At 40.4% G+C, this 72,089-nt stretch overlaps 1 protein-coding gene across 2 annotated transcripts; it reads right to left on the bottom strand.

Annotated features, from left to right (window-relative positions):
- Positions 1 to 29,164: 29,164 nt before the first annotated feature.
- Positions 29,165 to 57,167, bottom strand: CSF1 (colony stimulating factor 1). Of its 2 annotated transcripts, none has more exons than XM_089681198.1 (9): positions 56,800 to 57,167; positions 52,957 to 53,067; positions 50,840 to 50,902; positions 49,699 to 49,863; positions 44,875 to 45,046; positions 42,908 to 44,130; positions 35,709 to 35,761; positions 35,540 to 35,591; positions 29,165 to 34,015 (listed from the first exon to the last, which is right to left on the bottom strand). In XM_089681198.1, the coding sequence occupies exons 1-8, from the start codon at positions 56,941 to 56,943 to the stop codon at positions 35,570 to 35,572; spliced, it is 1,953 nt and encodes a 650-aa protein (XP_089537324.1). In that variant the 5' UTR covers positions 56,944 to 57,167; the 3' UTR covers positions 29,165 to 34,015; positions 35,540 to 35,569. The 2 variants fall into 2 exon arrangements, with proteins under 2 accessions (XP_089537324.1, XP_089537325.1); XM_089681199.1 differs by having other exon boundaries at positions 42,908 to 43,017; positions 56,800 to 57,165.
- Positions 57,168 to 72,089: the final 14,922 nt, after the last annotated feature.

The raw sequence follows: 72,089 nt of genomic DNA, 5'->3' as shown, positions 1-72,089 counted from the left end.
CTAAGGCCTCACAAAGCCTAGAGCTGACTCTGGTCATTGGATCGGTGTCATAGCATGTTTAAACTTAAAGCATTCCAGCAGATCAAATGTGATTGTTTGTTATAGGCTAAACTTAAATCTTGTATTAATAATTCTAGAGGGACCCACTGGTATGTGTATTGCTACCCCACAAGGAGCTGCTGGATATATTGGGTCCCTTCTGCCCTGCACTTGTGATGACCTGCCTTTACTTGGACCAGAGAACACAGACGCAACTAAAACATGGCTTTAATAACCAGAGTAAAGCCCTTTAAGAAAATGGGTTTGTAGACAAATGCTTCTATGGCAATACAGTCTCAGTATCACAGCATTACAGCACAAGGTATCACTGATCATTCCCCACAGCCACCTGGAAAGAGATTGGTGCAAAAACATGCAGTAGGCTGGAGAGAGCAACACAAGCATATAATGGAAAACACAGGACAGTAGCAAAAATGACTTTGGCAATAACAGTACAAGTCACCTAACCAATGGCCAGTGGGACAAATGTACAGAGTCTGCCAGCAATGGGGCCCTTGCGTTCCAGTGCTCAACTGGATAAACAAGATGGCGGCCAGAGGCCACTTACCAATAATGACTCCAGCTCTTGTCCAAAGCAGTCTATTGGTGGCTGCTAAAAGTGTGCTCCCTCTTGAGTCACCTGTCTACAGCTGTAACAAGAGGTAGTAGTTGAAACACACTTTGTTCTGGATAAATGGAAGACTGAAACACTGGATACAACTGAAACACTCTGGAACTAGAGGGTAGGTGACCGGGAGGGAGCCTATGTGTCAAAAGCAATTTGATGGTGGCTATGGGGGATGAGCTTCAATGGGACAAAACCAATGGTACCTTAATTGTAGGGTTATGCTATAGGCCCACTAACCTTAAAGTGGAAGTAAAGGCAAAACCTAACTAACTCTAAGCTTACCATCAGCCACTTTCTAAGCCTAATCTATCTAGCCCTGTAAAGGAAAAAATTGCTATACGTACCTGTTCTGCAATCGCTCTGGTCTGGTCTCCAGCAGCACCCTCTGTTTGCTGGAGACAGGGAAATGTCTGGGAAGTGATGTCACCCACAGGGTTACTATGGGACGTCCCAAAAATGTTTTCAAATATTTTATAAATAAGAAGGCTAGGTCAGAACATAATGGCCACATAATAGTACCAGGGGAAGTTGGTCACAGGTGACAGGGAGAAGGCAACTGTATTAAATACATTGTTCTCCTCAGTTTATATGAATGAAAAGGAGGGGTATAACTACATCATCAAGGTAGACAATTGGGTTGAATGTGGATTACAGAAACCAGTGTTCAAAAAAGACTAGAGAAACTTAATGTAAATAAATCACCAGGACCAGGGCTAATTTTTTCCATTAGCCAATCAAAATCCTCCTGGATAGCTGGTAGGGGTGTGTTCTGCCCCTTGCCTGTACTGACAGGCAATCACACTGACTGGCAATCAGTGCTCAGTCCTTCCTCTTTGCCCCTGCAGCTGCCATTCAAGCAGGGAAGAAAGACATTTTTAAAAATCATGTAGTAATTATAGTAGTATGTCATTGCTGCTGGACTAGACTTAAAGAGCACAAGCCAGCACAACACTTTTCTGAAACTAGTATTCCGTACAATAAACTTGCACAAAGGGGCCTATTTATAAAGCAATTAATCTGACATTCACCAAATATTCACTACAGGTGAACTGTTACATATGTTTGCCATATTGCAAGAAAAATCTATTAGGGCTAGTTCACACCACAAAAATGCACTCCGGATGCATTCTGAATACATTTTTTGCTTACAGTTCACACCACACTCTGTTCCGGTGAAGTTTTGATGCAGTTTGCTATGTTCCAGTACAGTTCTGGGCAGAAAAAATGCAGCATGTTCTACATTTTTTACTGCACTAGAAAATGACTGGAACTGACTACACTGGTGTGAACTAGGGCCATTGGAATACATGGAAAACATTGCATGCATTTTTGATGCAGAAAAAAAACGCACTGGACTGCATCTAATGTCAACTAGCCCTTAGGGCCAGTTCACTCTGCATGTATTTCAGTGTGCTTCTTTTCTGCATCCAAAATGCACAGAAAGTAGGTTATATGATTGTCAATGTCATAGTTTACATTTCTTGCAGTTCCAGTGCAATCCGGTTGCAGAAAAAAATGTAGAACAGGCTGCATTTTTCTTGTACAGAACTGTACTGGAACATGGTAAAACACATCAAATGCCTTGGAACGCACCAAAACACACCAAAAACGCATGTCCCTATCTAAATTGAAGAAAAAGAGAGGGGAAAATATGAAACGGAAAGCATAAAAAAAGCACCATGTCAAAAATGCACTGGAGTGCGCCAAAAGCACATCAAAAATGTATCTGGAACACATCTGGACTGTGTTTCTATGGTGTGAACTGGCCCTTAGGGTATTTTTAAAAACAAATTTCCAAATCAAGGCCCCAAACATTTACCAAACTGTTAAAAATTATTGTTGAGTATACTGGTGCTTGCCAAAACATAAAAATTCAGACTGGCCACCAAGGTTTTGACTACCCCAGGACTTAAAGGAACTAACCTTTTCACTGCACTGGCACCGACATTAAGGGTTACAGCAAAGGAGAACTGGCCATACAATAGTCGAAAAATCGTTCAAAGGCGCTTTAGAAAACAAACACACATTCATGAGTGCAAACTATATTACCATAATGTAATTAAAGGTTTTAGATCAATAAATTGTTTATGGACATAAATTAATCATTTTGTGTGTTTTTTGCATTAAACAAGGAAGTGACAAAATTTATTTGACCTTTCCACCTGGACTCCTGTGTGTTCTGTATACACCCAGAGGAACAATGTGTGTTCGTCACAATGAACCTTGTGCATGGTGAGCATCTCTCCTGCATCTCCCTAGCATCACCTACATCAGCACCACCTTCAGTATGGATGTGGATGAGAGGACCATTACCAAAGCAATGCTTGGAGTGATGACTACAGTATACAGCAAGAGCCAGTATCTACAGCGCCTGTACCCTCTTTATACAGCGAAGGAAATAAGTATTTTATCCCCTGCTAATTTTGAATGTTTGCCCACTCACAAAGAAATGATCAGTCTAAAAATCGAATGGTAGGTGTATTGTAACACTGTAGAAAATATGGGATTGTGACAAGAGCAACACCACCCAGAAAAAAGTGGTTACTTAAAGATCCACGCAGAGTATTATAGATTCAGTAGTTGCAAAAAATACTTTATTTGATCACATAGAGCACGGTGAACATATCAGACAAATAAAATCATTTAAAAGCACTTGGCGTCCTCATTTCTGGGTGATTTTTGGCACATAGGGAACCATGTAAGGCAATGGGGTTTTTTCTAGCTATATGATCCTAGATTTCCATATGATTCAATCTTGTATTCAGATTAGCCATACATTCTTCAGACGTATTCTTGGTATATACCAGGATATGTAGAGTAACTTCCTAGAAATGGAAACTAGAACACAAAGATATAGTAATGAAAAAGTTAAATTTCACATAAATCGCACCAAAGCTGCCCCATGCTATAATGAACTAATAGTTCCATTACCTTCTCAATAGCTAGGCTGTCATACCAACATGATGAATGTAGAGACTTCCTGGGTAACCACCCCAAGTGAAACAAAGTCCACAGTAACAGGTGATTCTAGAGATATATATAAAAATATAGATCATAAATATCAAGCAGAATCCCTGAATAATAAAAGACAAAATAAAGGTATATATTACCATCAATGAAGATCAAGAGGACTTCACGTCGACTTGAAATAAGATCAGGTCCTTTCTGCTTAGCAATAGTAAATATATGAGTGGGAAGCCAGGTAGTCTCAATATATAGATTCCAAAAAAGAATATTATATATATAGCAGGCAATATATACCTGAGTCTATATACCCAATGAAGGGTTTCCAAAAATTGCTCAAACTGAGAGAGTAAAGCGGTTCCTTAAGGATATGACTACATCACAGCGTTCAGCACATGTGTGACATAGAGTAAATATATTCCTCTAAAGAGGATTTCCCAAAAATTCCCTGAAAAACAGGGGTACTAGGCACATATAGCATTCAATATAAACTCCATATAGGCTCTATAAATCTAAACAGCTGCTAGCCGCTAACTGAGCCAAATAAGCAAAGATAACTTGCCACCGGTGGAAGTATGCTCTTATTAGGATTGCCATGTGCGGACTGCTGGAATAGTAGCCTTATGGTAGTCTTTTCAAAGCCTCGTGCCTTCCTAGCATGAAGCTGGAGCAATGCCGCTCCTTCCCTCCTCGTGGGCACCGCACCCTATGAAGACGCCGAGCATAGTGACGTCATTAGTTGACGCGTTTCTTCCGCCAATCACCGCGGACTTCGTCAGAACTGGGAGGGGACTTCATTTCCATTGCCTTATATAGTACACTAATTACATACAGAGAAGTCTCTATGTCGCCCTCTTGTGTTGAAAAGATATCACTACATTAAAAAATCCAAAGTGAGTTTAAAAGAACATATATTGACTGCTGACATTACAGAGGAAGGCCTTATTTGGATAGAAAAAACATCTTTAGAAAGAAGGAGGAAAGGACCAAATTATTACAATTCTGATGACAATATGGGCAATACGGGGACCAACAAATCCTAATAAGAAATTCATATTTTAATAATATTTATATCATACCAAGAATACAAATTGAGGCAAATTAGAACATCAAATTGAATTCTCTATTTAGTCCCACCAGGACTATCATACCGAGAGTATATTTTACCAAAGGGAAACATAGTTCCCATGGTTCAGAAATATCAATGTAAATGTTATAGCAAAAGAAAAAGATTTCAAAAAATCTTAGTTCAAAAAAACTTTAAAATTAAGTTCTGTGTTTAATCCATCGGGGACAAGAGCAGTCAATATATGTTCTTTTAAACTCACTTTGGATTTTTTAAAGTAGTGATATCTTTGATGGGGACATCAAAACTAAGTTTAAATTACATAAGAAACTAACTACTAAATATCTGAATAGAAAGTGGGATATTACATCCCTGGAATCCTATATAGAAAGAGGGATTGTCCCTAGGGGATTAAGGGAGAGAGTAATTCCAGCAGAACATCTTCACACTTCTAGATTCCTGGAAAGTTGGAAAGAAGTCTGCATAAAGCATGGTATTGAGATCATGCGATTAATTGTGGAAGAGGAGAGGGTCCAACTAAATGAACTCTAAAGAAATTGAAGAAAGTGCTAAATCCCTTGATCCCCTAAAGGATAATCCCGAATTCGAGAAATACAATGATCTCCTTAGAAAAGAGATGGAAAAAATACAAAAAATCTGACATTTACTAAACAACAAAAATTCAGAAGAGATTTAGAGGACTGGGAGAAAGGAGAAATATTTGATCTATCTAATAATAGAGGAAGGATTCATTCTAAGCGTAGGAGATATTTCTCTAGGAATAATAGACAATACTCGTCAATGAGTGAGGATGATGATGAAATTAACAAGAGATCTGTTAGTTTTTTTAGAGGAAAACGGCAGGGGAGAATCAGGGTATATTAAAACAGACAAACAAGCAAATAAATGGGACAAAGGAAGAAAGAAGTGTCATAGCTGCCCTAAAGCCGCTCAACCAAAATCGGACCAGAAGCCACAAGAGATAATAAAAAACCCCGAGGAGGGAAATAAGGACTTGAAGGTAATTAACTTATCTAAGTTCGTGTTAAAAGAGAGATGTTATGATTTACTACGAAAAGGCCTGACCTTTTCTCCTACGGATAAAATGGACCTCTTTGAGGTCTATAAAGATTTAAATCTATTTTTGAGAAAGATCTTATTAAAAATCCCGTATCTGCCTAGAGATGAACAGAATCCCTACGGCCTAGACTCAGAAAGGGAACAGCAGGCACTTAATGACCTCCTAAGTCTGCTAGAAGAGGCCCTTATTGTGTGTGAAACCGGGGGAAAATGTGTTTTGAATAAGTGGAAAAGACATACTAGATTAAAAACTCCATCTAGAAGAATGCCGAATATTAGGGAAAATAAATGGCTCAGTACCTTTTTAGATCTGGTACATGAGGACCTGAGCAAAATTAACTGGACAATGAGGAACCCCGATAAACTCACTAAAGGTGAAAGAAGAGCACTTAGGGAGCTCAAAAACGCTAAAAATATTGTGATTAAAAAGAGTGATAAAGGGGTAAATGTAGTACTATTAGAAAGTGATGAATATGAGAAGGAGGTATTGAGACAGTTGAGGAATTCCAACATATACTGTAAACTTGACACAAATCCCTTCCCGAAATTGGTTGCGGCTTTGAACAAAAAAGTGGAATGGGCGCGGGAGGCAAACCTCCTAACCAAACAGGAAGGCGATATGTTGACAGTAGATGTTTATAATATTCCCACGTTCTATGTAATTCCAAAAATACATAAAAACCCCATCCAACCACCAGGACGCCCGATAGTATCTGCAATAAAAGGCCCGTTGGAACTAGTCGGTAGGTTTGTTGATGACCTTATTAAGGACTTGGTCCTTGAACTTAGATCTTATGTAAGGGACACTGGAGATGTACTGCAAAAAATTGTAAACTTTAAGGTACCAGAGGGGGCACTTTTGGTTGGCATAGATGTGGAATCACTATATACTTCTATTCCACATATCTGGGGTTTGAGAGCAGTGGCTTTCTTCCTGGATAATATACTTTCCTGAAATGGAAGCTCAGAATGAATTTATTCTGGACCTCCTGGAATTTATGCTGACCCATAACTGCTTCCAATTCCTTGATTCCTTTTATCAGCAAATATGTGGTACCTCCATGGGAGCACCCTGGGCCCCGGCCTTTGCATGCTTGCATTTAGGCCTATGGGAAGAAGAGTTGGTATATCCATCTATTCCCTTTAAGCAACATGTGGTGAAATGGCTGAGGTACATTGATGACGTCCTGATGGTGTGGGATGGTGGTATGGACCAGTTGGAAAATTTCATGGGATCCCTAAATGAGAACGATAGAAATATCAGACTAACTTATATAGTAGATAGAGAGGTAATATCATTTCTGGATCTATCAATCTCAATATATGGAAATAGACTGGTCACTAAAACTTTTAGAAAGGAAACAGCGGCTAACACACTTCTGCATGCCAGTAGCTATCATCCAAGGAGTCTAAACAGGGCATACCTATTGGTCAGTTTCAGAGAATAAAAAAGGAACTGTACAGAGGAAGCACAATATAGAAATGAATCCATTCAGCTTTATAAGAGATTTAGGGAAAGGGGGTACTCCCATAGGACCTTAAGAAGAGCTAAACGAAGAGCCTCGGGTAGAACAAGAGAGGAATTAATAAACAAACCAAAATCAAAACTAGAGGGGGACCCCTTGAACCAACCTGTAAGATTCATAACTAAATTTGGACAACAATGGAGGGAAGTTAGGAAGACCCTGGACTCACATTGGCATTTACTGACACAAAATCCACAGATAGCAAGAATTGTAGGGGAGAGCCCTCAAATGGTAGCAAAAAGAGCTCAGAATCTAAATGACATACTAGTATAGTCAGAATTTCAGAGGACTGCTCAAACAAACTGGTTAACTAGGAAGACACACATGAGAGGTACGTTTCCATGTGGCCACTGTCAAATCTGCCCATATGTGCATAAGACTAATCAATTTTCTAATAAGGATGACTCTCGGGTATTTCAGATACGTAGCTTCATTAATTGCTCTAGCAATAGAGTAATATACAGTTGCAAGAAAAAGTATGTGAACCCCTTGGGATTACGTGGAGTTTTGCATGAATTGGGCATAAAATGTGCTCTGAACGTCATCTAAGTCACAACAATAGAAGAACACAGTCTGCTGAACATAATACTACACAAACATTAGATGTTGCCATGGTTTAATTGCACATAACATGTAAACATTCACAGTGCAGGGAGGAAAAAGTATGTGAGGCCCTAGCTTAATGACTTCTCCCAGAGCTAATTGGAGCCAGGAGTGAGCCAACCTTGACTCCAATCAGTGTGATGATATTGGATGTGTTGCTGACAGCTGTCCTGCCCTTAAAAAACACACCTGTTTTGGGTTTACTGGTTTCAAGAAGCACTGTCTGATGTGAACCATGCCTCGCAGAAAAGAGCTCTCAGAAGACCTACGATCAAGAATTGTTGACTTGCATGGAGTTGGAAAGGGTTACAAAAGTATCTCCAAAAGCCTTGATGTTCATGTGTCCATGGTAAGACAGACTGTCTACAAATGGAGAAAGTTTAGCACTGTTGCTACTCTCCCTAGGCGTGGTTGTCCTGTAAAAATGACTGCAAGAGCACAGCGCAGAATGCTGCAAGAGGTAAAGAAGAATCCCAGAGTGTCAGCTAAAGACCTACAGAAATCTCTGGCACATGCTAACATTTTTGTTGACACATCTACAATAAGGAAAACATTAAACAAGAATGGAGTACATGGGAGGACACCATGGAGGAAGCCATTGCTGTCCAAAAAGAATATTGCAGCACATTTGAAGTTTGCAAAAGAGCACCTGGATGTTCCACAGCACTACTGGCAAAATATACTGTGGACAGATGAAACCAAGATTGAGTTGTTTGGGAAGAACACACAACACTATGTGTGGAGAAAAAAAGGCACAGCACACCAACATCAAAACCTCATCCCCACTGTAAAACATGGCGGAGGGAGCATCATGGTTTGGGGCTGCTTTGCTGCCTCAGGGCCTGGACGGATTGTTGTCATTGATGGGAAAATGAATTCCAGAGTTTATCAAGACATTTTGCAGGAAAACGTACGACCATCTGTCCACCAACTGAAGCTCCGCAGAGGATGGGTGATGCAACAGGACAATGACCCAAAGCATACAAGTCATTCAACAAAACAATGGCTGCAACAGCACAGAATACGCCTCCTGGAGTGTCCCAGTCAGAGTCCTGACCTCAACCCGATTGAAATGCTGTGGCATGACCTTAAGAGAACGATTCACACCAGACATCCCAAGAATATTGCTACACTGAAACAGTTTTGTGAAGAGGAGTGGTCCAAAATGACTCCAGATCGTTGTGCAGGTCTGATCTGCAACTACAGGAAACGTTTGGTTGAGGTTATTGCTGCCAAAGGAGGGTCAACCAGTTATTAAGTCCAAAGGTTCACATACTTTTTCCTCCCTGCACTGTGAATGTTTACATGTTATGTGCAATTAACCATGGCAACATCTAATGTTTGTGTAGTATTATGTTCAGCAGACTGTGTTCTTCTATTGTTGTGACTTAGATGACGTTCAGAGCACATTTTATGCCCAATTCATGCAAAACTCCACGTAATCCCAAGGGGTTCACATACTTTTTCTTGCAACTGTACATGATAGAATGTCCATGTAAGAAGATATATATATAGGAAAAACTAAAAGGACCCTCAGAACTAGGATTGGTGAACATCTGAGAGATATTAGAAATGAAAACAGAAATGGAGTCAAGGGGGAGAAAGAAAATCCCCTGGCACAACATTTTAAAGAAGTACATGGGGGAAGGACAGATGGTTTAAAAGTTAAAGGAATTTTTCTACTGAATATTTCAGCTAGACGGGGTGATTTTGACAAAGTCCTACTTCAAAAAGAGAAATTCTGGATTTATACCCTTGGTGCACTTGTTCCCGATGGATTAAACACAGAACTCAATTTTAAAGTTTTTTTGAACTAAGATTTTTTGAAATCTTTTTCTTTTGCTATAACATTTACATTGATATTTCTGAACCATGGGAACTATGTTTCCCTTTGGTAAAATATACTCTCGGTATGATAGTCCTGGTGGGACTAAATAGAGAATTCAATTTGATGTTCTAATTTGCCTCAATTTGTATTCTTGGTATGATATAAATATTATTAAAATATGAATTTCTTATTAGGATTTGTTGGTCCCCGTATTGCCCATATTGTCATCAGAATTGTAATAATTTGGTCCTTTCCTCCTTCTTTCTAAAGATGTTTTTTCTATCCAAATAAGGCCTTCCTCTGTAATGTCAGCAGTCAATATATGTTCTTTTAAACTCACTTTGGATTTTTTAATGTAGTGATATCTTTTCAACACAAGAGGGCGACATAGAGACTTCTCTGTATGTAATTAGTGTACTATATAAGGCAATGGAAATGAAGTCCCCTCCCAGTTCTGACGAAGTCCGCGGTGATTGGCGGACGAAACGCGTCAACGTAATGACGTCACTACGCTCGGCGTCTTCATAGGGTGCGGTGCCCACGAGGAGGGAAGGAGCGGCATTGCTCCAGCTTCATGCTAGGAAGGCACGAGGCTTTGAAAAGACTACCATAAGGCTACTATTCCAGCAGTCCGCACATGGCAATCCTAATAAGAGCATACTTCCACCGGTGGCAAGTTATCTTTGCTTATTTGGCTCAGTTAGCGGCTAGCAGCTGTTTAGATTTATAGAGCCTATATGGAGTTTATATTGAATGCTATATGTGCCTAGTACCCCTGTTTTTCAGGGAATTTTTGGGAAATCCTCTTTAGAGGAATATATTTACTCTATGTCACACATGTGCTGAACGCTGTGATGTAGTCAAATCCTTAGGGAACCGCTTTACTCTCTCAGTTTGAGCAATTTTTGGAAACCCTTCATTGGGTATATAGACTCAGGTATATATTGCCTGCTATATATATAATATTCTTTTTTGGAATCTATATATTGAGACTACCTGGCTTCCCACTCATATATTCACTATTGCTAAGCAGAAAGGACCTGATCTTATTTCAAGTCGACGTGAAGTCCTCTTGATCTTCATTGATGGTAATATATACCTTTATTTTGTCTTTTATTATTCAGGGATTCTGCTTGATATTTATGATCTATATTTTTATATATATCTCTAGAATCACCTGTTACTGTGGACTTTGTTTCACTTGGGATGGTTACCCAGGAAGTCTCTACATTCATCATGTTGGTATGACAGCCTAGCCATTGAGAAGGTAATGGGACTATTAGTTCATTATAGCATGGGGCAGCTTTGGTGCGATTTATGTGAAATTTAACTTTTTCATTACTATATCTTTGTGTTCTAGTTTCCATTTCTAGGAAGTTACTCTACATATCCTGGTATATACCAAGAATACGTCTGAAGAATGTATGGCTAATCTGAATACAAGATTGAATCATATGGAAATCTAGGATCATATAGCTAGAAAAAACCCCATTGCCTTACATGGTTCCCTATGTGCCAAAAATCACCCAGAAATGAGGACGCCAAGTGCTTTTAAATGATTTTATTTGTCTGATATGTTCACCGTGCTTCTGTTTAACCTCCCTATGATCTATGTGATCAAATAAAGAACTTTTTGTAACTACTGAATCTATATTACTCCGCGTGGATCTTTAAGTAACCACTTTTTTTCTGGGTGGTGTTGCTCTTGTTGCTCTATTATGCATTCCCGGTTTATAAATCCACACTTTTATGATAAGTGAGTCGGAGATAGTTTAGGACACAAATTATCTGTGTTATTACAGGTGGCTTCTCTTTCCTATTTTCTTGATATGTATTGTAACACTGAGAGACATAATAGCAACAAAAAATTCTATCTGCAGCAAGGCATTGGGTAAATACTGATGCCAACTTTGGGGTAAGAAGCTCCAAATGAGTTTTGTAGCATTCTACAACCATCAGGTCCGGGTGCCTTCCCAAAACAGAAGGACTAAATTACCATTTGAACTTCATCCACATAAATTAGCCTCACTAAGCTACAGTAGATCTCTCCTCATCTGAAAGCAAGCTAATGGCAACTGTGTCCAACAGGGAGGTCATACTAGATTTTTCAAAACCCGGAGACAGAGGAGAGGTATAAAGCTTATCATATTACATTTTAAACTCTTCAAGCATGGCATCTGGAGATGTAACCACACTGCCATTGTGAGCTCTAATCTCAGGAATCAGAGTAATAGGCAACTCATGTTGTGACAACAGAGCTAAAAGTCTGCAATTCTGTCACCGTGCTCAAAAAATGTTTGCTTGCGGATATATAATTCCAGTCTGGTGACCTTGGCTAAGTGCAGATGAAGCTCCCTCTTTGTAAATTCAAAATCAAAGTTTTCAGCACCAGGGACATAATTATAACAGGTAGTCTGGTTCTCCACCTTACCCTGGAGGGTTCATACAGTGGAGGCCTGATCCCTTTTTAATGCAGTAATAGAGGAGATGTACTGGCCCTTCGAAAAAGCGTTGAAAGCATCCCATTCGATGTCAGGAGAGGGAGACCCTGCATTAAGATCCCAGTAGTCTTTAAGAATAGAGGGGTTGCATCCGAGATCTCAGGGTGAGAGATCCAGCTAGCTCCCAAACAAGATAAGAGTCATATGTACTGTATAATGATCCTGTTTGGTCTGGATAATATAAGAGATCCATATAGCGTAATTCCATTTTATTGTAAAAAATGTAATTAGAACAATTGCACTCACATGTACATAGAAAAAACATGAATCCCGGACCAGAAGTCATGCATCGGCATGTGTTTTACCAGCTGAAAATGACGTCACCAGCAGCTGTCACCTTGTTTTTTCCATGTACATGTGAGTGCAATTGTTTTAATTCAATCTGTTTGCAATAGACGGAATTACACTATATGGATCTCCTATATTATCTCTTATATACATACATTATGAGATAAATCAACATCGGCATGGTATACTGTTGTGGAAAATAGAACACAGCTACCAAGGAGGACTACAAGCTCCAGACCAAACAGGATCATTATACAGCGCATATGACTCTTATTTTAATCTAAGAGTCCATATTTTCTGGTGAGTGAGTGAGTGGGAGCACTGGAGGGGAGCACCATATCTGCATCATAATTAAAGGAATAGCACTTGACACTTTTTTTTTAATATTTTCACTTTCTTATCTTTGATGTTCTTAATGTTATTTATTGATCTTCACTGTTCACATTTTCATTGCACAGACTAAGCAGCGCCTAAATTAGTATATGCAATTTAAAGGTATAACATCCTATTAGAGCTGCAGGTGGTCATATATCAGTAGAGTAGTTTATTCACACACATTTGGTTCTAAGCACGGGTGCATAAAATTGTCACAGGGGGCTCTGTGGGCCTGCTCAACTACGAAGGTTGGTGGGAGATCCTTCAGATCCAGTAATTGCACCAAAAAGGTGTTGGCAAACTCTGCTAGCCTAGGCTCCTCCATGCCCTGCAGTAGGCCCAAGATCAGCAAGTTGATGTGGCGGAGGCAATTTTCAGTATCCATTGTCTTCTCGTTGAGTGCTCTCATCTGCAGCTGCATAGCATGGAGGTCTCCACGTCCTCTGCCTCTGTCAAGCGGGAGCAAAATTTATCAAGATCATGTCGGATCAAGCCGATGTCCATGGCCAAGAAATCTATTTTAGCAGTGAACGCCTCCTTACAGGTGGTAATGGACACCAGGATTTCTACACACGACATGGCTGCAGGCCTCATGTTCAAGATGGCTCTGGAGGAAGAGCAGTGGGGAAAACTTGCCTGAGTTCTGGTGGCGTGCGACTTTCCCAAATACATGGAGGCTGCTTGGGATAATCGTTTTTGCTGTGGGAGACCCAGTGTACAACTTGGAGTAGCAAGAGCCCGGAGAATGTGCCCAAAGGACAAGGTAGGATCAAAGCAGGGTGGAAGCTCAAGTGTCCTGCATCTGGATTTGTTCACATCTCGGCCACGTCCCCCACCCAAAACTATTAATACTCTAGAACTATTGTACTGGTCTGCTCACCTCCATGGATTGGTCAATTTAATCATTCGTGACAACGCTCTGTATGCTGAGTCCGCATTTACCGTTGTGCTCTCTGGGACTTTACAAGCTCTGCCCCTCTTCTTCATCTGGCACCATCTTTATCAGCAGAATGATGGCTGAAGTGAAGGAGCATGCCATTGCAGAGCTAAAAAGCCAGCTCAGGGAGAAACACAAAGCGACACCTATATCACTGGATGAGATGAAAATCATGGTGAAGATTCTTGAGAAAAACAATTATGAAGGATGGTTCTGCAACTACCCCAGGCTTAATACAAGAAAAGACACCATCATGGAGAAGGTTGTCCATGTGCTTGCCAGGAAGTATGGTGTGGAGTGACCAAAATACCAGCTGCACTGGTCTGACCTGCATAAGGAGTAAGAACAGTTGCAGAAAATACACAAAATTATCAAAAAAGGTATTTTATTTTCAGTTATGCCATTTCTGCTTTCTCTCAGCTATGCAATCCATCTCTTTTTCTATGCACTCTTTGTGGTTCCTCTATGCTGTCTTCATCTATGCCATGCATGCTACTGTGATTACAATGTTATGTGCAATATTACAGTATGTAATGCTCATAATGTAGTACAGCAGAAATGAGGTTTTTTATGCAAACTTGCATTTGTTCTACACTTTTAAAAGGGTACAGTGTTCATGACTCTACCCTTTTTGTGTGCTTTAACTTTTTCGTGCTATTGCTTCATGATTTTTTTTTTTGTACACAGAAAGGCACAAGAAAGCACACTCTGACACCACAACTGTGACAACAGAAAAGGATGTCGTTCTGGTTGATAAGACTGCTCTAGCTACTGCTAAAGGTCCTGATGATGTTAAACCCTGCCAAAGTACATCAGATGTTGAAGCAGATCAGCCACAACATTCCCCTAAGAACATCACAAGCAGCACAGGTAATCCACTACATATACACTTTAACATAAACTATATTTATACTACATTTGCCTGATTTATTGTATTTTTCAGCAAGTCATCTGTCTGAGGAACCGATTAAATTCCCTGAGTAGCTGATCTTTTGAAGTGCTCTTCCGAGTTACAGAAATGCAAAGATAACTTGACCTCTGTACAAAGAATTTTTATGGATGTAGTTGACATGTTATGTAAAATTTAACAGGTGTCATAGTTACATTGTTACATACAGTATCTCCCCTCACATTTTTGTAAATATTTGATTCTATCTTTTTATGTGACAACACTAAAGAAATGAGACTTTGCTACAATGTAAAGTAGTGAGTGTACAGCTTGTATAACAGTGTAAATTTGCTGTCCCCTCAAAATAACTCAACACACAGCCATTAATATCCAAACCGCTGGCAACAAATGTGAATACACCCCTAATTGAAAATGTCTAAATTGGGCCTAATTAGCCTTTTTCCCTCCCTGGTGTCATGTGACTCATTAGTGTTACAATGTCTCAGGTGTGTTAAATTTGGTTTTATCGCTCTCATGCTCTCATACTGGTCACTGGAAATTCAACAAAGAACTCTCTAAGGATCTGAAAAAAAGAACTGTTGGTGTACATAATGTGAGGGGTGTACTCACTTCTGTGAGATACTCTAGTTAGTCTGGCTGAAAAAAGACAAAAGTCCATCCAGTTCAACCATTAAAAAAAGTTATAATCCTGTACCCACAGTTGATACAGAGGAAGGCAAAAAAACCCAGCAAAGCACAATCCAATTTGCTCCTGCAGGGAAAAAAAATCCTTCCTGATCCCCAAGAGGCAATTGCATATTCTCTGGATCAACTTTACCTATAAATGTTAGTATCCAGTTATATTCTGTGTATCTAAGAAATAATCCAGGCCCTTTTTTTAAAGCAATCCACTGAGCTGGCCATTTTCACAGCTCTTACTGTGAAGAAACCTTTCCACATTTGTAGATTAAATCTCTTTTCCTCCAGACGTATAGAGTGCCCCCTTGTCCTCTGTGATGACCTCAGGGTGAATAGCTCTACACCGAGTTCACTATATGAAGCACTGATGTATATATACAGTGGGGATCGAAAGTTTGGGCACCCCATCTAAAAATTTGTATTAATGTGCATAAAGAAGCCAAGGAAAGATGGAAAAATCTCCAAAAGGCATCAAATTACAGATTAGACATTCTTATAATATGTCAACAAAAGTTAGATTTTATTTCCATCATTTACACTTTCAAAATAACAGAAAACAAAAAAATGGCGTCTGCAAAAGTTTGGGCACCCTGCAGAGTTAATATCTTGTACTGCCCCCTTTGGCAAGTATCACAGCTTGTAAACGCTTTTTGTAGCCAGCTAAGAGTCTTTCACTTCTTGTTTGAGGTATCTTTGCCCATTACAAAAGTCTTCCAGTTCTTTGAGATTTCTGCGCTGTCTGTCACGCACTGCTCTTTTAAGGTCTATCCATAGATTTTCAATTATGTTGAGGTCAGGAGATTGTGAAGGCCATGGCAAAACCTTCAGTTTACGCCTCTTGATGTAATCCCCCGTGGATTTCGAGGTGTGTTTAGGATCATTATCCATTTGTAGAAGCCATCCTCTCTTTAACTTCAGCTTTTTCACAGATGGCATCAAGTTACCATCCAAAATTTGCTGAAATTTTATTGAATCCATTTTTCCTTCTACTCGTGAGATGTTCCCTGTGCCACTGGCTGTAACACAACCCCAAAGCATGATTGATCCAACCCCATGCTTAACAGTTGGACAGAGGTTCTTTTCATTAAATTCTGTGCCCCTTCTTCTCCAAACGTACCTTTGCTCATTCTGGCCAAAAAGTTCAATTTTAACCTCATCGGTCCACAGAACTTGTTTCCAAAATGCATCAGGCTTGTCTATATGTTCATTTGCAAAGCTCAAACGATGATTTTTGTGGTGAGGACGTAGAAGAGGTTTTCTTCTGATGACTCTTCCATGAAGACAATATTTGTACAAGTATCTCTTTATAGTGGAATAGTGTACCACAACTCCAGTGTCTGCCAGATCTTTCTGGAGGGATCGTGCAGTCAAACGTGGGTTTTGAATTGTTTTTCTCACAATCCTGCAAGCTGTTCTGTCTGATATTTTTCTTGGTCTTCCAGATCTTGCTTTAACTTCCACTGTTCCTGATGACTGCCATTTCTTAATTACATTCCGAACAGAGGATATTGACATCTGAAAATGCTTTGCTATCTTCTTATAGCCTTCTCCAGCTTTGTGAGCGTCAACTATTTTCAGTTTCAGTTTTCTAGACAACTGCTTAGAAGAACCCATGGTGCTGATTGTTGGGGCAAGGTCAGATGAGTCTGGGCATTTAAAACCTTTGAGATTGACATAACCTGGTCTTCCCAGACGATGATTGAGAACAATCCATGACACTGGCACGTCTCAGCTTGGCAAAGGGGGCAGTGCATGCTATAAATTCTGCAGGGTGCCCAAACTTTTGCAGACGCCATTTTTTTGTTTTCTGTTATTTTGAAAGTGTAAATGATGGAAAGAAAATCTAACTTTTGTTGACATATTATAAGAATGTCTAATCTGTAATTTGATGCCTTTTGGAGATTTTTCCATCTTTCCTTGGCTTCTTTATGCACATTAATACAAATTTTTAGCTGGGGTGCCCAAACTTTCGATCCCCACTGTACATGTTGATCATATCCCCCCTTAATTGCCTCTTCTCAAGAGAGAATAAATTCAGTTCCTCCAATCTTTCCTCATAGCTGATGCCTCTTATCAGTTTGGTTGCCCTTCTCTGTACTTTCTCCAGTTCCCCAATGTTCTTTTTGTGAATTGGTGCCCAAAACTGAACTGCATATTCCAGATGAGGTTTTACTAATGATTTGTACAGGGGTAGTATGATATCTCTCTCTCTGGAGTCTATACCTCTTTTAATACAAGAGAGGATTTTGCTCGCTTTAGAAACCACAGCTTGGCATTGCATGCCATTATTAAGCTTGTGATGTACCAGAACCTCCAGATCCTTCTCCACCATTGATTCCCCCAGTTCTACTCCCCTAGTATGTATGATGCATGCATATTCTTAGCCCCCAAGTGCATAACCTTACATTTATCAACATTAAACCTCATTTGCCACATAGTTGCTTATTACTTAGGCACTTATTTTCAATTTGTGGGTTTTTTTTTTTTTCAGTTCATGTGCTCATTGTTTAAAACTATTTTTATCTAAACTTTTGATGACATGTACTTTATTGTGGAAAGAATATGTTATACATATATGCAAGGTGGGTGCTTCATGTACACTTATGCTGCAGGCCTGCCTAGAATAAACTTGGTTTGAGCATAGACATATTTAAAGTTTGGGCAGCCAGTCAACCTCTACTACAGTTTTGTGCAGGCACAGCAAGTCACATATGCATGTACACATATGGTGCTAGTCTTTTCCTGCACCCAAATATTCCATATGTGGACATGCATTCATTGCACTATAGTAGGACAATAGTGATATACCCATCCTGAAAAAGCTAATAAAGATAAAAACAGACAAAAGTGCAATAATAAAACATTATTGCAAAATATTTTTTGTATAAAAATTTAAGAAATAGTTTTTAAGAAACTGTCATCACAAACTTTAAATACCATCTCAACCCAGGTTTATTCTGTAGGCCAACATCTCAAGACTATTAAAAATGTTTGCCAAAAAAAAACAAACAAAAGTTTGTAAAAACATGAGAGCTAATAAAATCAGTGTTGGATGGAAGTAGAATGCTTTGGAAACTGTGACAATAATGCTTTGCATTTTTTTGGAAGATTTAAAAAAGAAACTTTGCAAATTATGCACAAAGAAGTTTGTAAAACTATTTCTTAAGTTTTTATACAAAAATATTTAGTAATAATGTTTTATTGCACTTTTGTCTGTTTTTATCTTTAATAGCTTTTTCAGGATGGGTATATCACTCTTGTCAATGTTGCTGTTTACATGTTTTGTGGTGTGTATTATTGCCTTCTGACATGACTGTTCGTTGACATACATATTTATGTACCTTCTTTCCACATATGTGCAGTAGCAACCATTCATTTTTTTAACAGATGCTGAACACATTAACCTTTCAACTTATCCATTCAGCAAAGGTTTTCTAAACTTTTTCTTAAATTTTTTGGCTCAAAAATGTAACAACCGATTACTGATTTGTGTCCATTAAAAGGCTGAAAAATAAACAAACTGTCCAAATGACAGATTTAGCGCAGGTGTCTCCAAACTATGGCCCTCCAGGTTTTGAGGAACTGCAAGTATAACTAGGTATCCTCGTTTAACATGTATAACATCTGTTTAAAGTGCCAAGTGCATGTATATTTTCTGTGCAGAAAAAAAAGAATGCATCATAAAGTGCATTTATTATATAAAAAAAAAGTGTACATATAACATACACATATCCTAAAATGCCAGGTGCTTTGGATATGATTTGCATATATTTTAGTTGACTAGTATTTATATTGATTTGTCACTTTATGGCAGTGTTTAATAGCTTTTTCAGGATGGGTATATCAGTCTTGTCAATGTTGCTGTTTACATGTTTTGTGGTGTGTATTATTGCCTTCTGACATGACTGTTCGTTGACATACATATTTATGTACCTTCTTTCCATGTACCTAGTATTTATATTGATTTGTCACTTTATGGCAGTGTTTCTCAACTCCAGTCCTCATGGACCCCCAACAGGTCATGTTTTCAGGATTTCCATTATTTTGCACAGGTGATTTGATCAGTTTCACTGCCTTAGTAATTACCACAGCTGTTTCATCTGAGGGAAATCCTGAAAACATGACCTGTTGGGGGTCCATGAGGACTGGAGTTGAAAAACACTGCTTTATGGGTACGTTCTATATACAGTTGCAAGAAAAAGTACTTGTATGCTTTGAGTCATTGTCCTGTTGCATCATCCATCCTCTGCGGAGCTTCAGTTGGCGGACAGATGGTCATACGTTTTCCTGCAAAATGTCTTGATAAACTCTGGAATTCATTTTCCCATCAATGACAACAATCCGTCCAGGCCCTGAGGCAGCAAAGCATCCCCAAACCATGATGCTCCCTCCGCCATGTTTTACGGTGGGGATGAGGTTTTGATGTTGGTGTGCTGTGCCTTTTTTTCTCCACACATAGTGTTGTGTGTTCTTCCCAAACAACTCAATCTCGGTTTCATCTGTCCACAGTATATTTTGCCAGTAGTGCTGTGGAACATCCAGGTGCTCTTTTGCAAACTTCAAACGTGCTGCAATATTCTTTTTGGACAGCAATGGCTTCCTCCGTGGTGTCCTCCCATGTACTCCATTCTTGTTTAATGTTTTCCTTATTGTAGATGTGTCAACAAAAATGTTAGCATGTGCCAGAGATTTCTGTAGGTCTTTAGCTGACACTCTGGGATTCTTCTTCACCTCATGCAGCATTCTGCGCTGTGCTCTTGCAGTCATTTTTACAGGACGACCACGCCTAGGGAGAGTAGCAACAGTGCTAAACTTTCTCCATTTGTAGACAGTCTGTCTTACCGTGGACACATGAACATCAAGGCTTTTGGAGATACTTTTGTAACCCTTTCCAGCTTCATGCAAGTCAACAATTCTTGATCGTAGGTCTTCGTAGAGCTCTTTTCTGTGAGGCATGGTTCACATCAGACAGTGCTTCTTGAAACCAGTAAACCCAAAACAGGTGTGTGTTTTTTAAGGGCAGGACAGCTGTCAGCAACACATCCAATATCATCACACTGATTGGAGTCAAGGTTGGCTCACTCCTGGCTCCAATTAGCTCTGGGAGAAGTCATTAAGCTAGGGCCTCACATACTTTTTCCTCCCTGCACTGTGAATGTTTACATGTTATGCGCAATTAAACCATGGCAACATCTAATGTTTGTGTAGTATTATGTTCAGCAGACTGTGTTCTTCTATTGCTGTGACTTAGATGACGTTCAGAGCACATTTTATGCCCAATTCATGCAAAACTCCACGTAATCCCAAGGGGTTCACATACTTTTTCTTGCAACTGTATAAGTGAATTATATACACACATGCACTTTATATTTGTTTGCACACACAGAAAATGCAAACGCACCTGGCATTTTAGTATACGTATTTATAATATGGCATGTTGACAAGAGTAGGTGACCCCTCATTGCAAAGAAGACTTGTTTCTGGACTTAATATTAGCATCTGACACCAGCCACTGTTTATACAGAGTGCTGGTGGATACCAGGTTAACCACTTGCCCTCCAGAGGATTTACCCCACTTAATGACCAGGCCTCTTTTTTGCGCTGCACTATTTCAACTGATAATTGCGTGGTCATGTAATGCTGTACCCAAATGAAATTTACGTCCCTTTTTCACATAAATAGAGCTTTTGGTGGTATTTGATCACCTGTGTGCTTTTTATTTTTGGTGCTATAAACAAAATAAATAATAATAATAATATTTTCTCATTTCTGTCATAAAAAGTATCCAAAAAACTCAAATGTCATCATAAATTTAGGCCAAAATGTATTCTGCTACATGTTTTTGGTAAAAGTGTATATTTATTGCTTTGTGTGAAAGTTATAGCGTCTACAAACTGTGGTATAGATAATGGAATTTACACAGTTTTTACTTTCTGACTGCCCATCACATTTCTTGAGGTGCTAAAATACCAGGACAGTACAAAGACCCCCAAATTACCCCTTTTCGGAAAGTAGACACCCTAAGCCAGGGGTGGGCAAACTTTTTGACTTGAGGGCCGCAATGGGTTCATATATTGGACCCGGGGGCCGGACCAAGAGTAGATGAATGATGTGTATGTGTCATCCATAGTAAGTATAGTAATATTCCCCCATAGTAAGCATAGTAATTAATCCCCCATATAGTAATTCATCCCCCATAGTATTTCATCCCCCATATAGTAATTCATCCCCCATAGTAATTCATCCCCCATAGTAATTCATCCCCCATATAGTAATTCATCCCCCATAGTAATTCATCCCCCATATAGTAATTCATCCCCCATAGTAATTCATCCCCCATATAGTAATTCATCCCCCATAGTAATTCATCCCCCATATAGTAATTCATCCCCCATATAGTAATTCATCCCCCATATAGAAATTCATCCCCCATAGTAATTCATCCCCCATATAGTAATTCATCCCCCATAGTAATTCATCCCCCATATAGTAATTCATCCCCCATAGTAATTCATCCCCCATATAGTAATTCATCCCCCATAGTAATTCATCCCCCATATAGTAATTCATCCCCCATAGTAATTCATCCCCCATATAGTAATTCATCCCCCAAAGTAATTCATCCCCCATATAGAAATTCATCCCCCATAGTAATTCATCCCCCATAGTAATTCATCCCCCATATAGTAATTCATCCCCCATAGTAATTTATCCCCCATATAGTAATTCATCCCCCATAGTAATTCATCCCCCATATAGTAGTTCATCCCCCATAGTAATTCATCCCCCATATAGTAATTCATCCCCCCTATAGTAATTCATCCCCCCTATAGTAATTCATTCCTCATATTAATTCATCCCCCATAGTACTATTCCCCCCCCAAGTAGTAAGCCAAGTCCCCCGTGTCAATTCACTTACCTTTGCTCCGCGTGTTCCTCTCGCCGTGTTCCCGCGCCGTTCCGGTCTTCAGGGCGGACTGTGAGAGGAGCCTAGCTCCCCTCACGTTCGTCACGCTGCCCCGCCTACACACATCCTGACAGCCACATCCGCGAGCCGGATTAAAAGGTCCGCCGGGCCGTATACGGCCCGCGGGCCGTAGTTTGCCCATTGCTGCCCTAAGCTATCTGTTGAGAGGCATATTGAGTCCATTGAAGATTTATTTTTTTTCCACAAGTTTTTGGAAAATGACAAAAAATATTTTTTTTTAACACAAAGTTGTCCTTTAAATTATTGATTTCTCACACAAGCCATGGGTATATGTGGAATTACACCCCAAAATACATTCTGCTACTTCTACCGAGCATGGGGATACCACATGTGTGAGACTTTTTGGCAGTCTATCCAAGTACAGGAGCCCAAAATCCAATTACACTTCCTGACTATCACAGTTTAAGAGGCCCTGAAATGCCAGGATAGCACCAAACTCCCCCCCGCCCCCCAAATGACCCCTTTTTGGAAAGTAGACACCCCAAGGAATTTGATAAGAAGCATGGTGAGTATTTTGCAGATCTCATTTGCTGCCACAAGCTTTTGGAAAATGAAGAAACAAAACAAAAACATATTTTTTCTTTTCTTTTTTTATATTTCAAAATCTTGTGAGAAAAAATGAGATCTGCAAAATACTCACCATGCCTCTTTTTAAATTCCTTGGGGTGTCTAGAAGTAGCAGAATGTATTTTGGGGAGTAATTTCACATATACCCATAGCATGTGTGAGCAATAAATCATTTAATGACAATTTGTGTAAAAAAAAAAAAAAAGATTCAACATGCCTCTCAGCAAATAGTTTGGGGTGTCTACTTTCCAAAAAGGAGTTGTTTTGGGGGGTGGGGGCATTTTATGCCCAGCTTATGAAGTTTATGTCACACATCATTCACTCTAACCACCTGAAGACCAAGGCTTTTCTGATACTTTTTATTCACATGACAAAAAATCTGTATTTTTTGCTAGGAAATTACTTTGAACCCCCAAACATTATACAGTTGTGTTCAAAATAATAGCAGTCAGACATAACTAACCTGATCAATCACATCACTGTTTTTGGTAAAAATGATATTTCTACATGGCAAATAATTTACTAGCAGGTGTAGTAGAGTAATAGAAATCCAACAGACCCAACAGTCATGACATGCATGCTGCTGATTCTGTGTAATCGAATCACTAATTGAAAGGGGCATGTTCAAAATAATAGCAGTGTGGAGTTCTATTAGTGAGGTCATTCATTCTTTGAAAAACAGGTGGCAATTATTGCCCTTATTTAAAGAAGGAAGGCAGCAAATGTTGTACATGCTGGTTACAGTGCATTTCTCTCTGAAATTCTGAGGAATTGTTCAGAAGAACAGCATACCTTGATTAAAAAGTTGATTGGAGAGGGGAAAACATATAAAGAAGTGCAGAAAATGATAGGCTGCTCAGCTAAAATGATCGCAAATGCTTTAAAATGGCAAGCAAAACCTGAAAGACGTGGAAGAAAGCGAAAAACTACCATTCAAATGGATAGAAGAATAGCCAAAATGGCAAGGACTCAGCCAACAATCAGCTCCAGGAAGATCAAAGGAGGTCTAAAGTTTCCTGTGAATACTGTTACAATTAGAAGATGCCTATGTGAAGCCAAGCTATCTGCAAGAAGCCCCCGCAAAGTCCCACTGTTGAAAAAAAGACAATTTGCCAAAGAGCACATTGACTGGCCTAAAGAGAAATGGTGCAACATTTTGTGGACTGATGAAAGTAAGATTGTTCTTTTTGGGTCTAGTGGCTGGAGACAGTTTGTCAGATGACCCCCAAACACTGAATTCAAGCCACAGTACACTGTGCGCAAGCATCATGATATGGGGATGTTTCTCATACTACGGTGTTGGGCCTATTTATCGCATACCAGGGATCATGGATCAGTTTGAATACATCAGAATACTTGAAGAGGTCATGCTGCCTTATGCTGAAGAGCAATTGCCCTTGAAATGGGTGTTCCAACAAGACAACGACCCCAAACACACCAGTAAACGTGCAACATCTTGGTTCCAGACCAACAAGATTGATGCTATGGAGTGGCCAGCCCAATCCCCGGATCTTAATCCAATAGAAAACTTGTGGGGTGACATCAAAAATGCAGTTTCTGAGGCAAAACCAAGAAATAGAGAAGAACTGTGGAATGCAGTCCAATCATCCTGGGCTGGAATACCTGTTCACAGGTGTCAGAAGTTGGTTGACTCCATGCAACACAGATGTACAGCAGTTCTCAGAAACAGTGCTTATACAACTAAATATTAATTAAGTGATTCAAAGGAAAGCAAAATCTTCAAACATTTTTCAGTTCATATAGTGAATGTTTGAGTTTGTAAAGAAGATTTTTTTGAACAGTCTAATATTCACTTTTCTTCAATTATGTTAGAGGAACAACAGAAATTTGATATATTTCTCTTCATGTTTTGATTTGGAATAGAATGTGTAGTGTTCCCAATGCATTTGTGTGTATTGAAACAAAAGCTATTAGAAGGATTTTGAGCTTTATTCACTTTTTTCAACACACTTCTATTATTTTGAACACAACTGTATATATTTTTTAAAGCAGACACCTTAGTGAATAAAATGGTGGGTGCTGCAATTTTTCAAATTAATTTTTTTTTAAAAAATACACTTTTTTTACTTTTAATGCACAAAAACACAATATATTGGTCAATTATTTGGTAAAATATAAATGATGATGGTATGCCGAGTACATAGATACCAGACATGACATTCTTTAAAACTGTGCATGCCTCGTGCAATGGCGACAAACTGCATACATTTTTAATAACCATAGGCAACGCTTTAAAAGCCTTTACAAGCTACCATTTTATATTTACAGAGGAGGTCTGACATTTGTGGCAATACCTCACATGCATGGTACAACCACTGTTTACATACCACCACAGGGTCAAGGCTCGCGCACTCAGGTGCGTGTGAGCATTGGGGGACAAGGGTGGGGTTTTTTATTTTTTTTTTAATTATTTTTACTATTGCTTTCATTTTTATTTTATCACTTTTAATGCTATCACAGGGAATGCAAATATCCCCTATATCTTCAATGGGCATTGTCATATATTATTTTTTGAAAAATCTGGGGTCTATCTCCTCTGCCCTTACATTATTTAATCTCACCAAGATCGGTGTGATCAGATGCTTTCCCAATTTACAAATGGCACAGTTTATATCCTGCAAAACTGAAGTGATGAAATGCTCTTAGCTTCCGATTTCTTAGACTATAGAGATGATTGGCACCACTCCGGTTTCCAATCAGCTCTATGGTCAGCTGGCAGACAAACCAGCTGCATTCTCAGATTCCCCCGATGGCACGGGACTGCCTGAGAAGGCTCTGGAAGGCAGCGGAGGAGGGGGGGGCATTGTCTCCCACTGCTTATAAAAGCAATCCTCCAGCTAATTAGCCACTAGGATTGCTTATGCATGAAAGGCGATCGCCAACTGAAAAAATGATACCAGGACGATGCTTGCAGCTGTAGGCATCATCCTTGTATAACCATTCAAAGTCCAGTGATGTACCAGTATGTCGCTGGTCCTTGTTGGGTATATATGCTGTTTTTTTCTGTTTCTGTTTTTTTTTTATACAGCCTGTGGGCTGAATGAAATATAGAGAAAAAATCTGTGCCAGAAAAACTGTGTAGTATGCCCACCATTAGAATATACTGCCCTGTATCCACCCACTTCTAATGGTGGGCACACATTATGTAGCACGCGCCAATACCAAGATTGTACAAATGTCTAAATAGTGGCACGCTTTCCACAGAATATTCACAATATTCAAATTTTCTGAGATTGTGGATTTGGGGTTTTCATGAGCTGTAAGCCATAATAATCACAATTATGACAAATCGCAGCTTGAACTATCTTGCTTTGCATGTAATGAGTCTATCTCATATATTAGTTTCACCTTTTAAGTTGCATTACTGAAATAAATGAACTTTTGCACGATATTCTAATTTTTCAATTTTCATCTGTATAGCCTGTTGCCCTCTCACAGGTCTTATACATCTTGACCCCATATCTGGCACGCTTGCTGGGGAGAAACTGTTTGAATGTGAGTTGGCCTGAAAAATTAATGAGGGACTCATCAACTCAGATGTTTTGCTGGGGAGTATTGACATCTGCAAATTTTTGGTTAAGGTGATTTATCAGGGGCCAAATTTTGCGGAGCCGGTCAAATTCCGGGTCACCTCGAGGACAACAGAGTGTATTGTCATTGAAATGTATAAAACACATTATACTCCCATATCTATGCCTGGCCATGGCAGCAGAGAACACGGGCATATGATGAATTGGGTCTGTGGACCAATACAACTGCAATTAATTTTTTTCAGTAATGCTTATGTTGAGGGTTAGACGCAAAAAAAATGTAAGTTCGGAAACCGTAATGGGTTTCCATGCAAATGGTCTGGAAAGGTTTGAATTTGGGTTGGCGGTGATAAATTGTTGTGCATATAAATTGCTTTGATCCACAATCAAAGCATACAGACCTTCCATGAAAATCAGCTCTAAAAAATCAAGGGTAGCATTTAAATTTGCTGTTTGCACCTGAATTCCGGGGAGGGCAGTGAATGGGAGAAGTACGGGGCTGCAGAATGTGTGGGCTGCCAATCGAGATTTGCAAGTACATCCGGAAGGATACTAGGGGCTCTACGGGCCTGTGTGCGAATTCTTGGTGGCTGTAGGACACTACTTGTGCTCGCCACCGTACCAGCTTCAACTGCACTTCTGGTACTCGCCACATCCCCAAGTGATACTGCAGTGCTGGTATGTGAAAGACCAGGATGTACTAGGCCGCTGATGCTTGCCAGGTCACTAAAAGGTAACGCAGCACTAGTACTGGCACTCTACTGCATATGAGAGTCATCAAAATTTACCGGCAAGTGCTAACAGAGATCAGGCCTGATTCTGCGAACACTGCGGTCTTGCGTGCAATGTATCAAGTGACCTACTGACACTCCACTTGCTGGGGGAGAAGAAGGGGGTAAGCGTAGGAGCTAAACGCAGGTGCTGGCAGTCTCCAGGGCTGATCCTGCTAACGCTGTGTTTTTGGGGACACTATACTAATGTGAATGCTGGTATAGTGCTCATCTGATCAAAGATATTGATCCATTCAGACACTATATTAGCTATGGAGGTTTATTGTGTATGAACGTATTCTTGGCAATCAAGGGGTAAATGTGATTACTGATGTAGTGAGAGGCAATCTGACACTATCTGGGAGGGGTGTGAAAACCATGGGAGCGCGATTCATGTACATATACGTGATTCTGTGCACCCGTGCCACCCTGTAGCAGTATTTCTGCTATAGTGTGTTCAGGAAGCAGTTACAGAAGTGGTATGCGTTATGGCGCTGAGTTATTTTAACTGACAATTGCGTGGTCATGCAACGCTGCACCCAAATGAAATTTACGGCCTTTTTTCCCATGAATTGAGCTTTCTATCGGTGGTATTTGATCGCCCGTGCGGTTTTTATTTTTTGTGCTATAAAAAAAAGAGCAACAATTTTGAGAAAAAAAAAACAATATTTTGGACTTTTTGCTATAAAACATGTCCAGTAAAAAACTTTAAAAATCAAATTTCACCATAAATTTAGGCCAAAATGTATTCTGCATCATGTCTTTACTAAAAATTAATTGGTTTATGTGAATGTTATAGCGTTTACAAATGGCGGTATAGATACTGGAATTTTTTTTTAAATTACCAATAATGGTGGCGATCAGCGACTGCGGTGGGCATTCTGACAATGGGGGGAAACTGACTTGGTGTCACTGACATACCCAGTGACACCAATACAGTGATCATTGCTACAAAAAAGCACTGACACTGTACTAATGGCACTGGGGAAGAAGGGGTTAACATTTGGGGGCGATCAAAGGGTTAACTGTGTGATGGGAGTGTTTCACTAGGGGTCGGAGTGGGGGGGTGCTTCACTGTAAGCACACTGATCGGGATGGCTGTGCTCAGCCATCCCAAGCAGTGTGCCCAAACTGACAGGGAGGAGGGCTGCATTGTAATCAAATGCAGCTCTCCTCCCTGTCGGTGATCGCTGGTAATCACTGGATGCCGGCAGGTAATCACCGGCCGGGACCCGGTGATTGACATCCAGGGCTGCGATCGGCGGCACAGATAGGGCGGTCGCACGCCTCGCATTTGCCTCCGACCCGGAAATGCAGGATCACGTATATATAAGTGATCCTGCGCACAGGGGCCGCCCTGCAGCAGTAAATCTACTGTGGGCGGTTCCCAAGTGGTTAACATAACTCCCTGCGGACATTAACGTCCTTTCAACCAAGAACATTAAAAAAATGAATATTTTTTCATTAAACCTTTTGAAAAGCTTCTGTTACCTTTAACTGGTTTATGTTTACTGCACGTTGCTGTTAATTCAAGCTCCCTGTGTCCAGCAGTTTAAAGTTAATCCACAAAAAGTTTAAGGATAAACCGTCAACACCAGGAAAGGTCAAAATGTAATGTATGTGTTCTGTGAAAAGAAATGTCTGATTTCTTTTTCACAATGCAAAAAATGTATCTCAGCAGCAGATCATTCTCTATCCTACAGTAGCCATTATAATAAACTCTGGTAATTGCTCCTGTTTTCCTAGTTTTAGATGTAGTGAACCAATCTGTATTATTTGTTGCAGATAATAATCAACACCCAAACATCAAGACCCCTGTATTTAAAATTTATTTACACGCTATAAATAACACAATGGACAAATGGTTAGATAAAATATATTTAATAAAAATACAACCCTATCTCCTTTTAAATAAAAATTTACATGTCAACATATTATATTACAATATGAAAAAAACATTAGAAAAAGTCTCTCAATCCATAAACAACTCTGAAAATAAATTCTGCGTCCAGCACAGAAAAAAACTGTATTCTCACACAGCAGATCAACTCCTGTTTTACACAAGGCACTAAAGCCACAGCATTTTATATACTTGTTTGGATTAGTAAATTACTTTGCAACTTCCTCTATTTTTTTATGCCTGAAAATGGTGAGGCTTAATAATGTTTATTAATGGTACCCAGAACAATGCATTATGCACAGAGCAACACAGCTCTAACTCATTTCTAACTATACAGTGATCCCTCGTTTTCGCTGTTAATGGTGACCAGAACCTCCCGCGAAAGCTGAAAAACCGCGAAGTAGTATTTGCCCCCAGGAATGTATGCGAGACAGTCAACATCATGGACAAGACTGGCGAGATACAACAAGAGAAGATGCTAGGTGAGGCTGCAATGATGCGCAGACAATCAACTCACAGGGATAAATCCACTCGTACTCTTATTGGTCGATGTCACACTGGAAACCAATCACGAGCCTTTATGAAAGCCCGTGGTATGTACAGTACAGTACTCTGAGTCAACTCATCTCTTTGGTTAACATGCAGGGATCCTTCTCTCTCGCGCATCAACATGAAACAACGCTCCTTTCCACAATGTGGCTGCTGACCCGCGAAGCACTGAAGCCGCAAAACATGAAGCGCGAAGTGGCGAGGGAACACTGTATACACTGCTCAAAAAATTAACACTTTGAAAATACATCAGATCTCAATGGGGAAAATATCATGTATATATATATATATATATATATATATATATATATATACTGATATGGATGGGGCAATGTGTTAGGAATGTAAGACACCCCATTGTTTGATTTCGGGGTGTCTTTGAATTCAGTCCTCTGTAGGTTGATCATTTTCAACAAAGCTAAAAAATTATGCAACAGCCTAGTCCATTTTTCTGAAATTTAATTGCAGCAACTCAAAATAGTACTCAGTAGTTTGTATGGTCCCCACGTGCTTGGATGCATGCCTGAGGTCAGGGCATGCTCCTAATGAAATGGGTGGTGTCCCTGGGTATTTTCTCCCAGATCTGGACCAGGGTATCACTGAGCTCCTGGACTGTCTGAGGTGCAACCTGGCAGCATCAGATGGACCAAAACATGATATTACAGAGGTGTTCTATTGGATGTAGGTCAGGCAAGCATGGGGGCCATTCAATGGTATCAATTCCTTCATCCTCCAGGAACTGCCTGCATACTCTCGCCATATAAGGCCGGGCATCGTCATGCAGCAGAAGGAACCCAGGACCCACTGGAAGAGTTGGACTGCCTGTGCAACCTCAGTAGGGTCCAGGTATTGCCTCATGCTGCCAGTAGTGACACTGACCCTAGCCAAATGCAAACCTAGTGAAAAACAGTCAGTAAAAGATGAGTAGGGAACAAAATGTCAGTGGTCACCTGTAAAACCATTCCTGTTTTGGGGGTCATCTCATTGTTGCCCATCTAGTGCACCTGTTAGTTTCATTAACAACAAAGCAGGCAAAACTGATTAACAACCCCCTCCGCTACATAACTGACCACTCAATCAATATTCCAGGAATGTAATTGAGTTGATATTATACTTTGATTAAAAAGTGTTACTTTAATTTATTTGAGCGGTGTATATATAATCATAGAGCTATAATTTACAGGAACATACAGCCTTGGCACAATGCACAATGATATATATCTATCTATATATATATATATATATATATATATATATATATATATATCTTAAATGAGAGCTGCAAAAATGTGCTAGTTAGACTCAAGTAATCAGCAGTTACCTGATCAACATTTCACATTTCATTGGCTAAGTGCTGTGAGAATGAAAAGTGATAACTGCCAACTACATTAAATTCCACTTTGCACACTACTCTTTGGGGTTATTCTAATAAAGAGTAGAGAATGTGGATGTTGCTTAGACTTTTTAAACAAAGGGCCAGTTCACTGTCTTTTAGATGAATAGTGGCCTGGACTGTGGCCTTTAGGAGTAAACAATGTCTGATGTTGGTGGAAGAAGAAAAAACGCCCCAGTTTCAGTGGTAGTAAAAAAAAATACCTCTGGTTGTCAGTGGAAGTAAAAAAGGTTCCAGTGTTGGCAGTCAATGAGAGTAAAAAATGTCTTGGTGTCAGTGGTCAGTAGGATTTAAACATGTCAGTAGTAAATTTGAACATTAAATGCTCTGGCAGTCATTGGGAGGAATGGTACCCCTTTATTGATATCAGTGGGAGTAATAGTGCCCCATAATTGGTGTCAGTGGGTTCGGAAATTCCCCCCGCATTGTCAAATTACAGGGGCTAGATTTTAAAAAACAGGTCATAGTTTGAAGAACTTACATAATGCATAAGATGAAGCTATGTGCAATCAGGTTCAGGACAAAGTAAAAGTTTCTCACCTACATGAACATTCTCTGCTCCTTTAGTAAATCATCCCCTCTAACATTTTAGGTAAGGTCTTTGATGTTCCATGCTTGCACCATGGAATATGGTAGCTAACTACAATCTAACTTTTCTGTAGATGGTAAAGGACACAAACCTAGGGAATAACAGAGGTCCTTATGTAAGAGCATTTAAAATGGAACTGAACTCAAAACGTGGTATTCACTATGGTATAGAGAACATTTAGAAAAAGGTAATTGTACCTAAGTATCTTTTGTCTTAGATCCTCCCGAAAAATAGCAATGTACTTCTAGTAAATGAGAGTGCCAGGGCCCTTCTGTGCCAAAACCCTAATAGTTGTATTGTATATCTGCAGTGTGCGATCCAAGGCTCGCCATTCTCTTTCCTGGAGGTTCTGACATAATGCAAAACCCTAGGTTTAACAAGATGGCTGCTTGCACACGGACACATTATGAAACAAGGAATGGAATTCAGTAGTGGGAAAAAGATCTGTTGCAGGGAAATCAAATGCAATTCTTATGAGTAGTCCTTTGCCCTCATTCTACCTTGTTTTTGTGCACAACTTTCAGCGTTCAGTTCCTCTTTAAAGCTACAAAAAAAATAGCATGCCAGTGGGGCTTTGTATCCCCACTAACTTCAAGTTCTATAAGATTCTCACTTGTGCAGTGCTTATGTGGGTGCACAGTATAAGATACAGGTCAATCAACAAAATACATTGCCTACTTTACTCATATATTACCCAGTTAATGGGGAAAAATGGAATCCTGCTACTTCAGAGGCTTTTTATTTCAAAGCCATCCAGGCCAAGATCTAGGGAGGTTCTGGGGTAAGATATGCCCCCCAGAATCAGAGGCACACTGATGGGAGCATTTTATCTAAGGGGGCACTGTGATGGGGACACCTGATATAAGAGCACACTCTAATGATTCTCTAATGAACTGATCAAGTGTAAGGGGGCACTCTGAAGGGGACAATTGATGTAAGGGAGAACTCAGATAGGGACACTGATATAAGGAGGTGCTCTGATGGGGACACTCTGATTGGAAGACCTGATGAAAGGGGGAATTCTAATCAGAACATCTTATGTAAGGAGACACTGATAGGGACCCTGATGTAAGGGAACACACTGATAGGGACCCCGATGGAAGGGGGTATTCTAATGGGAACCTGTTGTAAGGAGGATCTCTGATGAGGATTCCTCATGGACATCTGATATAAGGGGGCAGAGGATCAGTTTAATCACCCTCATCTAATGACAGCCTAATACATTCTAGTGTTTCCCAGGTTGTGACACGGTGTGATGAACTGTCAGTGACTCACACACAGCACTGACATTATGCCCTGACATTTTTTTCTGCTCCCCTACATCAGATAGGCTAGATCTGGCCCTGAAGTAAACCCAATTGCTTTTCACAAATTGTATGTACATATAAAAGGAGTGACATTTCTCTTTAAATACTGACAGTGATGTATATAATGTTCTCTTTCTTGTATAGAAAGGTTTCCCTTTCTTTTTCTGTAGACATATTACAGCCCATATCCATCACAGGAGTGATATCAGCACAAAAAGAAATACAAAAGAAAGCAAATAAATAGCTTCACAAAAGCAGGCTGGATGATATGGTAGCCATTAGAAAATGGCTAATAATATAACAATAATACTTTCAATCTGAATAATAAAACCACAATTATAGTTAATATAGCCTTTCAACATTTTCTTATGTGCATCTTTAAAAAAACATCATTCCTTTTGCTTTTACGATTTCACTTAATTGTTAAAAAACGAACAGGTGTCATCCACTTTTTTTGTCTGAGCATTTTGCTTCTTCTCAAATTACAAAAAATGTGGTATTTACAAAAATATGACCAGCATGATCAGCCTTAATAGTATTTCTTGAGTAAACTGTCCGCTATATACAGAACATTCTTCAGAAACATTAGTTTACATGATACTGCCTTACTTTTCCAAACAATTCCTATTTGAAATTTTCACATTAAACCCAGCATGTCAATGGGGAAAGTTTACCAATAAAATATACATAACTGCACAGCAGATACTATTCACTGGAAAATGGAGGTTCCCTCGGCCAAAAGGTAATTTCTTAGCTGTAAATCTGTTACAGGAAGAAAGCCTGCCTTAGGCTTTGTTTGAAGCAGGGTGCGTCTACTTTACATGTATTAACCTCGTAGATGACAGGGCAACCAAAGCATAATATACCACATGGCAACAGGGATTTGCAAGTCCACTCCTCATGTGCAATCCAGACAAAACAAGCTCTGGCAATAAGCAGCCTCTAGGAAATCCTTCCCTGAACAGTCAGATGTGTTCTCTGTAGAAAAAAACAATAGTCAATGGCTTATGCAGCTGAAAGTGTTAATGTAAATTGTGTTTACTCAGCCTGGGACTAGACATTCTTAGTACATTTGTAAGGGAGGTTGCAACACTCCTGCTTATTTGTAAAACACACTCAATTATCTCTAGGTTATTTCAGTTTATACTGCTACATGAACTGATCTTTAAAATTCACTGTCTACATTCTTCAAAAACATGTTGTATACCATATCTGTGCAGACATCATATACCTTTAGGGCTCTTTCACACAAGCAGCAGTTTCTACCGTCCTTTGCAAAGCGATCTGGTGTTTCGGCCTTTTTTTTTAATCCCAAGGGGGATTTTGTATTAAAATACGTGCTACAACTGTAAGCCAAGCTTTTGGCTCGCAGTTGTGGTGCGGTCACACTAACTCCAGAGGTGCCTGTCAAGTTTGTAGTGACTGCGAAGCAAAGCACTTTGGAAAAGGCATTTGTACCATCTCACAATGTTAGGATTTAGATGGGTGAATGGGTAGAGAAGGTGGTAAAAATGCAGATCAAATCCCTGTTTAACAACCTCATTGCTGCCAGTGTGAAATGCCCTTGCAGGATCAATTTCCTTTGCTTCAGATGTTGCTTCTGGTAGCATTGGTGTTTATCATCCCTAATCAATTTAGCAGAACAAACTTCAACAGCCTTATTCAATAAAAAAAGTGCAAGGATCAAGGTGCTAAGTGCAGAACCATATGGCACCTAGCATGAATTTTCTTTACTAAATAAACTGAAAGTTCAAAAAGACTTTTGTATGTATGAGAAGTTCACTTGAGAAACTTCACAGCATTTGATTTTCACACCAGGGCCACATAGGAAAGGATTTTTAAATTTAATTTTTAAATAAACGATGCCAACATTTTTCCACACTCAAAGAGAGATCAAGGGGTTTCTACCACAAGTCAGCAATTCCTCTGAAAAGAGCACAGCATGACCATGATGCCCACTTTTTGACACGTTGGGTCAGATTTAAAAAAAGAAAGTAGATATCCACTCTCTGTTATGCTATGCAGCATTTTTCAATACCTGGGCTTGTATTTTGCAGCCCATTCATAAAATACAGTCCACAACATTGGGCATGTGGCACTTCACCAGGTATTCCTTGCCCCTAATTCTACAGAGAGATCTCCTTTGACAGGCCACATGACTGGGCTTTCCTCTTAGCAATTTTTTTACAACTCCACTTCAATTTCTATTGTATTCAGCGACTTTGGGTTCTCGTAGCTGCAACATGCAATGTACATTTACATTTTTTTTACAAATATGAATAAAGAAATACTTTAGCTAAACCCATGTAGCCTTATTTTAAATGCTTTCAGTTATAGACAACAAACATTAATTACAGATATTACTGCTGAGGTAACACACAGCTGTGGCAAAGCCTGTGTCTTAGTATATGATCCCCATGGGTGGATATCAAAGATCCCTGTTTCTGACGTGAACAATTTGGTACAACATGTCCATACTGCAAATAAACATATAGGACTTACCTATACATTTATACCTAAACAGTCTCAGGTTCACACTGTGGATGCAAGGGGCCTAATAAAAAATAAGAAGGCATATTGGCATTGTTAAAAAGAGTAATGCATGGCAGTAGGAATGTACATGTAGTGAATATGTTCTGAACAAATAAATAGAAAAAGAAAGTTGACTTACCTCATTTCAGACAACTCTGGTACTTGTTCTCTATTCAGCTGTCGTCTTAGAAGCTGTATGAAAAAAAAATATATAGATAAATTTAAAATTGCATATCCTTTAGTGAGATTCTACAAACAAGTGGCAAAACAAAATATTACTTCATGTGTTGGGAGAACACAAACAACAAAGAACTGGTGAAGAATTTCAATTTGTTTTTATTTTTATTTTGTCCTCATTGGAGAGATTTCCCCTCAATATCTGTCAAGGTGAGGAAACAGATAAAACCTGCCAGATGTTGAAACATTTTCCTCCCCTTTTTTAAAACTAAAAATATGTTTTGGTGGGAGCATGAGCATTAACTGTACTACAGTACACAAAGCATATTACTATGACACATTGTGCAAAATACACAAAATTCATAATTCTGCACAACACGCTGATTAATGACAACTGTTTGTCACTATCATACACAGCAGAGCTTATATTCCAGGAGCAGCGTACACTGCAGAGTGGTGTGGTGACCCCCAATACATGTATATTCACTATTTTGCCCACAGAATAAATGACCCAACATGATGCAATCAGCAGGCAGCAAGCCCACCGTATGTGACCCATTCAAGAGCACGGGTAAGCGCCGTGGTTGTGGTCCAAATGCAGATCACTCTTTAGAGAAGCTGTAGATTTAGACGCACACCTAATTTACCCTAAGAAAAATAACAGAGTGAGGAAGTTATTTGTTACCTAGGGCTTAAATCGCTAAAAAATATTTAAAGTATGATCATGAAACCTATGGTAGCTAAGCTGTTTGTTTAGCAAACAGCACAAAACTATGATAAACCTCTCTATAATATGCTCCCACATTGTTTTGTTACATATAAGATGATGTGGGCAATCCAAGAGTGTAAGGGTTGATCAGGGATGATCAGTCCCCTGCAGTGGCTGGAACCATTTGTTAACCTTTCTAGAAAGTGAATGGGAGCACATCAACCGTACAGATTTGACTACATAGCCAAGTGTGACAGGCATGCAGGGATGGGATGCACAGGCTCTGCATCAAGGCCTGTGCACCCCTCCCTGTGTATCTGTCAAACTTGCCTGTGTGGGTGAGTCTGGACAGCCGATGAGCTCCTATTTCTATTGGGCACCTGCAAGCAGCTCAGAGGTTAAAAAAGTAAACAAACGGCTCTGTCTGCTGCACAGGAATGAGAGCCCATAAGAATGACCCCAAAACGGAAAAAATGAAATAACATAGAGTATACAAGTATACATTGCAATAAACCTTGCCACATAACCACAGGGCTCAAAACATTTGTAAAAACGTATCTGTAACATATGGCTCTAAGAGAAGCACATTGCACACACCTGAATGACTGCTTCTGCCTGGAGCCATTATTTTGCTGCTTGTAAGTTTTGAGCTAGAAGAAAATATTCTATCCTTCAGCCAGTTGGTTGGACTTCTTCTGTGGATCACAGGGGTGCAATTCTTTCTGCACTCTTGTGGCTTGTTTTCAGTCAACAGCGGGCTAAAACCCACTGTCGGCTGATGTCAAACAACCAGTCCAGGCCCCGAAAAGATCCCAACTACATGGTTGAGATCCACCCAGAGGCCTGAACTGGCACCTGGCTCAGCCTCTCAGCAATGCGCTGAGAGCCAGAGCCAGCCCCTGCGCAGCCCAGCGCTCTAGTGAGCACTGGAGGAGCAAAGCAGAGAGACTGTGACTGACAGTCACAGCTCTCTGCTCAGAACTAACCAATCAGTGGTGTTTGATCATTCAGTTCTCAGTGCAGAGCCAGCATCGATCTGATGCTGAATCCACCAAGGTGAGTATAAATGTGTGTTTTTTTTTTAAAGCCCATACTTCTCTTAAGTTCTGCCCAAGTTCAGTATATGTATTAGATTCTCAGTTTATTAAACATCTGCATATATTGCAACCAGGTTTCAGCTTTCATTACTCCTCTCAAAGCATACAGTGCCTTGAAAAAGTATTCATACCCTGTGAAATTTTCCACATTTTCTCACGTTACAACCAAAAAGGTAAATGTATTTTATTGGGATTTTATGTGATAGACCAACACAAAGTGGCACATAATTGTGAAGTGGAAGGAAAATGATAAATGGTTTTCAAAATTTTTTACAAATAAATATCTGAAAAGTGTAGCGTGCATTTCTATTCAGCCCCCTTTACTCTGATACCCCTAACTAAAATCTAGTGGAACCACTTGACTTCAGAAGTCACCTAATTAGTAAATAGAGTTTACCTATGTGTAATTTAATCTCAGTATAAATACAGCTGTTCTGTTAAGCCCTCAGAGGTTTGTTAGGGAACATAAGTGAACAAACAGAATCATGAAGGCCAAGGAACACAGCAGACAAGTCAGGGATAAAGTGGAGAAGTTTAAAACAGAGTTAGGTTATAGAAAAAAATATCCCAAGCTTTGAACATCTCACAGAGCACTGTTCAATCCATCATTCAAAAATGGAAAGAGTATGGCACAACTGCAAACCTACCAAGACATGGCCGTCCACCTAAACTGACAGGCTGGGCAAGGGCATTAATCAGAGATGCAGCCAAGAGGCACATGGTAACTCTGGAAGAGCTGCAGAGATTCACAGCTCAGGTGAGAGAATCTGTCCACAGGACAACTATTAGTCGTGCACTCCACAAATCTGGCCTTTATGAAAGAGTGGCAAGAAGAAAGCCATTGTTGACAGAAAGCCATAAGAAGTCCCGTTTGAAGTTTGGGAGAAGCCACGTGAGGGACACAGCAAACATGTGGAAGAAGGTGCTCTGGTCAGATGAGACCAAAATTGAACTTTATGGCCTAAAAGCAAAACGCTATATGTGGCGGAAAACCAACACTGCACATCACCCTGAACACCATCCCCACCGTGAAACGTGGTGTTGGCAGCATCATTTTGTGGGGATGCTTTTCTTAAGCAGGGACAGGGAAGCTGGTCAGAGTTAATGGGAAGATGGATGGAGCCAAATACAAAGCAATCTTAGAAAACATGTTAGAGTCTCCAAAAGACTTAAGACTGGGGCGGAGGTTCACCTTCCAGCAGGACAACGACCCTAAACATACAGCCAGAGCTACAATGGAATGGTTTAGATCAAAGCATATTCATGTGTTAGAATGGCCCAGTCAAAGTCCAGACCTAAATGCAATTGAGAATCTGTGGCAAGCCTTGAATATTGCTGTTCACAGACGCTTTCCATCCAATCTGACAGAGCTTGAGCTATTTTGCAAAGAATGGGAAAAAATTTCACTCCCTAGATGTGCAAATCTGGTAGAGACATCCACAAAAGACTTGCAGCTGTAATTGCAGCGAAAGGTGATTCTACAAAGTATTCAGGGGGGCTGAATACAAATGCACAAGACACTTTTCAGATATTTATTAGTAAAAAATTTTGAAAACCATTTATCATTTTCCTTCCACTTCACAATTATGTGCCACTTTGTGTTGGTCTATCACATAGAATCCCAATAAAATACATTTACGTTTTTGGTTGTAACATAACAAAATGTGGATAATTTCAAGGGGTATGAATACTTTTTCAAGGCACTGTAAATTTTGCTTGGTTGCTATGAGTAACTGAATACAGCATCATTCCATGCAAGGATGAGGACTACAGCCTCATTACATAAACAGAACTCCTCTAGAACCACAATTTTCCTTTTCTATGAAGGCATATTATTTAATGTATCCTTCACTCCATAATATACTCTTTATCAGTTCTAAGCCCCCAGATTTTAATCATCAAAAACGCCAAAGTCTATGCAATAAAAATCTGAAAAACCCACACTATAGATATCATTTCACCTAGATACCTGGCCTCGCTTTGTAAAACAAAAAATTACAGTGAACTGTACAGGGTGAGTTTCTGCCAACTTGATATTTTATTTATTTTTGGTCTGTTAGGTTAAAATCTTATTATTTGTGTTACTCCTTGTACAGCTAATATTTTCAAAAGAATTTAAAAATACATTGCATATACTATCACATTTCATGCCAACATATTCAGTGACAGTTTCTATTATTTTATACATTAAAAATTAATATTTTTTTGTAAAATGCAACACAAGCTGGACCACTCCTCATTAAGTATAATTAATTTTATGGAGCTATTTTACTCTATTTCAATTCCAGGGACACATTTTTACATTATTAGTAAAAACACACATGTACAAAACTAACAGGGTGATTCATAAACACACAACCCAGACTCTGAAGGTTTTTACTGAACCTTGATGCCTTTGGATAATAAAGTTGGCCATACATTTTGGCCATACATTTTGCCCAACTTCTGATGAACGTGCTGAAAATCACTTCCTAAGTGGCTGAGTTAGCACCTCCCACCCAGCTTTTTTTAAATTGAAGGAGGGCAGAAAAATGTTGGCTGAATAGTGGCTGCAGTTTGGGTATTCTGACAGCCACTAGCACTGGCTGTCAGAATACAACAGTTGACACTGCACTATATAGCATACACAGAGGAATCTACCATGTTTTTTTTCATGGGCATGCAGGCTAAACAAAAAAAAAAAAGTGTATGGCCAGCTTGAACATGTTTACTATGCAGTAACTGCCAGCTTGGAGTATATGTAAAGACAAAACTTTTTTGTAATTTTAGAATAGAGTAGGGATGGTTTAAACCCCTATCAGGTTATTTTTTTATGCCTGTGTCCTGCTGGGCAAATTTTCCTTCACATTCTGTAACAATCAGGAAATGTGAGAACATCTCTCCAAATCAAATGAAATTAATTTTCTAGAGTACAGTTACAGTTGTGTCCAAAATTATTCAACCCCCAATGCTGTAAAGGGGTTTAGGGACTATAGTGTACATTTGGAATTGTATTCAGAATCAAATCCTACAAGGACGTTGTAACTACCCAAATGCAACTAAAATGACATCAATTGTTTATGTAATACAGTAGTAAATGGTTCTTATGTGGTTTCTTCATTGCCACAATTATTCAACCCCTTAAAGACTACCACTCTGAAGAACAGAGGTTCATACAGGTGCTTTCCATCAGGTATTGAAAACACCTGTGGATGTCACCGAGCAGCAATCAAGCATAATAAGCACCAATTAGGCAGCTTTAAAATGACTGTGATACTCAGCTCCTTCTAGACATTTACTGGTGTGGTTACAAACATGGTGAAGGCAAGAGAATGGTCCAGGAAGACAAGAGAAGAGGTGATTTCTCTTCACAGGAAGGGCAATGGCTATAAGAAGATTGCAAAGATGTTAAACATACCAAGAGACACCTTAGGAAGCATCATTCGCAAATTCAAGGCAAAGGGCACTGTTGAAACGCTACCTGGTCGTGGCAGAAAGAAGATGCTGACTTCGACTGCTGTGCGCTACCTGAAGCGTAGAGTGGAGAGAAGTCCCCGTGTGACTGCTGAGGAACTGAGAAAAGATTTGTCAGATGTGGGTACAGAAGTTTCAGCCCAGACAATAAGACGCACACTGCGTAATGAAGGCCTCCGTGCCAGAACTCCCAGGCGTACCCCCTTGCTGTCTCCAAAGAATAAGAAGAGTCGACTGCAGTATGCCAAAAGCCATGTGGACAAACCACAAAAGTTGTGGGATAGTGTTCTGTGGACTGATGAAACAAAATTAGAACTGTTTGGGCCCATGGATCAACGCTATGTTTGGAGGAGGAAGAACAAGGCCTATGATGAAAAGAACACCTTGCCTACTGTGAAGCATGGTGGAGGGTCAATCATGCTTTGGGGCTGTTTTGCTTCTGCAGGTACAGGGAAGCTTCAGCGTGTGCAAGGTACCATGAATTCTCTTCAGTACCAGGAGATATTGGATGGAAACGTGATGCAGTCCGTCACACACCTGAGGCTTGGGAGACGTTGGACCTTTCAACAGGACAATGATCCCAAGCATACCTCCAAGTCCACTAGAGCATGGTTGCAGAGGAAAGGCTGGAACATTTTGGAGTGGCCATCGCAGTCACCAGACTTAAATCCGATTGAGAACCTCTGGTGGGACTTAAAGAAAGCAGTTGCAGTGCGCAAGCCTAAGAATGTGACTGAACTGGAGGCCTTTGCCCATGAAGAATGGGCGAAGATACCCGTAGATCGCTGCAAGACACTTGTGTCAAGCTATGCTTCACGTTTAAAAGCTGTTATAACTGTAAAAGGATGCTGTACTAAGTACTAAGATTGAATGTCACTTGGGGGTTGAATAAAACTGATAATGCTGTGAGCACAGAAAAGACATTTGTGGTTATTTCATTATAACTGTTATGTTATATTTGTCTGACCTACAAGTGCCTCTTTAATGTAAATGTAAGCAAGATGACTGAATGATCAAAAGCAATGTCAAACTGGCCAAAACACTCAATTTCAGTGGGGGTTGAATAATTTTGGACACAACTGTATAGCAGTGCTGTTGGAGGATTTCCACCTCACTTCTTGCACTGTGACAACTCTTTAAAAGTTTGAATTTACCATCACTCTCTTTAACACTGGTCACTATAACAAATAGGTGAATCTCCCCAGTGGAGACACAGACAGTAATAAAAACCTGACAGGAAGCTTTGCCATTACATCCAACACTAAAAAAAAATAAAATTTTGCATTTTATACACTTTATAGCATATGCAAACCCAGCATTTCATATTTTTGCTATGTGCCTGCAGTACCATGTACTTTTATGAAAAAGTATCCTGTTCTCTTTGTATTGCTTCCTTTGTGTGAAGTACCTGTTGTTCCTGCCAGTCCTTCTGCTTTCCTATTAAAAACCGACCACACTAGGCACAGCATGGTCAGTTTTCTGGTTGTGCTGAGCACTAAACCTGCTTTCCTCCAATGACCCGACTTCTCTTGACATTCCCCCTCCCCTGCACAACCATTCACTGGGAAGATCAGTGTACTGCTGTTTCTCGTCCCATAGCTCTCTGAGCCCCTTATGCTGCTGAAAACAGAGGGTATGTGATTGCTCACAAAAAAGGAAAATAATAATAATTTTTTTTGTGTATGTATACAACTTTTTTTCTTTTCATCTCAGTTTTTAACAGAATAGGTTGCGTTACAAGGCAATGTTTTACATATACTTTAAGCTGTGGTTAGCTGAAGCACAAAGTGTAGCACATCTTGCCCTGCACTGATATAGTTGCATTTAAAAAAACTGTTTAACTCTCTGAGTATTTCCTTCAAGTATGATGTACATGACAATAGTCAAAACACTGCCACTCACCCGATAGCGATACACGGAATACAGAAGTCCACACAGAAACAATATTGCCAGAATGCTTGGAATCATGACCAGGAATAAGTTGTTCTTCTGTCTTCCATCATGATGCTGCTCTGTTTCAAGGATAGGGAGTGGATTAAAGTCGTGAAAAGGACCAACACCTCTGTTTGCCCTGTCCTCAGATATAAAAGCAGCTACATTTTGCTCTTGCTGTTGATTATTGTTGTATGTATACCCTCCCTCATGCGATGTCAACTTTGGATGTAAAGAAGGCTCTGAAGGTAGTGACTGGACTCCAGAGTCAGGGGAAGACATTTTAGTTTCAGAGCTCGCAGGCTTGGTTGTTACCATAGCAGGAAAAAGGTAAGAGGCAGCCCAACCAAGGTTTCTCAACTGACTTTCCTGTTCCATAGTTTGAAGAGATTTAAACGTAGGCGGGATGCTTGAGGTTAGTTGAAGTAGCTTTGTAGTACTGTCATCACTGGTCAAAACCGGCTGAAGATGTGTTGACACATATGCCTGTAAAGTCTTATCCACATTTCCAACAGAACGTCGCACTTTGGTTACAGTGCTCGATGATGATGACTCTATGGTAGGCTCCATGCTCGGCTCAGAATATTTCTGAGCATTTGACTCTGAACTCTGTGAAACAATACTGAGTTCTGTAGTTTCCACTAATTCATTAACAATTGGTTCTGTGACAGAAGTTAATGCTCCTATTTGCTGAGAATAATCTTTGTTCAGAACTGAGTTAGTAGTAGACAATGTTTCAGTATGTGAGCTATCGGCATTTAAACTCACCATGTTGAAATGCTCAGGATATGTCCTAGTCTGAGACAAACTCGTGACGTATGCTGGTTCAGTGATAAAATTAGTAAATTCCATGTCAGTGAATGAAATGTCCATTGTGGGACGTGGAGGCTCTGGGCCTGAGACCAGATGATCTGTATTGGCAGCATGCAAGTGATCCATGATGGTGGTTAAAGGCTGTAGTTCAGTTGGTTTACTTGTTAAGATGGCTGATGACAGTTCTATGCTCTCTGAGGAGCTCTGTTGATGATTTTGTGAATCAGTGCCACTTGTGTACTCTACAATGGAAACTGTACTTAAGGGGATGGTGGATGCATATGGGCTGCTCTTAATTTCTGACAAGTTGCTTAGAGATTTCTGAGCAGATGTAGCAGAAGGAATGGGTGTTGTTGGGGAAGGACAAGCACATTGTGGACCTGTAGGATTCAAAGAAAGAGGTAGAGACTTTGATAAAGCCCTGGTCTTTATCAACACTACAGAGATGTTAAAGTGGCACTGGGTTTGTTAATGTGAGACTACGACATGTTAGTAGCCTTGGGTAAGTTATTAAGAGATCAAAGACGTGTCACATAAGCAGTGGATTTGTTAATATGCTACAGATGCTGACTAAGCCAAACATTTGTGGCCTTATTTACTAAAGTGTGAAGTACAGCAAAATGCATTGAAATGAAGTTATGCTGGCCCACATGTATGGTTTGTGTAGGAAGTCAAATGTTACATGCTTTCATGCCAACTCTGATTGCATTTTAGATGTGTTGTAGATGTTTCCAAGTTGACTTTTACCAGCTTTTCAACTACGTCTGCATTCCCACTGGTGAGTATGGAGGGTAAAGCAGTGAAAGGGTCAACTAATGTCTGTGTGCAAGGCCTAATAAAGTGTGTGTTTTTCAACATCCAACTGATTGTAGAGGAATTTCTAAAGTTGCTTCTTTTTCAACATGATTGTGATGTTTGAAGTGAACTTAGGTTCTATTTAGCTCTATTTAGCTCATTTTACAATTTGTAAATCTGGCAAAGGATCACTTAACCTTATTGTACTTCACAATTTAGTAAATCAGACCAAAACAATGATCACCAATGTTCAATCTTGTATTATGTTTAACACTTAATCTGAAAACAGTATTGATAAGCATAGTTTTTTATGCTATTAGCAATCTCACCTTTTGGTGAATGGTCATATTCTTCTTTGCATGACCCATACTCCTTAGAACAATGAGCTTCAGATTCAGAATTTGCTTTAAAATCTCGAAATATCACAAATGACCTTTTTATCCTTTCCAAAATCTGGGAAGGGCTCAAATTAACGTAGCGTGAACAGGGTGCAAGGTCTTCCTAATAAATTAAATAAAAATAGATGAATGTTTTAAATTAATAAATATTAATTGCTATGGTACATATTTCCATGTGAAAACCCAATATAAATATACAAAGTTTAAAATGATCAAAATACAAGCTGTTCACCATGAATTTGTTTAGGATGTCACATACTTAGGTTAAAAAAAAAGACATGTCGATCTAGTTTAACCTATAGGAAAAACAAGGCATACATATATGCTTTGATAACTTCCATATACAGTGCCTTGAAAAGGTATTCATACCCTGTGAAATTTTCCACATTTTGTCATGTTACAACCAAAAACTTTAAATTTGGATTTTATGTGATAGACCAACACAAAGTGGCACATAATTGTGAAGTGGATGGAAAATGATAAATGGTTTTCAAAATGTTTTACAAATAAAATATCTGAAAAGTGTGGTGTGCATTTGTTTTCAGCCCCCTTTACTCTAATACCCCTAACTAAAATCTAGTGGAATCAACTGCCTTCTGAAGTCACCTAATTAGTAAATAGAGTCCACTTGTGTGTAATTTAATCTCAGTATAAATACAGCTGTTCTGTGAAACCCTCAGAGTTTTCTTATTTTATTTATTTCAAGTAGTTGTATAGTGCCATCAATTTTAAGCAGCGCTTTTACATATATATTGTACATTTACATCAGTCCCTAACCCTCAAAGGGTGTACAATCTAAGGTTCCTAACTCACATTCATACATATACATACTAGGGCCAATTTAGACAGGATCCAATTAACCTACCAGAATGTCTTTGGAGTGTGGGAGGAAACCGGAGTACGCGGAGGAAACCCACGCAGGAACATGCAAACTCCAGGCAGGTGGTGCCATGGCTGGGATTCAAACCAACGACCCTAGTACTGCCAGGCAGAAGTGCTAACCATTTAACCACTGTGCTGCTTAGAGAACATTAGTGAACAAACAGCATCATGAAGGCCAAGGCACATACCAGACAGGTCAGGGATAAAGGTGTGGAGTTTAAAGCAGTTTTAGGTTATAGAAAATATCCCAAGCTTTGAACATCTCACGGAGCACTGTTCAATTCATCATCCGAAAATGGAAAGAATATGGCGCAACTGCAAACCTACTAAGGCATGGCTGTCCACCTAAACTGACAGGCCAGGTAAGGAGAGCATTAATCAAGGAAGCAGCCAAGAGGCCCATGGTAACTCTGGAGGAGCTGCAGAGATCCACAGTTCAGGTGGGAGAATCTGTCCACAGGACAACACTCCACAAATCTGGCCTTTATGGAAGAGTGGCAAGAAGAAAGCCATTCTTGAAAAAAAGCCATAAAAAGTCCTGTTTGCAGTTTGCAAGAACCCATGTGGGGGACACAGCAAACGTGGAAGAAGGTGCTCTGCTCATATGAAACCAAATTTAACTTTTTGACCTAAAAAAAAAACGCTATGTGTGGTGGAAAACCAACACTGCACATCACCCTGAACACACCACCCCACCGTGAAACATGGTGGTGGCAGCATCATGTTGTGGGGATGCTTTTCTTCAGCACGGACAGGAAAGCTGGTCAAAATTGATGGGAAGATGGATGGAGCCAAATACACAGCAATCTTAGAAGAAAACCTGTTAAGATTCTGCAAAAGAATTGAGACCCTATACATACAGCCAGAGCTACAATGGAATTGGTTAGATCAAAGCATATTCATGTGTTAGAATGGCCCAGTCAAAGTCCAGACCTAAATGCAATTGAGAATCTGTGGCAAGACTTGAAAATTGCTGTTCACAGACACTCTCGATCCAATCTGACAGAGCTTGAGCTATTTTGCAAAGAATGGGCAAAAATGTCACTCTCTAGATGTGCAAAGCTGGTAGAGACATACCCAATAAGACTTGCAGCTGTAATTGCAGTGAAAGGTGGTTCTACAAAGTATTGACTCAGGGGGGTTGAATACAAATGCACACCACATTTTTCAGATATTTGTAAAAAATGTTGAAAATCATTTATCATTTTCCTTCCACTTTACAATTATGTGCTGCTTTGTGTTGGTCTATCACATAAAATCCCAATAAAATACATTTATGTTTTTGGTTGTAACATGAGAAAATGTGGAAAATTTCAAGGGGTATGAATATTTTTTCAAGGCACTGTACAGAACCCTATACCCACAGATGATCCAGTGAAAAAACAAACCTGAATAAAAAAATCAAATCCTCCAAAGGCAATCCGATATTCCCTGGATGAGAGATCTCTGGTGTTTTTCTTTGTAAAAGCTAATATCCTGTTATATTCTGTACATTCAGGAATGCACCCATCATTTTTTAAAGCAATCATTCTATGCACAAAGGTAAAATACCTTCTGAATACAGCTCCCCCCCCTTATACTTAATCCTTAAACCTGAGCATGATCTCAATCCAGCACTGTGCACTAGAACACAGGCTCTCTCAGCTTCCTCACTTCTTTTTTTACAGTCAGTAACAACCAGTGAAAAGGGAGCAGGGGAGTCTTATGGAAACACAAAGCTGGCTCAGAAGTGAGCCCACATGAGTGCTCCCATAGCAAGAAGTTTTCTTTAGGGGCACTGAGGGGGCAGGGGGAGAAGCCAGGAGCACCAGTGGGGAACCCAAGAAGAGGATCTGGTTGCTCTGTGCAAAACCATTGCACAGAGCAGGTAAGTATGACATGTTTGTTATTCAACAGAAAAAAAAAATATTTATATATATATATATATATATATATATATATATATATATACACACACATACATACACACACATATACACACACACTGCTCAAAAAAATTGAATGAACACTTTTTAATCAGAGTATAGCATCAAGTCAATTAAACTCCTGCGATATTGATCTGGTCAGTTAAGTAGCAGATGGTTTCAGCTGCTTTGGTGTTACTGACATTAACAACAGGTGCACTAGATGGGCAACAATGAGACAACATCCAAAACAGGGATGGTTTTACAGGTGGAAGCCACTTTTTCCCTACTCATCTTTTCTGATTGTTTTTCACTAGTTTTGCATATGACTAGGGTCAGTGTCACTACTGGTAGCATGAGGTGATACCTGGACCTTACAGAGGTTGCACAGGCAGTCCAACTACTCCAGGATGGAACATTGCCAGAAGGTTTGCTGTGTCTCCCAGCACAGTCTCAAGACCATGGAGGAGATTCCAGGAGACAAGCAGTTACTCTAGGAAAGCTGGACAGGGCCGTAGAAGGTCCTTTGTGCAAGGAGGAACAGGGTGAGCACTGCCAGAGCCCTACAAAATGACCTCCAGCAGGCCACTGGTGTGAATGTCTCTGACCAAACAATCAGAAACAGACTTCATGAGGGTGGCCTGAGAGCCCAATGTCCTCTAGTGGGCCCTGTGCTCACTTCCCAGCAGTATAGAACTCGATTGGCATTTGCCATTGAACACCAGAATTGGCAGGTCCGCCACTGGCGCCCTGTGCTTTTCACAGATGAAAGCAGGTTCACCCTGAGCACATGTGACAGACATGAAAGGGTCTGGAGAAACCATGGAGAACATTATGCTGCCTGTAACATTGTTCACCATGACCATTTTGGTGGTGGATCAGTGATGGTCTAGGGAGGCATGTCCATGGAGGGACGCTCAGACCTCTACACGCCAGACAATAGCACCCTGACTGCCATTAGGTATCGGGATGAAATCCTTGGACTCCTTGTCGGACCCTAAGCTGCTGCAGTGGGTCTTGGGTTCCTCCTGTTGCACAACATTGCACCCCCAAAGCATGATGTTACCACCCCCATGCTTCACAGTAGGAATGGTGTTCTTGGGATGCAACTCATCCTTCTTTTTCCTCCAAATACGACGAGTGAAGTTTAGACCAAAAAGTTCTACTTTGGTCTCATATGAGAGCCAGAATTCTTGCTGTTTCTTAGGTGTTCAAATACTTATGTTCAGCAGTGCAAGACAAATACATTCTTAAAAATCATACAATGTGATTTCCTGATTTTTAAATTCTGTCTCTCCGAGTGGGAATGCACCTACAATGTGAATTTCAGACCCCTCCATGATTTCTAAGTGGGAGAACTTGCAAAATCGCAGGGTGTTCAAATACTTCTGTTCCTCACTGTATACACACACACATATATTAATAATGGTAAACAGGACAAAAAGAGGGGTGAAGAAACATTAAAAGCAGATGTTCTAATCCTTCTCCAATATATCCAAAACTTAAAAAAGCTTTGCCTTAAGTTATGCTATAAGCACACCCTTCTGCCTGCATGGCTGAGCTAATGGGTAGATGGACTACAAGAAGTAAATGCTACATGAATCAGCTGTCCTTACTCAAGATGGCTGCAGCTAGAAATGGTTGGGGGTGTTTTCAAAGTGATTTCTCAACAAAATAAAGCATGGCAACATGGATGGGTGAGTTTGCTTTGAATATTAAAAATGAATTAAACAGTATTTTCAATTTGTGATGCTCAGGTACAGTTAAGTTCAAATTTAAGGTTGGCTTGTAAGTTGGAGGCATCCTGGTTATTCCACTGCTTAGCCTGGTGTCATCTGAAATAATTGAAATGGTACTTTTAATCCCAGGTTCTATATTAATTATAAATATGTTAAAAAGTAAGGGCCCCAACAATGAACCTTGGGATACACCACTAATAGCCTTCTATGCAATATTGAAAGAACTTTACCTGTTCGAGGTCATCCTCTGTATCTATACAGTCCTTGAATCTTTGATTGTATATGGTTTTTAGACTCTTTGTATAATTATAACTTTGTGAATTTGGTTTGAATTCAAGTTTTTCTAAAAGCCAATAAAGCTGACTGATTACTCCTCTCTTGTAGCAATAGTCTCCCTAAAAGAAAGAAGCATGTAAGAATTTAATTACACAAATCATCCAAACTCTGTATAGTGGATTTTTACACTGTCCCTGTACTGACACAGTGTTCCAACAAAATCCCCAAAAAGGTTTACTGCCTTCAGGTTAGATTGGCCTTAACATTAGATTATGTGGTCCATTAAGGGAAAGGGCTAATTTGAATAGTCCTATGTGGTCAATGAATATATGATAAATAACATAAATAGAAATTGACTTGAACAGTGCTGATCCTCAGCAGAAATATGTGCCCTTTACTTGAACAGAAGTTAACCTGTGCTTTATCCTTGAAGGCCATTAAAATAAACTTTCTGCTTTGCCCTGCATAGGCAAAGGCTGAGGGATCATCCAAAGAATTGGAAGGTGTATTTCAAAAATGTGGAGACAGTTTGATACAACATAATGTTTTTAGGGCTTGTTCCCACACGTAGTTAGTACCAAAGAACTACCCCCTTTACTTGCTGAGGCAATTGCCAGGGTGTACATATGCCACAGCAAGAATTATACTCCGTGGTGCTTTTGGCGGGCATAGAGCCCTCAAAATGTCACCTATTCAGGTGAATGGAGCTGCTCTGCAAGGGACCTGCTACTGCGTGCAGTTTTCAGTTGCAGAGCGCTAATGTGGTGATAAAAGGGTTACAGCTGGCGGTGAGGAGCAGATATAGTGCCTCCGTGCTGCCTGTGAAATTCTTCTGTGAATGTGCCCATAGTTCAACAAATATTGTTTTTACATCAGTAAAAGAAAAACAGTATGCCCAAACAAGCAGTGTTATACAAGTCAGGGTAAGTGGGCTTTACTGTGCTGGCCACACTGGGCAGCCATGTGGTCCAGTACATTCTTAGGAACACAGTCCATTTGTGTTACAACATTTTCTTCATGCAGACAATATATACAAGTTCTAGATCTTCTATGCACAATTTGAATTACTTTTTAACTGGGCTTGGCCAAACTCACCACTTTCTTGCTGTCCATTAATTCAATTTTCATAGAACAAGAAGTTTTTAACTGGTCATCAATCTGTAACAGAAAGAGAACAGTTACAATCAGAAGAGGACAAAGTATCATTATGTCACGCTCACATACATAGTATCCATTACAGCTATTGTCACTTGGTTAAAAAAGTAACAATTTCCAACTGCAAAAGAAGAGGCTTTAGCTCACATGTCCTTTTGCCCATTTCTCTGATCTTCACTCCGATTAAGAACTACGGCCACATGAAGAATCTTCACATACAACACTTTTGTAAGTGCTGGATACCTCACCCTTTGTGACATTTTTAACCTCTTGTCAACCACGTAACACAAATTTGCAAAGGAATATATACAAGAAAGGTAGGCTTTAACACCCAGCTGCCACACATATGCGTCCTTGGCGGCATGAGGCTGTGTGCTAAAAGCACGCTCACTACATGCTCAGTCAAGGCTCAGAGAGCCAATCAAATGATACAAAAGCTGTGTTAAGGGGTTAAACGAGTTAAGGCATTAACAGGTTAAATAAATGACGGAGTTGCTTTAAAAGTAATCTTTCAAGAGAAAAACATGTAGGTCATTACTGTAGACCTATTTCTAAAAATGCTAGTTGCCTGGCTGTGACAAGCTTTATTACTTTCTGGGTGACTGTACTAAAGCAAACAAGTCATCAGGAATTTTTACTTCACTAGCTCCATTGCCTGTTCACAGGTACACGTTGTGCGGAGCAGCTACATATTTCTCTCATGACATTTTACCTTTTAAAGGATAAGTTCACCTTTGGGAACATGTTACATGTTCTACCCATTTTTAGGGTGGAAAATGTAACATGTTCCCACTGCTGCAGCTGCTGCCCGATCCCCCCTTTCCTCCTTGTGACAGCAGTACAGGGAGATGTTCCCCATACTAGCTGTCAGTTTTTGAAAACAGCGCAGCAGTGTAGGGGCTCCGCTCACACAACTGTGTCATTCATTCACAGAGTTCTGTGAAAGAATGAACTACAAGCCCCGACAACCTTTGCAACTGACAGATTGTAGTTCTCAATGAACTACTTCAGCGCTGTTGAGCACTGTGGTAGGTCATTGAGTCTCCCTGTCAGACTGCTCATACGGGATGTACAGGTAAACAGATACACTGACAGTCTGCAGGAGACCTGCATAGCAACAACGATCTGCTAACCGATGGTGCAATGCTTTCCAGGCTCAAAAAAAAAATAGTAAATGCGCATTTTTTTGCATGTCCCATTTGTTTTTCTTAAAGTTAACTCATCCTTTAAAAATATACTAGGATGGCTCAAAACAAAAGCTCACAATTGAAATACTGGGGTTTTTTTCCTAAAGCTGGAGTGCAAAATCAGGCTCACTTCTGCAGAGAAACCAATCAGCTTCTAACCTCAGCTTGTTCAATTAAGCTTTGACACTAAAACCTGGGAGCCAATTGGTTTCTATGCAGATGTGAGCCTGATTTCACTCTCTCCAGCTTTAGTAAGTAAATTACACTGTGTTCTTAAAAAATATGTAAACCCAACATTTCATATTTGCTGTACCATGTACTTGTATGAAAAAGTATCCTGTTCTCTTTGCATTGCTTCCTTTGTGTTTAATTCTTGGTGTTCTTGCCAGTCCCTCTGCTACATGAGGCATGAGAGCACAGTGTGGTCAGTGTTCTGGCTGTGCTGGGCGCTAATCCAATAGTCAGACTTATGCTGACACCCCTGCACAGCCATTCAGTGTGCTGCTATTTCTCCTTACCTTGCTTCCCTACCTTAGGACTATTTTGAGCAGCTCTAGGGTGCATCTTTAGGGCCAAGTCACACCAGCAATTTTGTAGCAGAGATCTGTAGCAGCTACAATCTTCTCTTACAATCTGTAGCTGGCTATGGATTTCCTGCCACAGTAGCTGCAAGATATATCTACACAGTTACAAATCGCTGCTGTGACATTTTCATGAGCTGCTGCATAGCATGACACGAGCAGCTACAAAAGCCAGTAATTCTGTATCCAACTCTGAATAAAGGGTAATTACTAAGTGACTGAGCTACAAATTGCTGCAATTACTGTGAAACTGACATCATTTTTTTTTTTACTTTGTATTGTTTCTTACCATCTCATCCAGGTAATTCAGATGATCGTCTGTAATGGGAAATGAACACTCCTCCTCAGCATGGGCACATGTGGCCAAACATATAAAAATAAGAGCCAAACAGAAGTAAGCCTAGAATAAAAGCAGAAAAAATGTCAGTATTAGCTGACATGGGTGGGGGGATCTGTAATAAAAATGTTAATAAATATAGATTATTTCCACATCACAAGAGTTTACAACTGCATACCAGATATAAAACTGTATATCTAAAGCTGGCCATAAATACATTTCCTCTATACATACCATACAGCACAGACAGGAGAATCTCCAGATGCAGCTAGCGTATTTTGGCAGCCCCCCGCTGGCTGTCAAAATATCTGAGCAGATACTGAATCAAGTTGGATGCAGCTGCTGTTTGGCTGAAAATTTCCACCCGGTTCCTCGGATCTTTCAATTGATGGATGTCAGGAAAAAAGGATAGCAGCAGGGCAAGCCAAAAAGCTCAAAACAGATTTTTTTTTTTGCTATCTCTGTTCCATTGGGAAGACTTCCCTTTACTTTGGAAGTCTTTTCAAAGTGAGAGAGTGCCCACTTACACAGTTATCACTGGAACAAGAGTCCCCATTGAACTATTTTCCCTCTGTTGCTGTTCTGGTGTCAAATCAATATTTGGGATTTTCAGCAGTCACCAGGACAAATAGATAGTGAGGACACAGCAATAAAAACATGACAGGAATCCAACCCCTCACTAATCAATCCACTTTAATGTTATAATGTATTATATCGTGTGGGCATGGATCATATCTCTTCATAACTGACCATGACAAATGTTTAGTAAATGTTATTATATTATAATATATATATAGTGCACATAGCGCACAATCTCACACTAGAAATTTGTAAATTTATAACCAAGTCACAGTATGTTTGGAATAATATTTGGAATATTTGGAATAATAGAAAAAAAGGAGCGCTCAATGAACTAAAGAATGCACTTTTGATGGTAGATTAAGAGGGATTTATTGAGAGTAACGACAAGTACATCAAGCTAACGCATATATATTATATATTTTCCAACCTGTAAAGTATATACCCAACATGGGAATTTTTCCCATTTAATAGATTGCAGCAACAGCCCTGAAGAAGGGAGTCTTTCTCCCGAAACGCGTTGGCTTGATGCACTTGTTGCTTGAAATAAATGCCTCCTAATCTACCATCAATAGTGCATTCTTTTTGACATTGGGCACTCCTTTTCTATTATTCCAAGTTAATTTGTGGAAACGACCTCAAGTCTGTACCATGAAGACAGCAGCCCAAACTCTAAGAGGGTTTACCCCCAATATCCATCATTTGGGTACAACTGACTGGAGGGACATCTCCCTACCCACCCTCGCAATCACCCACCTATGACCAGTTACTGATCCAGTCAGTCCAGAGCAGTCTTAGGCACAAACAAGATACAGTATGTAATATGTCACTGGTAACATGTGTACACTGTCTTGATGCAGCAGTGTACAACAATGGTATACTCTCAAAAATTACAATTAAAGGATAACTAAATCCAAGACGAAAAATTTAATATATTGCAGCTTAAAGTCCTTAGAATTTGTGGCTGCATTAGTTTTAGTTTTCAAACATTTTCAGCAAATACAGAAGATTCCTGCTGATCCTTGATAGAAATGCTTGTCCTTGTCACTTCCTGTGAGCTGCAGAGAAGAATATCCTCCTTCCTAGCTATCGTCTGTAATCTCCCAATTACCCTGCCCTCCAGGTAAAGGAGATGGAGACACAGACATATTAGTAGTCCACATCAGAGGAGCAGCCTGGGGTGACAACCATTGCTCCCTCTATAGATATATGGAGGAGTGACGTAGCCACCCTGGGGCAGGGAGTGTGATAATGGAAGGATGATTATTACCAAGTGAAAATAAAGCAAAAAAGTATGAAAAAAGAAAACAAATGCAGCATACTGAGGACTAGTAATCACGCCGAGGACTAGTAAACTGAAATAGATTACATTTTTGGATTTGGGTTTAGATACACTTTGAAGCATATCTAAATCCAAGAAAAAAATGTATAGTATTGCAGCTTACCATTCCTTAGATGCTGTGGCTGCTAACCTTTTCTTTTGTCATACTTTTTTCCCTTTATTTTAACCTGGTTATCCTGCAATTAACTCACATCCTGTCCTATGGTGTCAACTCAGCACCACTGTCCCCCTAGGAAAAGGACTGTGTTAGGACTACTGATTTTTGATCCAACTATGGCCTTTCCCATGTGTGAGAAGACCATCTAATGATTGACTTCTTATGAACGGGCTTGTTTGTGTTTGATCAACCTTGCAGTGCTGATCAGTGTATTCCGACAGTTGAGGAGTCCCTGCTGTCAGAATACAATAAAACAGAGTGAGGTGGGGGGGGGGGGGTCCTCTATCCACCTTAAAATGTGCAGATGAGGGAATACTTTCAGTTTTTTTAGATCAGCCTGCTAACTGAACAAAAACACAAAAAAACAACTGAGCAATGTATGCCCAGTAGAAGAACCCGTCAGTTTGGTGTTTGCTTTCTCTTTCCGATAGAGGATGATTTCTCTTTCTTGATTGTTGTTCACAGTAAAGCAATCATACCACGCTTTTGTCAACAAAATTCCACATTTTCAGTGATCAAGTTTATAATGAGTTGTTCCAATCCGCGGCGCAGAACAATACAATAATATTGGTAGTACTAATAGTAATGCTCTAAATGAGTTCATAGAAAAGATATGAATGAGTGTACTTGGATCATTCTTCATATATGTGAGCAGGCATATATGTGATGTATATGCATGGTGTGCACGGGTCATTCTTCATATATGTGATCAGGTACATATACATGCATGGTGTACACAGGTCATTCTTCATATATGTTATCAGGTACATATACATGCATGGTGTACAAGGGTTATTCTTCATATATGTGATCAGGTACATATACATGCATGGTGTACACGGGTCATTCTTCATATATGTTATCAGGTACATATACATGCATGGTGTACACGGGTTATTCTTCATATATGTGATCAGGTACATATACATTCATGGTGTACAAGGGTTGTTCTTCATATATGTGATCAGGTACATATACATGCATGGTGTACACGGGTCATTTTTCATATATGTGATCAGGTACATATACATGCATGGTGTACACAGGTTATTCTTCATATAAGTGATCAGGTACATTTACATAAGGTACAGGGGTCATTCTTTATATACATGTGATCAGGTACATATACATACATAAAGTACTCAGGTCATTCTTCATATATGTGATCAGGTACATATACATGCATTGTGTACATAGGTCATTCTTCATATATGTGATCAGGAACATATACATGCATCATGTACATGGATCATTCTTCATATATGTGATCAGGTACATAAACATGCATCGTGTACATGGATCATTCTTCATATATGTGATCAGGTACATAAACATGCATGGTGTACATGGATCATTCTTCATATATGTGATCAGGTACATATACATGCATGGTGTACATGGATCATTCTTCATATATGTGATCAGGTACATATACATGCATGGTGTACATGGATCATTCTTCATATATGTTATCAGGTACATATACATACATGGTGTACACTGGTCATCCTTCATATATGTGATGAGGCACATTTACATATATAAAATACTCGGGTCATTCTTCATATATGTGACCAGGTACATATACATACATGGATTAGACAGGTCATTCTACATGTGCTCCACATTACTGTCTTTGCTTCCGCATTGCTCTGCCTGCTCACCAGCCACACTTTTCTATAAATGATAGTAGGTAAGTAGCCATGGCAAGGCTTACCATTGCGGGATCCGGTCGGTGTAGGGTGTCGGGCGGTGTGGGGGCTCCTCGGAGATCGGATAGTCCAGTAATAATGTAGGTGAAGAGTTGTCCAGGAGCGGAGCGGTAGGTGTCTATTGTGTGCGGAGTACGATGAGCTCCCATATACTGTGCATGCTCCGATCACTCCCTCCCGTCTCCGCCGCTCTCGGCACTCCTCTATATAAAGTCCGGCCTCTCCTGAGCCCCCCCTCTCCTCCACACACACCATGTGTTTTCTGGGAAAGCACCTAACATCCTGAAATCCCGCCCGCTGTACCCTGGATGACAGAGGACCGAGCCACTCAGCATCGCTGAGGAGAAGAGGAGGCGTGAGAGAACTCTTACAGAATGGCGCTTCACTTCTTCCTCTCCACCCTACAGGACTTTTCTTCAGTCTGTCCCCTCATACATATATAGCAAGTTGGGAGGACTTTAATGAACTTTAATGGCATCCCAGTCTTAGTCTGTAGGGTTTAATATTGAGTTGGCCCACCCTTTGCAGCTATAACAGCTTCAACTCTTCTGGGAAGGCTGTCCACAAGGTTTAGGAGTGTGTCTATGGGAATGTTTGATCATTCTTCCAGAAGAGCATTTGTGAGGTCAGGCAATGATGTCAGACGAGAAGGCCTGGCTCACAGTCTCCACTCTAATTCATCCCAAAGGTGTTCCCTGGGGTTGAGGTCAGGACTCCGCAGGCCAGTCATGTTCCTAAACTACACATCCATGTCTTTATGGACCTTGCTTTGTGCACTGGTGCTCAGTCATGTTGGAACAGGAAGGGGCCATCCCCAAACTGTTCCCACAATGTTGGGAGCATGAAATTGTCCAAAATGTCTTGGTATGCTGATGCCTTAAGAGTTCCCTTCACTGGAACTAAGGGGCCAAGTCCAACCTCTGAAAAACAACTCCACACCATAATGCCCTCTCCACCAAACTTTACACTTGGCACAGTGCAGTCAGACAAGTACTGTTCTTTTGGCAACCACCAAACCTAGACGTTCATCGGATTGCCAGACAGAGAAGCGTGATTCGTCACTCCAGAGAACACGTCTTCACTGCAAGAAAATGTCACGGATGGACTTATTGCACAGGTGGCAACCTATCGTGGTACCACGCTTGAATTCACTGAGCTGAGAGCGATCCATTCTTTCACAAATGTTTGTAGAAGTAGTCTGCATGCCTAGGTGCTTGATTTTATACACCTGTGGCCATGGAGGGATTGGAACTCCTGAATCCAATGATTTGGAGGGGTGTCCCAATACTTTTGGCAATATTGTGTATATATGTTATTATTATTATTATTATACAGTATTTATAAAGCGCCAACAGTTTGCTCAGCGCTGATATATTGTATATCACTTTTTTCTCTCTGAAAATGGATGCAGGGACTCAACCACGACCCCCAAAACCAACCCCCCCCCCACAAACACACATCCTCCAAACCACATCAAATAGGGAGCATAGTTAAATTTCACTAACAGTGGGAGAGTCTTAAAGGGTCAATAAATACCAGGAGTGCATTATGTACAGAGTGCAGAGTTCAAGGGTGTTACAGAGTGCAGAGTTCAAGGGTTTGGGATTGCGCTATGTACATAGTGTAGAAATCAGAGGTGCACTGCATACAAAGTGCAGAATTTAGCCTTCTTCTACAGCTGCTTACCTCTGCATCCCCCACCCACTTCTCACTTTCAGTCTTCTTCAGCTTTGATCTCTGCATGCACCCTCCACTGCCCCCTTCTACTCTCCCCCTCCTTAAACGTTCCACCATCTTCCATATGTCTTAATATTGTTGCTGTATTAAGCTGCAGCACCCAGCTGGCTCTAGTACCTCCCCACACACTGTAGGTGGCTTCGCCTCTCTCACTTGCAGGGAAATCATCCAGTGGGGGTGCCAGCATCTGCACTGCCCCCTGGCACCTGCATTGTTCCCATCTTGCACTGAGTGGGAGCCACTCAGAGATCAAATCTATGAGAGCTGTTGGGAGGCTAACTGTCACTTGTAAACACAGAATCCTGACTTCTGCGTTTACAAGTCAGTTAAACTCCTGGGACATTGATCTGCTCAAGTTAAGTAGCAGAGGGGGTTGTTAATCAGTTTCAGCTGCTTTGGTGTTAATGAAATTAACAACAGGTGCACAAGATGGGCAACAATGAGACAACCCCCAAAACAGGAATGGTTTTACAGGTGGAGGCCACTGACATTTTTTTCCCTACTCATCTTTTCTGACTGTTTTTCACTAGTTTTGCATTTGGCTAGGGTCAGTGTCACTACTGGCAGCATGAGGGGATACCTGGACCCTACAGAGGTTGCACAGGCTGTCCAACTCCTCCAGGATGGCGCATCAATATGTGCCATTGCCAGAAGGTTTGCTGTGTCTCCCAGCACAGTCTCAGGAACATGGAGGAGATTCCAGGAGACACGCAGTTACTCTATTAGAGCTGGACAGGGCCGTAGAAGGTCCTTAACTCATCAGCAGGATCTGTATCTGCTCCTTTGCGCAAGGAGGAACAGGATGAGCACAGCCAGAGCCCTACAGCTGGCCACTGGTGTGAATGTCTCTGACCAAACAATCAGAAACAGGCTTCATGAGAGTGGCCTGAGGGCCTGGTGTCCTCTTGTGGGCCCTGTGCTCAATGCTGGGCACCATAGAGCTCGATTGGCATTTGCCATTGAACTCTAGAATTGGCAGGTCTGCCACTGGCACCCTGTGCTTTTCACAGATGTGAGCAGGTTCATCCTGAGCACATGTGACAGACGTGAAAGGGTCTGGAGAAGCCGTGGAGAATGTTATACTGCCTGTAACATCGTTCAGCATAACCATTTTAGTGGTGGGTCAATGATGATCTGGGGAGGCATAACCATGGAGGGACCTATACACACTAGACAATGGCACCCTGACTGCCATTAGGTATCGGGATTAAATCCTTGGCCCTATTGTCAGACCCTACGCTGGTGCAGTGGGTCCTGGGTTCCTTCTGGTGCACGACAATGCCTGGCCTCATGTGGCAAGAGTATGCAGGCAGTTCCTGGAGGATGAAGGAATTGATACCATTGAATGGTCCCCACGCTCTCCTGACCTAAATCTAATTCAGTTTGAATTCAGTCCTCTGTAGGTTGATAATTTTCATTTCCATCAAACGAAGGGCATTCTTACGTTCCTAATGCATTACCCAGTCCATATCAGTATAAGATATCTAGCATGATATTTTTCCCCATTGAGATCTGATGTGTTTTCAATCTTTTTGAGCAGTTCATACTGTATATATATATATATATATATATATATATATATATATATGACATGGGGTGATTAAATTCAGTGTGGTAGATGCATTTTAGTAAGACATGTCAGTCTAAACTGTTTTAAGGGCCTGGTAGCCCACTTTTATTAAAACATTAAAGTAAAGCCCACAAACATTCCCACACAGGGGGTTTGGTTGAACTCACAACATAAAACAGCATACCAAGCCACCTGATTCTCTAATTCTAACTTCAGCAATACTTCTGCTTTTTACCATGGTCACCCAGACCAGGGGTTCTTCAGTGCACTCAGCTTCTTTTTATTGTACGCTGCACCTCTGAGTCTCATAGATTCCTTCCATCTCCTGGACTCTCTCCTAGTTGCCTCAGGTCTTTTAGTCACCCAGGCTTTCTCAGCTGTCTCAGTCGCATGGACATGAAATATCTCCCACATGGAGTACTGTCTCTCAAGTGGATCACCTGTGTCTCCAGACAGGAACACACACCTGTCTACAGATGGAAACACACCTCCCTCCTGGCTGGAGCTCTGATCTATTCTCAGTCCTTCGTTATAAAGACTGTATGCACCTGCAGACACACCCTGCTAGTCTTCAACAAAACCTGGACACTGAGTTGAAGATTTCTTCAGTCCCAAAGGCACTTCAAAACCTCCAAACTATGAAGCCCAATCCAAGAATGTCAAAATCAAGAGAAAGCTGTAAAAACAGTTTTTCTCAGCTCAAAATCAATAAGTCGGAGCCCCTCACTCTGCACATGTGCAACCTCTGTGCCCCTTTTCCAACTATTTTCCAAGGGGTGGGGTCTCTCACTGTCACTATATATATATTTATATATATATATAATTATATACACTATATTGCCAAACGTATTGGGACACCCCTCCAAATTATTGAATTCAGGTGTTCCAATCACCTCCATGGCCACAAGTAAATAAAATCAAGCACCTAAGCATGCAGACTGCTTCTACAAATATTATGAAAGAATGGGCCGCTTTCAGGAGCTCAGTGAATTCAAGCGTGGTACCCCGTTAGGTTGCCACCTGTACAATAGGTCCATCCATGAATCCGTGATTTTCTTGCTACTAAATATTCCACAGTCAACTGTTAGTGGTATTATAACAAAGTGGAAGCAACTGGGAACGACAGCAACTCAGCCACAAACTGGTAGGCCACGTAAAATGATAGAGCGGTGTCAGCGCATGCTGAAGCACACAGTGTGCAGAAGTCACCAACTGTCAATAGCTAAAGACCTCGGATTAGCACAACAATAGAGCTTCATGGAATGAGTATCCATGACCAAACAGCTGCATCCAAGCCATGCATCACCAAGTGCAATGCAAAGCATCAGATGCATTGGTGTAAAGCACTCCACCACTGGAGTCTAGAGCAGTGGAGACATGTTCTCTGGAGTGATGAATCATGCTCCTCTGTCTGGCAATCCGATGGACATGTCTGGGTTTGGTGTTTGCCAGGAGAACGGTACTTGCGTCACTGCATTGTGCCAAGTGTAAAGTTTGGTGGAGGGAGGATTATGGTGTGGGGCTGTGTTTCAGGGGTTGGGCTTGGCCCCTTAGTTCCAGTGAAGGGAACTCTTAAGGTGTCAGCATACCAAGACATTTTGGACAATTTCATGCTCCCAACTTTGTGGGAATAGTTTGGGGATTGCCCCTTCCTGTTCTGACATGACTGCGAACCAGTGCACAAAGCAAGGTCCATATAGATATGGATGAGCGAGTTTGGGGTGGAGGAACTTGACTGACCTGCACACAGAGTCCTGACCTCAACTCGATAGAAGAGCTTTGGGATGAATTAGAGCGGAGACTGCGAGCCAGGCCTTCTCGTCTGACATCAGTGCTTGACCTCACAAATGCACTTCTGGAAGAATGGTCAAACATTCCCAAAGACACACTCCTAAACCTTGTGGACAGCCTTCTCAGAAGAGTTGAAGCTGTTATAGCTGCAAAGGGTGGGCCAACTCATGATTGAACCCTACGGACTAAGACTAGGATGCTATTAAAGTTCATGTGCGTATAAAGGCAGGCGTCGCAATACTTTTGGCAATATAATGTGTATATATATACAGTGAGGAACAGAAGTATTTGAACACCCTGTGATTTTGCAAGTTCTCCCACTTAGAAATCATGGAGGGGTCTGAAATTCACATTGTAGGTGCATTCCCACTCTGAGAGACAGAATTAAAAAAAAAATTCAGGAAATCACATTGTATGATTTTTAAAGAATTTATTTGTCTTGCACTGCTGAACATAAGTATTTGAACACCTAAGAAACAGCAAGAATTCTGGCTCTCAAAGACCTGTTACTGTGCCTTTAAAAAGCCCACCTCTACTCTACTCATTAATCTAACTTAGTAGCACCTGTCTGAGCTCTTTAACCTCCTTGGCGGTATTCCCGAGTGTAGCTTGGGGTAAAATTTTAGTACCAAGAGCGGTAACCCCGAGCTACACCCGGGCTTACCCTGCAGCGTTGCACAGGGAGTCCCTGCAGCACTTACCTTGTCCTGCAGCGTCCCTGGCCATCTCCTCCGGCCGATGCTGGCATCCGGCTTCCGTGTTCCGGTCCCTGTGTCATTTTTTTTAAAATGATTATTATATAGTAAAACATTGCTGTTTCAATGCATTTCACATATATTTTGTCCCTACTGCTTTGTCCTGTGCCCTGCCTGCATTTTGACTGTTCTTTCTGCCTGGAAACTTAGAAAAGTCCAAAAAGCGTCCCTTTATCTCAAAAGCAGTTTTAGACCGGTTAGAGAACAGCGATAGTAAATCAGAACCACTTGCAGAATTGAGTGATAATGATTTGTGGGGAAATTCGTCATCAGACACTGAAAACGATTTTGTGACTTTGCTCAGCGATGTGCAAATTTGCCTCTGTATTTCAAATTTCAGTGTTTTTGGTTTGATTATATTATTGAATTAAATATATTATTATTATATTATTATTTTTTATGATTATTTATTAAATTGTAATTTATGATTTCGTGTTTCAAGTTTTATCATATCCGGAATGTTTACTAGACTCTTGTTCGGACAGATTTCAGTGAGTTATTCCTAAAAATTACAGCCTACAATAAAAAACTACATATTTCCCTGCAAAAAAATGGTACCGCTTTCAGCACAAAAAATCGGAAATAATCATACCGCCAGGGAGGTTAAAGACACCTATCCACCCCACAGTCAGTCAGACGCCAACTACTACCATGGGCAAGACCAAAGAGCTGTCAAAAGACACCAGAGACAAAATTGTGGACCTCCACAAGGCTGGAAATGGCTACGGGGCAATTGCCAAGCAGCTTGGTGAAAATAGATCAACTGTTGGAGCAATTGTTAGAAAATGGAAGAGGCTAAAGACGACTGTCAATCTCCCTTAGACTGGGGCTCCATGCAAGATCTCACCTCGTGGGGTATCACTGATGATAAGAAAGGTGAGGAATCAGCCCAGAACTACAAGGGAGGAGCTGGTCAATGACATGAAGAGAGCTGGGACCACAGTTTCAAAGGTCACTGTCGGTAGAACACTACGCCGTCATGGTTTCAAATCATGCATTCCACGGAAGGTTCCCGTGCTCAAGTCATCACATGTCCAGGCCCGTCTGAAGTTTGCCAATGACCATCTGGATGATCCAGAGGAGGCATGGGAGAAAGTCATGTGGTCAGATGAGACCAAAGTAGAACTTTTTGGTCTAAACTTCAATCGTTGTGTTTGTAGGAAAAAGAAGGATGAGTTGCATCCCAAGAACACCATCCCTACTGTGAAGCATGGGGGTGGTAACATCATGCTTTGGGGGTGTTTGTCTGCGAAGGGGACAGGACGGCTGCACTGTATTAAGAAGAGGATGAATGGGGCCATTTAGTGTGAGATTTTGAGCAACAACCTTCTTCCCTCAGTCAGAGCATTGAAGATGGGTCGTGGCTGGGTCTTCCAATATGACAACAACTCGAAGCACACAGCCAGGAGAACCAAGGAGTGGCTCCGTAAGAAGCATATCAAGGTTCTGGAGTGGCCTAGCCAGTCTCCAGACCTAAATCCAATTGAACATCTTTGGAGGGAGCTGAAACTCTGTGTTGCTCAGCAACAGCCCCGAAACCTGACAGATCTAGAGGAGATCTGTGTGGAAGAGTGGGCAACAATCCCAGTGTGTGCAAACCTGGTCAAGAACTACAGGAAACGTTTGACCTCTGTAATTGCAAACAAAGACTTCTTTACCAAATATTAACACTGATTTTCTCAGGTGTTCAAATACTTATGTTCAGCAGTGCAAGACAAATAAATTCTTTAAAAATCATACATGTGATTTCCTGAATGGTTTTTTTAATTCTGTCTCTCAAAGTGGGAATGCACCTACAATGTGAATTTCAGACCCCTCCATGATTTCTAAGTGGGAGAACTTGCAAAATTGCAGGGTGTTCAAATACTTCTGTTCCTCGCTGTATATATATATATATATATATATATATATATATATATACAGTAAAGGAAATAAGTATTTGATCCCCTGCTGATTTTGAATGTTTGTCCACTCACAAAGAAATAATCGGTCTAAAAATCGAATGGTAGGTGTATTTTAACACTGAGAGAATAGCAACAAAAAATTCAAAAGAAAGGCATGTGTAACAAATTATGCACTGATTTGCATGTTCATGAGGGAAATAAGTATTTGATCCCCTTCACAAAACATGACTTAGTACTTGGTAGCAAATTCCTTGCTGGCAATCACAGAGGTCAGACGTTTCCTGTAGTTGGCCACCAGGTTTGCACACATCTCAGGAGGGAATTTGGCTCACTCCTCTTGGCAGATCCTCTCCATGGTGGCTGACGTTTGGCAATCAAATTCTAATTTCCTTCACTATATATATATATATATACTCTGAAATATTACCTGTGCCATGTGCAACTCAGGAAAGACGGGGAGATTAGAGAACTCAGTGCATGGCTGAAGACCTGGTGTAAGAGGAAAGGATTTGGGTTTCTAGAGCACTGGGCTGACTTTTCATTGGGGTGCAACCTATATGCAAGAGATGGTCTGTACCTAAATGGAAGGGGGTCTGCTGTGCTTTGGGAGAGGTTTATGGGAAGGCTGGAGGAGTATTTAAACTAGGATTGAGGGGGGAGGGAGAATTAGATTATAACGGGGTAGACAGATCAGACAGGGGTCAGTACTTATTGGTGGGTGGAATGGGGAAAGATGGGGGGGAAGGCTATGGCAGATGATAAGAAGGTTCCCATGTTACAAACAACCAGTGGAATTGGTACCATTTGTATGAAAATAGAAAATATGCAAAATACCTGTGAACAAGGTGTCCATCAACTAAAGTGTTTGTTCACCAATGCCAGAAGTCTGCCAAGCAAAATAGGTGAGTTGGAAGCTTTAGTGCATGAAGAGGACTATGATTTAATTGGTAAACTATGAATTCTTGTACTGTACCGCGCTCCAATATTATCAACCTTTGTGATTGACCTTTTTTGATTGTGTGAATTTCTTAATATACCACCTATAATCCAATCATTACTTACTTCTATGGTGCTTAAATATACAATTAACATAAATTCATTTATAAATGTGAATTAAAAAATTATATGTGATTATAACAAATATTAATAAAAAATTAATGAAAAATTGGAATGTCAATTCTATGTGAATAAAATTAATAAAAAATTAATAAAACATTAATAAAAAATGGGAATGTCAATTATTTTCTTTGAATTTGAGATGGTGTTGTTATTCAATTTAGTTAATGTGATGAGTCTGTGTTCGCAGCTTGAACCTCTCCCTCCTGTCTCCTCTCCTCTCTCCTCAGCTCAGCCTTCTCAATTGTGCTTTCTTCACTGGCTGCTTTGTTTATTCCTCCATATACGGAACATGCAGAGAAGGGAAAAGAAACATAGTGTCTTATCCGGGATATAAGTGATTTATTGCTTTTTGATCTCCCACTCACATTGTGTAAATGTAAATAGAGCTTTGCATACAATGTATCCAGATCGTGCTTCAGACAGCCTGGCTGGTGTGTTTGCTTTCAGTAAATATACTCGCCGTTCCTCTGTGGATGCGTGATAACGTCACCGCCCCTCCCCTACGCGTTACGCTACAGGGACTCGTAGCTTCCTCTGGGGGATGTGGATTTTCAAAATTTTCAAAAACGCGTGAACACATTGCAAAATATAGTCCCATGGGCATCAAGTTTAAAAGGCTAAAAATCAAACCTATGTGGCTTACGCCCAAAGTTAAAAAGGCTATAGAAAATAAGAAGAGCTTTTATTCAATATAAAAATGAAGGAACACTATCATCGTTTAAACATTACAAAGAATATAACAGAATATGCAAAAAGGAAATAAAGGCCGCAAAAATTGAGAATGAACGACAGATTGCAAAATATAGCAGGACAAACCCCCAAAAATTCTTTAAATATATTAATAGTAAAAAGGCTCGGTCTGAGCATGTAGGCCCTTTACAAAATAATCTAGAGTGGGTGACTGGGGACAAATAGAAGGCAAATTTATTTAATACCTTATTCAGCTCTGTATATAAAGGAGCTTGGGGGAGCTCTTGTCCATAATGGGCATGGTATTGACACAGCTCCAGATGATCCACATTGGCTCACAATTGATATGATCCAAAATATTTAGACAGTATAAAGGTGATTAAAGCACCTGGACCGGATGGCATACACCCACGAGTCCTTAGAGAATTGAGCTCTGTCATTTCAAAGCCATTGTTTCTCATTTTTAGGGACACTTTAATGACTGGCATAGTACCACTGGATTGGCGTAAGGACAATGTGGTGCCAATATTTAAAAAGGGGTCAAAATCTTTACCAAGTAATTATAGACCTGTTAGTTTAACTTCTATAGTTGGGAAGATACTGGAGAGTTAAATAAAAGACCACATAGTTGAGTTCTTGTTGGAAAAAAATATTTTAAGCAACAGACAGCATGGATTCATGAAAGACAGAAGTTGTCATACAAATCTGATTTCTTTTTATGAGTTGGCGAGCAAAACCTTGGAAAGAAGGGTGGTGGTGGATGTGGTATACTTGGATTTTGCAAAAGCATTTAACACAGTTCCCCACACACGGCTAATGTGTAAGGTAAAGTCTTCGGGCTTGGAAAAATCCGTATGTAAATGGATAGAAAACTGGATAAAAGATAGTATTCAAAGAGTAGTGGTTAATGATTCATACACTGAATGGTCTAGGGTCATCAGTGGTGTACCCCAGGGTTCAGTGTTGGGACCCTTACTTTTTAATATATTTATAAACGATATAGGGTCTGAGATTAAAAATCCCATTTCAGTCTTTGCAGATGACACCAAGCTGTGCAGTGGAATAATGTCCTTACAGGATGTCTTCAACTTACAAGCCGACCTCAATGCACTGTTTAATTGGGCAACTATGTGGCAAATGAGGTTTAATGTTGATAAATGTAAGGTTATGAACTTGGGGGTTAAGAATATGCATGCATCATACATACTAGGGGGGAGTACAACTGGGGGAATCAATGGTGGAGAAGGATCTGGGGGTTCTGGTACATCACAAGCTTAATAATGGCATGCAATGCCAAGCTGTGGTTTCTAAAGCGAGCAAAATCCTCTCTTGTATTAAAAGAGGTATAGACTCTAGATAGAGAGATATCATACTACCCCTGTACAAATCATTAGTAAAACCTCATCTGGAATATGCAGTTAAGTTTTGGGCACCAATTCACACAAAGAACATTGGGGAACTGGAGAAAGTACAGAGAAGAGCAACTAAATTGATTAGAGACATGGAGGAGCTCAGCTATGAGGAAAGATTAGAGGAACTGAATTTATTCTCTCTTGAGAAGAGGAGATTAAGGGGGGATATGATCAACATGTATAAATACATCACTGGTTCATATAGTGAACTCGGTGTAGAGCTATTCATCCTGAAGTCATCACAGAGGACAAGGAGGCACTCTTTACATCTGGAGGAAAAGAAATGTAATCTAACACGGAAAGGTTTCTTCACAGTGAGAGCTGTGAAAATGTGGAATAGACTCCCTCAAGAGTTGGTTCTGGCCAGCTCAGTGGATTGCTTCAAAAAAAGCCTGGATTCTTTCTTAGATACACAGAATATAACTGGATACTAACATTTATAGGTAAAGTTACCTCTCGGGGGATCAGGATGGAATTTTTTTCCCAGCAGGAGCAAATTGGATCATGCTTTGCTGAGTTTTTTTGCCTTCCTCTGGATCAACTGTGGGTATAGTATTATAACTTTTTTTTTTTTAATGGTTGAACTGGATGGACTTTTGTCTTTTTTCAACCAGACTAACTATATAACTATATACATACACACAAACACACAAAACAACATAGGTAATTGGTGCTGAGAGAAGACAATAAATACCGTAACATAAGGTTGCAATATCAGAAAACATATATTTAAAAGTCCAGAGTCCATGGCATAAGCACTATATAGCGGCAGTTCCCCACAGAGTGAAGCAAAACTCTGTGGAAATATAAAGAGAAACACAAGGTGACATCAGCCTGAGTGCAGTATAAAATACACGTTTATAAAAAATAGCTAAATTACTACTCACAAATGAGGTAAGTATATGGGCGTCTATCGGGTTCCAAAAGGACATATGCAGGGGCTGGTGTGTCAATAGCCTGGGCACCAAAGGTCTGATGTGAACGTGGGCCATCAGTTAGGAATGCCGTAACCACTGTGGAACGCACAGAGGATGTCAGGTGATGATACATCCTCGCATTCTTATTGGATGTTGCCTCCGGTCTGGTTCTCCATGCGTTCCCCAGAGGTTATGGCTTTCCCGACTGATGGCCCTAAATTAACGCTCTAAATTAACAATGCTTTCAAAAATAGAATAGTCAATAGTTTATTTTTAGCCTCCATCAACAAAATGGAAAGTAAATGAACAGAATAGAAATCCATATGAAATCAATATTTGATGTGACCACCCTAGACAGAAAAAATTCTTCTACACTTTTTGAAGGAACTCTGCAGGTAGGTTGTTCCATTTTGGAGAACTAACTACAGATCTTCTGTGGATGTAGGCTGCTTCAAATCCTTCTGTCTCTTCATGTCATCCCAGACAGACTCAATGAGGTTGAGATCAGAGCTCTGTGGGACCAAACCATCACTTCCAGTACTCCTTGTTCTATACGCTAAAAATAGTTCTTACTGAGATTGGCTGTATGTTTGGGGTAATTGTTCTACTGCAGAATAAAGTTGGTGCCAATCACATGCCTCCCTGATGGTATGACATGATGAATAAGTATCTGGCTGTATTTCTCAGCAACTCCATTTGCAGAGATGCAGCCCCAAACTTGCAGGGAACCTCCACTATGCTTGACTGTTGCCTGCAGACACTCATTGTACCACTCTCCAGCCCTTCGGCAACCAAACTGTCTCCTGCTACAGCCAGATATTTCAAATTTTGACTTATCAGTTCAGAGCAGGGGTGGACTGACCATTTGGAAACTCGGGCACTGCCCGAGGGCCCGGGGTCAGTAGGGGGCCCCATGAGATGCCCCTGGTACCTTTTTCATAGGATTTTTTGAGTTTGGGCAAGGACACAGGGGCCCCATGATCCCCTATTGCCCGGGGGCCCCATGAGTTCTCAGTCCGCCCCTGGTTCAGAGCACCTGCTGCCATTTTTCTGCACCCCAGTTCCTATGATTTTGTGCATTGTTGAGTGGCTTTGTCTTGTTTCCATGTCGGAAGTATGGCTTTTTGGCTGCAAATATTCCATGAAGACCACTTCTGGCTGGACTTCTCCAGACAATAGATGTGTACCTGATTCCCATTGGTTTCCATCAGTTCTCTGTTGATGGCACTGCTGGACATCTTACAATGTCGAAGGGGAGTCCTCAACATTGCCTGTTTCTTTGTGCTTCTTCAAAAGAGCTTCAACAGCGCATCTTGAAATCTCAGCCTGCTTTGAGATCCCTGCCTAGGAGAGACCTTGCTGATGCAGTGTAACTACCTTCTTAGTTGGTGTGCTCAGTCTTGCCATGGTGTATGACCTGTAACATGAAACTATCTTCCACAACCTCACCTTAGTTGCAATGTTTGGCTGTTCCTCACCCAGGTTTAAGGCTACTGCACAGCTGTTTCTGTTTCAGGTAATGACTGTGTTTCAGCCTACATATGAAATTGATGATCATTAGCAATTGCTTGGTATAATCATACACCTGACTCTAATCCTACAAAATCCTTGACTTTGGGCAAGTGTTACAGTGTGCAAAGCAAAGAATTGATGCTGGTTTGAAGCCATAGGGTAATCATGCAAAATATTGATTTGATTTAGATTTTTCATCTGTTCTTTCACTTTGCATTTTGTATATTGATAAAATTAAACAATTTAAATATACATATTTTTGAAAGCATTCTTACTTTACATCATTTTTTTCACACCTGCCTAAAACATTTACAGAGTACTATATTGTGTATATATACATATACACTGTTTTATTAAACTTTATTAAAATACTCTGCTCGTTTTTTTTATAGGATGACAAAAACTTTTTTTTCATTCATTATTATTTTGAACAATGCAACTGTGTTTGCATTTACACTATATACAGAGACATAGCAGCATAAAACAACACTGCCACCTGAAGTGTTCATCTGCAGGCTTTCATTTTTAGAAGTAAAGTCTCCGCCCTGCACATAATAACTATGTGAGAAGCTGACATAGTGATCACATGATTGGGTATGTCTATGATTGGTTCCCAACTGTCAGTGGGGACCTGAGCTGTCAGTGACAGTTACGATTGAGCACTATCTGCAGTGTGAAATGTCACCTGCTGGTTCTCAAAGGGAAGTACATTTATTAACTTATCCCCAGCACATGGCATCCTGTTGAGATATATCAATAAAATTATTGCAAACAAGAAGGGGTAATAAATCCTTTTCAGGACCTAGATACCACATACGAGTGACGTTTAACTTAAAGAAGTAGGGCCAAAGGTTTTAAGGCCCTATTTTTCCTGTGCGTCACAGAAGTGCACTTCATTCTGCACTCCTGTGACCTGTATTCATCTGGCAGTGAGCTGTTGACTGATGCCACTCAACTGGTCCAGACACTGGAGGTATCATGGCCATAAAGTTGGGATCCACCCAGGTGCCTGAGCTCCCAGCTGGCTCAGCCTTTCAGTGTGGTTCTGAGAGCAAGAGTCAGCCACTCCCACCCCCTCCACAGCCTGGCGCTCCAGTGAGCTCTGGAGGGACAAAGCAGAGAAGCAGTGGCTGACAGTTACCAACTCTCTGCTCACTGGAGACACTGGAGACTGAGAATTGAACAATCAGTTGTCTTTGATCGTTCAGTTCTTGGTGTTAGTGGCAGCCGGTGACAGATGCAGCATTGGAGCAATCCTGCATACACCTAGGTGAGTATGATTGTTTGTTTTTTTTAAATCCCACACTTCTCTTTAAAACACAGGAATAAAGCTTGCTTTTCACTTCAGCTCTTTTTTTCTGTTTATCATTATATTATGACACATGCAAGTAAACATAATCTTGTTTGTATGAGCAGCTAATGTAGCATTAAGTAAAACACGGGTTGACATTGCATATTTATGTGTATTTGTACACTCATGCAGTAGGTACAAATTTAATCTGATGTATTCATAGAACCAACGATCAATGAGCACGTTATTTTTTTTTTTACTTTTTTACTAGGGAATCAGATCTTTGAAACAGTATAGGTATGTTGCTCAAACTCAGGGCCAAACTTGAGATAAGCGTTATCCCATTTGCAGGCTGAGTCATGGGCGTATTTGCCATGGGGCAAACAAGGCACTTGCCTAGGGCGGCACTTTTCAGGGGGGCGGTGCCCCACCTCGGAAGAAGGAACATCAGTGATGTCACCACAGTAGAGGAATACAGTGAGGAGTGGGAGTATCAGGTCTCCCCTGGGCACTGCCATCCTCTGGGATCATCTCTCAGCCCTGGCTCCCCACCACCATCCACTGCAGAGAGCCCCGGGAGCTCCGACCCTCAGTGCA

This window comes from Staurois parvus, unplaced genomic scaffold (genome assembly GCF_062004578.1).
Source record: "Staurois parvus isolate SC_StPar_1 unplaced genomic scaffold, SC_StPar_1.0 ptg000261l, whole genome shotgun sequence".
Taxonomy (NCBI): Eukaryota; Metazoa; Chordata; class Amphibia; order Anura; family Ranidae; genus Staurois; species Staurois parvus.
This window is presented reverse-complemented; position numbering and strand designations above follow the sequence as displayed.

Coding starts and splice junctions, on each gene's coding strand:
- CSF1 (XM_089681198.1), bottom strand. CDS start 56,943: ATGGGAGCTCATCGTACTCCGCACACAATAGACACCTACCGCTCCGCT. Junction 50,903..52,956: donor TGAATTACCTGGATGAGATG/GTAAGAAACAAT, acceptor TTTCTGTTACAG/ATTGATGACCAGTTAAAAAC. Junction 35,592..35,708: donor CCAGAGTTGTCTGAAATGAG/GTAAGTCAACTT, acceptor ATTTTTTATTAG/GCCCCTTGCATCCACAGTGT.